We start from the raw sequence: 72,089 nt of genomic DNA on the forward strand, positions 1-72,089 counted from the left end.
CAAAGTCCCTAAAACTGTCCTTAAATCCTTCCTGTTTCTTGGATAAATATTAACCTGAATATTCAAGATTAGAATAGTGCCAAACAAGCAGTACTGTTCATTTGGGATATCCAACCAAGTAGTTACTCTATACTTTACTTGGAACAGAGGGTTTACCTTTTTGAAGTGAAATAACCATATGTTTATATGTCCAGTAAGGCCATGCCTGATGAGTTGACAAATATAAAACAATTCATGATAATCTGCAAGATTCTTTAATAGCCTTGGATTGGGGAGGAACAAGGGAGGGAATCTTCCCTGAATGCTTTATTCAGGCAACTATTTTAAAAACAAAACGAGAAGTAGCGTCAATGGGATTCAGTGGAAAACTACATAATATTCCAAAATTTAGAACCTCATTAACATGTTTTGTAGAACTAGGAAGAATGAGTCTTCACGATGTAATTAGAATAAGAATTCCATACTCTCAACCCTAGTTCTCCCTTAATAACTGATTTAAAACCTTTGACCATGCTACCCAATAAGATTTTGTACTAGCTAAAATTTTTTGAAGCATCTAATATATACAAATACATTAAATGTTGCAAGGTCTCAAAGTTTAAAATTTTATTTTTTGCATGATGCTTTACTTATCTCTGAAATAGTCTGAAATATTTCGGCCTTCTAGAGGTCATTGTTAAACAAAGTAACCACTTGAGTCTTGAAGGGAAGACTTTGTCTTGCTCATTGTTTCATCTTCAGAACATTGGCTAGGGTCTCCAAATAACTATTCATAAAATCATGAAGTAGTATAGGAGGGCTTGTGCTTATTCCGACTTTTTGGAATTGAGAATTGTTTTAGTTCATCTGGCAGTCGGAGAGAAAAGAAATTTTATCTTCTAGACACCCAAGCAGAGTTTTACATGATCCTTAGCCCAAAACAGTCATGAGTAAAGAATGACTACTAATTTAATAAAATTTCCCTACTTTTCTAGTTCATTCATTTGTCCTGATAAAACTGTGACATAGAAATAAATGATTGAGCTTAAAACACGGGGGAACTAATTGTTCCTTTTCTTTATACTCAATCCGCAACCTTTATTTTTAAAATGGCATGGGGCAATAATGCATAAAATAGGTAACTATAATAAAATCTATAATGCTGTCTCTCTAAATCAATAGGTGGGTAACGTTTCCCTTACATCTATGCTATATAATATTATATACCACCATCAAGTACTAATAAAAATGAACTTGCCAAGAAGGTCCCTCTTAATAATATTATATGTTTTCCTCTGAATGCATGCCTTGCAGTGAAGTAATACTTTCATTCCTGCCCAAAGCAGAGTACTTTCAAACCTGACACCATTCCTGGTATTCAGAAACCTATAAATGATTATCTCAGCCATGGGCTACATAAAATGAATTAGGTTTTAAAGATCATAAAAATAAAACCATGTGTCTAAACATATGGCATGTTCATTGTCAGTGAGAATGCTTATCATAAGAGAAACCTCATCCAGTTTGTCAGGAAATAGAATCAAATATTTCCTGCCATGTGAGCCAGAGAGCTCAAGAGAAATCGCCCTGAGGTTTATGGTGAATACACCTACTAAAATACTATCACGGACGGTACAGAGATAAAAATCTAAAGCCACAAATGTGGAAAAAATAAAAATTCTAAAATCAATATTTAGAAGAAATCTAAGCCTCAAATGGAAACCCCTACCCTACCAGGAAAAAAAAATTGCACTATTCTGGTAATTAGCAGGTTGGATAAAGACTAAAATAAAAATGGTGCCAGGCATTTAGCCACAGAACATCTGTACATCTTCCTATTAATGCTTCTTGAAAGCTTTAAAATTATCTTGTTCTACACTAGATCAACTTAGGAAGGTAAAAACTTGTACCCTCCAGACACTTCTAAAATGCTTCCACCTAAAAGTGATACATAATATTTTCCATTTGTATATTATTAACTAGATCAAATCACATGCAATTACTATCTTCCTGCATGTGTGGTACAGGGGAATAAAATTTGCCACCCAAAATGTCTCTGGCATGTAGATTCTTTGAGTTGAAAGCATCAAGGCCTCAAACACTCAGGAAAAATTTTGACTTTCTCCGTCACTGCCTAAAGAATGTAGGTAAAAGAACTATCACAACAGCTTACTATAGTATGGATAAAGTATATAGACAATGATGAACCTAACAGCATCTGATTGTTAAAATTCCTTTCTGTGTCCCAATGTCTCTGCAAGGCCCAGCAAACCTTTGTTTACAAAATGTTTGCTTTCTCACAGCCATGTGAGTTGCCTTCCTCCTCTCTGAAGTCCCCAACCACTACTCCCAATATGTTCTTTTGTCTTTTCACTGAAAATAGTATTTAAGATGAAGGGTTCAAGAGTTTTGGTGAGTTACTCAGTTTTTCTGGGTCTCTCCTATGTATACATGTTATTAAAGTTTTGTTTGATTTCCCCCTATTAATCTCTCTTATGTCAATTTAATTCTTAGACTAGCCAGAAGAACATAAAAGGGTAGAGGAAACTTTATTTCTCCCAACAGTTGAAATAGGACAAAACTGGATGTTAGCCGGAGGCTTGATGGTATGGTTAGATAGGACTTTCGATTGTAGAATTTCATAAATCTACCTCTTTCTCCCCAAAGTACCTAGCTACACATTTGATTTACATAAAAGCAAAGTAGCCTCTTAGGAAAGTATTCAAATTATGTCCACAATTGTATATGGACCCAATGGACTTAAAAGGATTTAAAGAAAATTGTGTATGTTGGGAAGGGCCCACATTGTGATGAGGGACAATGAAGAAGGCATCTGGCATGTTTAGGTGAGTCTTAACAGTCAGGCCTAAGGTCTGTAGACAAACACTGACTCCACAAATAGCTCACTGATTATTCCATAATAATTGTGACTGACCAAATAAAATGCTTTATTTATTTTTTTCCTGGAGTAGCATAAATTTCTATGTAGTCAAATGTCAGTGTTTCCCATTCTTATAGCAGTAAGTCCCAAAGATATTGCCTCATATAACTTCAGAGCAGTCAATAAGCATTTGTCCTTCCTTATTAGTAATTCAGTGACAGCTGATCATCAGTACTGATTTAGCATGCTTTCAAGTACATGAAAACATATGTTAAAATTCCCTGCATCCCATATTCCTTCAAAGCAGAAACTCAGTTATCTTAATTTTTTTCCTGTGTTTATTTATAGCCCTTTTCAAAATTGCAAACTACCAGAATACAATCCTGAGAATAAAACAGTATGTTATTTTTTAAGTATGAAGATCATAAGACATAGTACTTATTTCCTCTAACTGCTATAATATTTCAGTCACCATTTTCCTCTCAACAAAACAATAGAAGAATCCTAAAAAAGGCAAGTGAAAATAACCAAATATGTAAATGCAGATTATAATTCTCATAATGACATTTTGTGCCCAGTCTTCTCTAAAATGCAATTTCATGGGAAAACAGCCCAAATTCTAACTTACTTCAGGCAAGTTGTGGTATAATATTTTAAATTAAAACACAATAAATAGATTTGTCTTAAAAAATAAGATTTATAATTCTTGCCTCCTGTTTTAAAATCTGTGATGTTTCAGTGATCTTAAGTTTTTAAATGAAAAAGATAGAATGCAAAATAAAGCTGCTTGAAACCTCACAAAATAAATGCATAAGTAAATGTATAAATTAAAAGAATGGACAACAAGTGCTAAATTTCTGCAGTTTTGCAATCTTTAGGATTAAATCTAAACTTCTTCTCCATAAAATTCAAGTGATGCTAGCAGAAATAAAATTGTCTGACTCACATAATCATTAATAGCATGATAAGTATGCTAGTCAATTCTGTATTTTTCTCTTAGACAATGTTTCGGAAAACAATTAGGTACTACAGCTAAACAGCAGTGTCTCAGATAGAAAGGAATAGAATGAGGGAAGTCTTCAGTAGCGAACAGTTCAACACAATGACTCTCAAATGGCTCTCAAATTAATTTATAATTCACTCAAGAAGATCATTTTGATTTACACATTATGTTGAAATGCACGTATTCATTCTCATTACCGTGACACTACCTCCCTCAAAAATCTTTACTGCAGTCTTTAAAATTGTCTTATTAAAATATGATGGGGTTTCATATATTGCTTTCATATTTTGCTTTTATCAAAAAGAGTTAAAGATTGAACAAAAACATTTTCTATGGATTAAGATAAAGAAGTGATAGTTGTAGTTTATGAATATTTCCTATTGTTCTTTCTTGGAATTGCAGTAAATTTTTTATTATAATTAATTTTAACAAGTTATTTTCTCTTGTTCTCACTGGGACAAATAGACTTAAATGAAAGTTTATGGGATTTATGATAGATTTCAGGAAGAATCTGCTGACAGAGAGGTCTGTTAAGCCCTGAGTGTAAGCTTCGAAAATCTTTTTTATCTGCTAGCCTTTAAAAGGAGTATGGGATGTTTTTCCCAACTAAGTTTGCCTGAAGACAGAGAAGATAGACTAATCAACATTTCCTAAAATTTTTTCAGTACTAATTTTCTCTGACTTGATGATTAGGTAATTAAATCCTTATCATAAATATTTCCTTTATTGCTTTTCCTGTAGTCTTTCCCATCACCAACCTTTCTCACTATCCTTGCCAATTCTTAGATTGTTTTTAAAAAAGACAGCTTCAGTGTAGAAAAGATCAAGAAATTCAATCATTTTGAATAAGTAAATTTATGATATAGGGGTATATATGTTTCCCAATAAGGAAAATTAATAAAACTTTCTGTGACTATCAATGTTTAAGAATACCTATGATTCATTTTCTCAAGTGGTTAAAATAATTGAACAGCCTCACTCATCGTCTATAACTCTGGATTATTTTTTATTATTTTGCCACACTTGGCCATCCTATCCATAGTTTTCAAATAATACACATACGAATTGGGAGATTTTGCTTTGCACTTCACATTAACTGATTTCCAGAGGAACCTGAATGATTCTGTATACAAAGTTGCCACCTCCGCATTTCATTTAAGAAGTACTTTAGAAAATCTTTTCTAATGCTAAGTTGAGTCAGGGCAATTTAATTTGGTTGGGTCTCAGCTTTCATCAATTTTCTATTTGAGTTAGTGATGTTCAAAGCTCTTTGAGAATTTTTGTAATTTTCCCATCAACCATGGAAAGGAATCTTGTTGGGTAAAGCCTTGTAAATTACTTTATTTCATACTCAGAGTGCTAGATTTTTACCAGGCAGTAGAACAGACTTTTTTAGTCGTTCAGGCTACATTTGATTTCAACAATTTACCTATTATTTTGTGTGTGATCAACTGTTAAGTGTAAACTATCTTTAAGAGAGGGAGCTCTTAGGTGACCAATTGCAATGCATTTTCTGGTGGGAAGCTGTGTTATCTCAAATACTCTTTGTAATACTTTACTATCATTAAATGTTTTCTCCCAATATAAGTAAATGGATCTATTCCACAAATTTCTGCCTGTAATCTATAAGCTTGTGGTGAGTATCTTCTTATACAGCTGATATTTATGTCATATTTAAACTCGGATTCTTCTATCTCTTCTCTTACTTCTAATGAAATCACTATGCCCTCAGTTGATATTTCTTGCTTTCCCTTTTATAAAACCAAAATGAATCTTTCTCCCTACTTCCTATGTAATGAAACTTTAAAAAATCAAATAGTCTCAATTTTGTCATGATTCCACTTTGGTGAGTTGCATTTACAGTCATTCTGAACATAACACACCAAACTGGAATATACCCAGCCTGAACTCTACATTCATATTTAATTCAATTTTAAACTCCAGTTTTTTTTTTCCATTGCCATACATCTAAAACTGGATGCTAGTCTTTTATGCTTTATCTACATTAAGGTTCATACAACTTATCTGTCATTTTATATAATCATTTGCAAATTTTAATCCAAGTAAATCACAAAGCAGGTGTGCCATCTATTGGTCCCCAGGTAAAAGGAGACAAGAAAGAATGGTAAATTTCTTTTTCCTTCCACTGCAAACCATGTAACTCCTCATTAAATGCAGCTCTTCAGTCTGGGATGCTAGTTCTAAGACCACATAGCCATGCTATTGATAGAGATAAATTAAGGGGAGCATAGAGAAGGAAGGGGTAAAGGTGAAGATACTGAATTTGCCTTAATATGCCTCCTTGGCCTCTTCTTCTGCCACAGACTTCAATTAGAATTTCAAAAATCAGCATGTAAGCATATAGAGGGAAAATGCAGAGCAGGGCTTGATGCACAGAAAAAATGCAGCTGTGGTAGTAACTAAGCAATTGCCTGAGTGTCTAATGACTTAGACAAGAGAGGAGGCTGCTAAAGGTAAATCTTCCCCCACATCACTCCCCTAAACTTCACCCCAGGTCAAGTAGTGAATGAAATCTCCTATAAATGGCATCAGTTGCATATGTGCATCTACATTCCAAAGAACATCAAAGGATCTTAGCTCACTTAATCCCAACTTCCAATTTGTTACAGCAGTTTTTAAAATTTATACCATACACTCTGTGAATGTCAAAATTAAGAATATTTTAATTTTTGAATGGTTGGTAAAAAAGCTGAAACCAATTTTATAGTAAATTTCTTGTTTGTCTCTTTATTTGACTTTAGAAAGGTATACTTTGTAATGTTTTCAGTTATACCAAACAGCTTCCCTATGTATAGATACTATTAAAGAACAGGACTTAAGTATTTTCCCAGCTTTTATGAAATACTAAAATATAATATCTTCGTGACTTTAATCCAGTACGTGAAAAACTGGTACATTTTGGATATTTTGGATATCTAATAGGAAAGGTTAGGGATTTAATTACTTAAAGGAGCTGCTGAGTAGATATGTATTTATCTTGAGTTAATAATTTTGATTTGGGCTGTGATCAAAATAAATACATTTTTTATATATTGACTCTGATGTGACATTTTTGAAGATGGCCAAAGCAAAGAATCGGTTTCCTTCCCTCCTCTCCAGCCTCTTCCTCCTCCCTCTCCATCTACATTTTCCTCTTCTTCCTCTTCCTCTTTCTTCTTCTACTTCTTTTTTTAAACAACGCTTTAAAAATGTGATAACCATTTTTAGCTGTTAGCTCTTAGCTTGTTAGCCACAGGCCACAACTCTCTTGCCAGCATCAGCTGTAGTTTGCTGACCCCTATATCAGACCACAACTCTTTCAAATTACATCTATTTTTCTTCCTCCATAAGAAGCTTATAGATATTTAAATGGAGAGGTAAATGCTATCTTTGGTTATCATGAAATAATTATTCATATTTTAAGGGAGCAGGAAAATATTTTCAACAGCTATAACTCATGAATATTTCCAGAAAAATCCAGTTAAACTGTTTCTTCGTCATATACCCCATAGAACATTCTTAATGTTAACTCTCTGTTAATTAAAATTCTGTAGAAAGCTTTTGTCTTAATCTTATTCTATAGAGTTTACATACATTGTATTCACAGACAAGATGATTATAGAATATATTTGTTTTTAATATCTGATCCTTCATTTAGAACATTGTAAGGTACTGGGAATATTAAGATAAATATCCCCTAGTTTCTGTTTTTAAATAGTTCGCAGACTAGCAAGAAGAAGATCAGACAGGTAAATAATTAAAGTATTTAAGCTAAATAATTTGAATTTGAGCAGGACTTGGATGCCTTGCCAAGTGGCAAGTGCATGAAGCAGTACCATCTATTTATCTAGTACGTAGGAAAGAGATGTGCCCAGGAAAGACATATTTGAGACTTGTCAGTGTAGGCAGTGAGCTGAAAATTTATATACACAAGACTCTTTAAGAAGAACACCAATATCAGCAAGCAGTAAACAGAAAAGAAGGAAATGGTACAAAGGAAACTTAGGTGAGAAAACATTGCAAGGAAACCGTGGTCAAGGAGTTCCAAGGCTCTACTAACATAGCGCTGGAACGGGGCATTGAGGTCTTCAGTCAGGAGACATCTTAGTGAGGAGACTCCTGGGAACAGGGGTGGTAATTGAGTCATTTCATTAAGACCATGATTCTCACATAAAAATCAACTGGAGAGCATTTTTCAAAATCCAAGTACCTCTTTCCCAAAAGAAATGTCAAAATGCAACATGCCAGAGGAAATTTGTATTTTAAAGTAAGCTTTCTGTTGTTTAGATACCTGCCCTCCTCACAAGCTATAAATTAACAAAAAGCAAAGGACTTGAGATGGCAAGTGTTATCTCATTTTCCAAGAACCAAGGCTTCCTTAGAAAGAAAAAAGAAAAAAAACATAATGAAAACGAAGGATGAGATGTAGGAAGTGCTTGTTTTTCTGTTCTTTAAGGTGAGAAAGATTGGAGAACATTTCAGACTAAGAGCTAAGAAAAGAACAGAAGCTAAAGATAAATGATCGGGGGAAAGGACTCAGTATCTTGCTGTGTCCCTGAGGTGGCAAGAAGTGACAGGACCCTGAGTAAAGGTAGAAGCGCAAATAGAGAGGTTTTCATACATAAGAAGATGGTTTGTTAAGCAAGGAAATTTGTATAAAAAAGTTTCTATAGAATTTCCTAACTTGCGTCCATTTTTATATTTTTTTCAATAGTGAATGGGTGCCACTTGTGAAATTAAATAATATAAAGTCACCTATAATCCCACCAAAAATAACTATTTCTGACATTTTATTGTCTAACCCCTATACACATGTAAACATATAATTTTTTATAAAATAAATGGTAATATTATTCATACAAAAAACTTCTATAAAGCTTCAATAGTAATTCCTTCTACTTATAAGTTATACCTTATTTATTAAAGTATAAATAAGTTATATCTGTATTTGAGAAAGGGAAATAAAACAAAAGGGTGGAGGGGACAAAAAAGCTGATTACAAGCTGGTCTGTATAATGGATTTCTACCCATTATTTCTCACCAGATTATGGTATCTTAGGATCATAAAGGAAAAGTACTATTGGTTTCACTTGTAAGATGATGCGTAGAAGGGGCAGAGATGACGTTCACAGCCTGGATACCAATAATGAAATTAACAAGAACAGCTCATATGCATAATCTAAGTATTTCATTAACTAAATGAAAGCAAAGCTGTGAATCCTGGTGCAGCAGCCTTGGTGACAAGTGTGGCGCTCTGGAGTGCTGCTGAGAACATGTAAACAAAAAGATGCTGATGTGTACTCTAACCAAAAGAAATACTCAAGTACCCTTTTTTGTGTGTGCTTTGTTTGCTTTGCAGTTATGTGAAAGATTTCACAAAATTTATGGAGGAGATAGAATGGCAAGTATTTAATAACTTTTCCATTAATGCTAAATTTTCACGGTATGGGGGAAGTTCCATTTATATGATATTCAAGATCTAGCATATATTTGAAACATAAATTTTGCCTATTCAGTGTTAATTCACTTGAGAAAATGAGATATATGTCTTGTCACCTACAAGTCTATTCATGGAAAAAACAGACTGCTAACAGAATGATCAAGAATGTAAAAGTGCCATCTAGAGGTCGGTCAAGCACATTATAGGTACATGATCCTTAAAATTCAAACGGGGTGGGTTGTAGGGAAGAATACAGAGAAACTCTAAAACTGATACAAATCATAAAACTTCTGTGCTTGTTCAAAGATCCTGCACTTCAGTCTGACAGACTACTTCAGAGGAGAGATGCTACTCCAGTTCTATGTACTTTAAAACATTAACTCATATTTTCAGCCAAGTAGCAGCATTGAATTGGCCTGTGATTATGGGTATTCAGCATCCTATGTGCCATTTAAGTACCTTCAGCATCAATTTTGCAGCTGGCAAACTATTGCTATTTATGTTTTCAGTGCATTTGGAATAATCTAGAAGTTATTTTACTTCCATTAGACATTAAGAATAGAACCAAATGTAAAATCATTACTTTGCCAATTTACTGTGAAACCCAGAGGAAATCTCTCAAATGTATCATTTACTGAATGTATAAGTGAAGAAAAAAAGCAGCTCTTGGAACTAGTTAACAACATTTCAGTCAGGTATATTTATCAAAAGTATAATAAGGATTTTTAGACTTTTTCCATTTATGCTGCTATAAAAATAGCATAAAATAGCTGATTAAATATATTCTACATTCCAAATATTGTTAGTAATAGTATATTCCTTTTAATCCTAAAAACCCAGCAAGTTAAACATGATCTCTTTTAAACATAAGGAAACTAAAGCTGCAGTTCCTCAATTTACATGACTAATTAGTGATAACCAAAATTCTGATAAGGATACTTCTGAATTCAAAGTCAATGCTCTTCTATTTTCAAGTGAGTCCCTTTAAGGATTCAGAAATCAACTCAAGGTAACATATATATATATATGTATATATATATGTAAAATAAAATTATAAGATCAGACCTTGGATTCCTTCATTAAATTCCTAAATTTTTTGACCTCCTTGTGTGTGAGATGTGATCAAGCACAACATGTGAAACTTTGCTCTAATTATCAGTGTATTCTAAGCGCCTCAGGCCACTCACCAAAGCACTACAAATTGGTTGTCATTCCTCCACTTCTCCTAAGTTTTGTTTTCCTTTTTTCTTTCTGCTTGGGCTGAACATTGTTGAAAAAATATATAGAACCATGAAGATTTAACCCATCACACATTTATTCTATTAAGTATCATTGGAATCCTGAATATTCCTTACCATCCTTTTATGCATCCTTTTAGAAATTCCGCAAGACCCTAAAACATTAAGATGACCTTTCAGTTGAAGCCTCTCATTCGGTACCTCTTCACCTTACTTTGCCTCTTTCCCTGATCATATATTCTGAGCTCTAGATTTTGCCTTTTCTTGCCATTTTAGTAACTCTCTCTTTCTATAGATCTATATAGGTATAGGGATACATAGTTGGCCCTAGAACAACACAGGGCTTAGAGGCACTGACCCTGCACCGTCAAAATCCATGTATAATTTATGGTCGACCCTCCAAAATATGAATTTGCTAACCTAATGTACTGCATTTTAAGTCACTAAATTTGTGTAATTTGTTACAGCAGCAATAGAAAACTAATAAAGGGTTCATCTCTTAGGATTGCCTAAGAGAATACTTAGAGATGCTGCCACTTTCTAAAGCAACTATCTTATTTCTCTAATTCCTTCTACATTTCAGAGCCTCACATTTATAATCTATATCCACTGCCTTCATAATTCTTTACCTAGTCTCTACTTTTTAGTCTCACAATTGTGCTAAAATTGTTCTCTTGGTGGTCCTTACAAAACAGTTTTCTTACCATATCTAATGGCAGTTTCTCTTTATTTCTTTGGCATCTTCAGCATGTTTGATCCTGGTGGCATCTTCTTATTTCTCCAAATTACTTTCTCTCTCTGGTTTCTCTAATCTTTAACAGACTTCTGGTTTTCCCTAGCCTTCGGAGGCAAAGACTACTAAGATCATTCAAAATAGGTGTGACCACCTTTGAGCCTCCGGAAAAATCTATACCCTCTGGGAAACACCGAGACCAGCAGCCTACTGCTTCTCTTTCCGAGTGCTACTTCACTCTTCAGGAGGGTGAGAAAACCCCCCAAGAGTTAATGTCTCTGCCCCTCTGCCAGCGATTAAGGTTCTTCTCAGGTGCTTCACATTTACTTTAAGACTTCAGGGCTAGGAAGATCACAATGAGTGAGAGTCTGGAAACTTAAGGATACTTTGCTAAATTAGTTTCGCCTTCTTTGTAAAAGAGCTGAATCAGCTAGATTGTATTTGAGAAGGAAATTGTACTGATTTGAGTTCATCTTCTTTGTCTTATTAATTACTATTGAAGATTGTAACAAGGAGTGGGATTTCTGATATTGAGTTCTAAATAATCTATAAACTAGATAATAATTCCTTGAATCTTTGAGTCATTCAGTCATTCATTCAGTTTTGTTGAAAAGTATATAATCATGAAGAAAATGTTTGTAAAATTGTAAAGCAGTTGGAAACACGCCAGTCATTTAATACCAAGTGAAATACTAAGTAGTGAAACTATCTGGTTACAGATATGGAAAATAAGCCTAGACACAAAAATAGTTTAAAGAAATTAAATAAAATAGTAGCAAGAATTATGTTCTAGTACTATAGTTTTCTGGAACATTAATATAGGACTGTGGTTTTAAAAAAAGGAAAGGTTGGTTTTAAAACACAAGCAAAGCTCAAGTGGACTTTCCTGTCGGGAAACTTGCTCTCAGCTGGATAACTCTGGCACTCCTTCTCAAAGGCTCCTATGTTTAACAGATGTCAGTCATTTTATTACACAAGCTAAGCTAAGAAGAAATTCTGAGCACACATCATAGCTATCCCCATGCTATTTATTCTTTAGGAAGCAAGACACATGTCAAATTATTTTTTAACCCATCCAGAAAATTTTGTGTTTTTAGGCTATGCTGTGTGCACTTTTCTAAAAAAAGGTAGCCAAATAATGAGATTTTTCTTATACTTAATGATGCAAACAACAATAAAATGATCAATATATAATAAAATATAACAAAAAACTGTTTTTCTCCTTTGCAGCTAGAAATGGATGCTGAAATATTCTTCTATTTAAAGACCAACATTTAAACATATAAAAAGTCACCAAATGATCCCACACAAGTGAAAATAAATTGTAAGACCTGTGTGTGAAAGATTATCTTCTAGACAGAAAAACCACCAACACTGAAGTAATATGATAAATTATTGTCAAATAGCAATGACAGATGCAAGCACTTTCTAAAATAATACAGAATGAGGATTTCAGGAACACATAATTCAATTTGCATCTCGGGGGTGTATTTTCATCTTCTTGTCAAAGAATTTACATTCGTAACCTGCCATGAATGATTACCAAAAAAAGGAGGTCTGGGATGTTTTTGTGTTTCTACTTTTTTAACCAGGAAGCATTAAAACTGTTACTTTGGAGAGCTAACATAGTAAGCACACATTTGGAACACCTCCCCTGCCCTGCTAGCAAAGCAAATAACCCAATTTGAAAATTCCAGAGCTTTGGGGGATGACAGTGGTACTGATATTTTGGACTGTAGGTTTTTGTTGATTCATACCCTTTCAAATTAGTGTTTTTGTAGCCACTACCCCTACTTCTCTTTCCCCACATCAATACTAGCAGACAGTGAAACAATAAGACTTCAAGACACACCCATAGTGAATATCTACATTGGAAAAGAATCTGAAAAATAATGGATGTGGTACATGTATAACTGAATCACTTTATTGTATGTCAGAAATTATCAAAACATTGTAAATCAACTATACTTCAATAAAATTTTAACGAATGAAAAAATAAAGACATATCCATAGACCTTCTCCATTTCTCTTCCTCTTCTCTAACTGAAGGAAAAAGAGATGTTTTACTGTGGATTCTCAGCTCCTCTCATCTTTGAAATATTTCTTTTTTCCTTCTGTCTTCACTTTAGCATAGCCTTTTAAAAAACTGGATGCTATTTATATTTGCTTTGAAATTAATTTTTCAATTCATTGCTTTGCTGTGTGTCGATTTCCTTTCTCAAGTCGGCAGGCAGGAAAACATGGTCTACAAATGCTCTACTAGAAGAGTGGACTTTGATATTGTCAAAATTTGATCCTTCATCATTTATTTATGTGATGTATTTATGCATTTGATTAAGCCCTCCCATGTGGATCACATTGTGCATAATCCTCTAGAGTTACAGTGTCCAATATGGTAGCCCCTAGCTATGCACAGCTATTTATACTTCAGTTGCATGACTCTCACATTGGACAGCACAGATGTTATAGAACATTTCTTTACCATCATCTCATAAAGTTCTACTGGACAACACTAATTCAAAAGAAGTCACATAGACTTGAAGAGCTAGGAATCTAACTTGGCCTTCTAGAAGTATAAGAAGTCAGAGGCTTTTTTGTCTCTTACTCAATGCGAGACTCAATATATACAATTTAGAATGTGTTGGTTATCGTGTAGGAGGAAAATGAAACTAACATGTGAGGACTTATTTACCAATAAGCATTACACAGAAGGGAAAACAAAACATCTAAATTGTGATGTACTTACATTTTCTGCTTCTGATAAAAACTCTTGACTCTTGTAAATAATCCTAGGTGCTGCTGAAGCCCATTTAATCCTAAACTTATCACACATCCACCATGAGAAAGTTGATGATCTGAAATGTTTTGTTTTGTTTTGTTTTGTTTTGCAGGGGGAAACATTCAAGAAAACATTCTCCATTCTAATGGGGAAGATAGTCATGCATTTAAGTAAATATAGTATAAGTAGAGCCATAGCCAGGCTTTGTGGGTCTTGAAACTTATGCAATTTAGAGAGAAGAAAACAAGAACTCCCTGATATTGTAAATTCGTAAAACTATACATACAATGTCCAGAGTTTTGGAAGAGGCCTGAGCAAGTAAGTATTCCTGAAGGGTGAGCTTCATTAATTTACAGTAAAGCCACAACTGAATATTAAAAAAAAAAAAAGTCACAAAGGGCTATATGAAAATAGCAGGAGAGGATAACAATAACAGAAAGGACTGGAAATGGCATTTTTGTATAAAAAGCACTGAAAGTTAATACTTCATACTGTTGAAATAATAATGTTTGCTCTTGGTGTGAGGAATCTGTGAGAGCAGAAAGGATTGGTGCCATATTTTATTTTTTGTATTTCTCACAACTTTTATATGGAAAATTCATTCTTGTGTAACCTATGTTTGAAAATAGTCTTCCCCTTTTGTAAACACACACACATATACTTAAAGAAAGATGATGATTGAATTAGGCATTGAAGCCTGGCTTGATGTGAAAAGATGGGAGAGTGTCTTAACTCAGGCAGCAGTAACAAATAGCAGAGACAGAGTGGCTTAAACAACAGACATTTATTCCTCACAGATTTGGATGTGTGGAAGTTCAAGGTCAGGATGCCAGCATGGTGAGGTTCTGGTGAGGGTCCTTTCCCTGGTTTGCAGATGGCTGCCTTCATACTATGTTCTCACATGGTAGGGAAAGGGGTTAGGAACGGGGAGAAATCTGGTCTCTTCTCATAAGAAGATATTCTTATAATTTAATCATGAAGACACCACCCTCATGACTTCATCAGAACTTAATTACACCACAAATACTCCACTTCCTAATACCATCTCATGGCTGCTGGGGGTTGGGGGGCTGGTAGGACTTAAACTTATAAATTTGGAGGGAACATGAACATTCAGTCCATAACAGAGAGAGTCAATCATGAAGGAGGGAATAGAACTTGAAAAGATATGAAGTGAAAGTTGAAGAGAATGTTTGAGCATCTCTTGTGAGGCAGGCTATTTCCAGGCCTCCTTGATTCCATATCATAAAGTTCACTGTCTAATATAACTTACCCCCATCCACAATTTCATCTTGGCATCCCAGTGAGAAAAGAAATGGTAAATGCTCAGCATATATTGTAACTTAAATGTAATATGATAATTTAGCTATGTAAAACGAGAAACACAGGTCATCAAGCTAGAAACAAACAAAAAAGGGTCAACTATATATTTTTATACATATATTTTTTTCCAGTCTCTGTGTGTCTGGGTCCCTTTCAAGTACTTGCATTCTCTTTTTTGAAGTAAAGAAATGCAATGAAAAATGCTGCAATTTCCAAACTTTAACTCAATGGATATTTTGGATAAAAAGTACTATAACATTTTTCTCTAAATATCTTTTGTTATATTTATAGGACTCATTTATACATACCCTATTAGTTCCATATTTTTCTCTGGAGATGTTTGCTTTGTAGTTTGTGTGAGGCTGGGAGTCTAAAACTGAAGTAAGTACTGTAAATCAAAGCAGTATATTCCAGCCTGGTAGGTCATATAGAGAGTTCCTGCTTAAAAAGTCTAGCAAAAGATAAATAAGTTTTTTACTATAACCATAACTGCCTTCTTGCATCTCTTAATTCAAGATTAGTTCAACAATTTCAATTTTTTTCTCTGTAAAACATGTTTCACAAGAAGGATCAAGATTTTAACTATTAAAAGTTATTGTACCAACATGTGTGAAGCATTTACTTCATGTAGGCCACTCTCCTATAATGAGAATAAGACATAGCCTTGCTCTTCAAGGAGTTACTCTTAGTTGGGGAACAGAGACTAAACAGATGCATGAGGATGACAGAAAATCTGATTGAGATGAGCACTCTCTATTCCTGTTAGGTGAGCTCTATCAGTCAGTGAAATAAGTGAACAAGGACAATGAAATATTAATAGAAAAAAATAATTAATGCAAGATGTTGACCGTATTTTTCTTGACTATCAATCCTGACAATCATAATTTCATTTATTTAGTGTATATTCAAATTTTTGTAAGAATTGTTACTCAATCATAAAACAGAATTGTTTTGACAAGTTTCAGTATTTATTCAAGAACATGGGGTCCCACTGAACCCCATCATCTCTATTCAAAATAGAATTGTAAAATGCTGTTTCTGAAAGGTTTCCATAAAATGTATATGTAACACAAATGGCATATGTTTTGCATTAGGCTCAGCCCCTTTTCCTTCTTGCATTATAAGTCCATTTACCAAATAAATGCTCTTGTCATTTTATTGAAAACATGTGTGGTAAAGGAGCAGCACCACATACCATGATCACAGTATTTCAGTAGGAAAAAAAAATCTATTAGTTATGAATCTTCTCCCAAAACACTTATCTTGAGCACCCATCATTGTATCTCCTTTTTTTTTTTTTTTTTTTTGACTCATGATTGTATCAAAATAGTTCAGCCATGTTGTCTTCCTTTTTTTCCCTCCTTTTCCATTCAGAGTATCTTTCTTCATCCTGAGATATAGGAGACATAAAACAGAATGCTCATTTACAAATCTTAGGGAGGTCTTATCAAAAATATTCTTGGAATTCCCATTGTGGCTCAGCAGTAACGAACCCAACCAGTATCCATGAGGACACGGGTTCAATGCCTGGCCTAGCTCAGTGGGTTAAGGATCTGGCATTGCTGTGAGCTGTGGCGTATATTGCAGATGTAGCTAGAATCTCACTTTGCTGTGACTGTGGTGTAGGCTGGCAGCTACAGTTCTGAGTCAATGCCTAGCCTGGAAACTTCCATATGCCACGGGTGCAGCCCTAAAAAAAAAAAGAGAAAAACTTCTCAAATATTGTCTGCTAGGATGTTAGCTTCTCCCTAAATCATTATACAAAGATAAGGGCTAATTTAATTAAACCTTCTAAAATATATAGGACTACATAACTCTACAACTCTAACATGATTAGAGGAAAGAAATAATAACAATTAATATTTAATCCATATTTACTATGTGTCAGGAAATCTTCTAATAGTTTTATACAAGTAATGCCCTTTAGTCCTCACAATAATCTTATGATCTGCATACTATACCCATATTTAACATCCACATTTAGTAAATCTACATTTTATTATATCCATATCTAACAAACCAGAAAACTGAAGCTCAGAAGCTAAGCAACTTGACAAGGTCACTCAACTAAAGTGGTAGAGCTGGGACTTTAATCAGAAGCTTGGGTTCCAAAGCACAATTAATCATTTTAACACAGTGCCTCACCGGGCACTGAACCCTCAGCTCCATTCCAATTCAGTAGGGGATACTAGCAGAAAATTATATAGAGTCACAAGGCAAATGCTGAATATATAGCTTTCTGTGTAAGAAATCGTGGCTCTGGACCCTTGCACAGAGAAATTCGTTATTGAATTAGACGAATGATCTGGTTAGATAAAAACAAACAAGAAATCTGTAAGATTTTCTGAAACCTATAATATTTGTCATTAAAAGAGTTCTTTTTCATTGTCTTTATGCCATTTAACTAATATGTAATAGCTTCAATTAAGGCAAGGACAATACTTTTAAATCCATTTCTGTTTTCTAAAATTTCCAAACATAATTCTTCAAAAATGAAAAAAATCCATAAGCCATAAGAAGAAAAAACAGATGAAAACAAAAGTGGAATTAGAGAAAAGAAAGTAAATATAAGTGTAGTGTGCATTTGTTCTAACACTTTAAATCACCCCTCTCAAAAACCTTTATGCTGGAGTTCCACTCTGGAAGGATATAATTTTTCAAGGTTCTTACATCTACTTTTTCTTACTCACTTCTATATAACAATTCATAAGTTTTCTATAATGACATTCTCTGGAAAAATAAAATAGGAAAAAATGAACATTAAATAATATTACTCTTTAGGCAAAGAGTTGATAAAATTTTCACTGAGGACAAAGGAAACAATTGGATAAAATCAGATTCTGAGAATTACCTTATATACTTCAATTTTACACAGTTCTTTTAAAACTACAATGTTTAAATATACACAGCTCTTTCTTTTCACATGTTCAGATGCATTTCTAATTTATTCCTCAGGGGAAATTTAGAAAATACTCTTCCAGGACATAAAGGAATAACTGAATAAATGGAGAGCAATTCAGTAGGAACCACAAATATCGTAAAAATGTATATTTTCCTCAAATTAATATAAGTATTAAATGCTACTTCAGACAACTTCCCAGGAAGGTGACTATGGACTTATGCAAATTGACACTCGGATCCATATGGAAGAGTCACAGGTACTGTATTGCTAAGGCAGATCTGGAAACGAAAAAGATGCAAAATGTACCACCATCCATCAATAATTTTATGAAGCAATTGTAATCAGAAGGTGATATTATGAGAGAATAAGTAAAGGAAACAGAATAATGAGCCAGAACAAAGATGGATGTACTTAAAATTTTTGTTATAAGATTGAGGTAGCATTACACATCGATGAGATTGATTCAAGAAATTATTTGGGAATAATATATATTTACTACAGGGAAACAATAAACTTAGAACACTCTGCCAAGCAAAGCAGAATTCAAAATTGACAAAAGAACTCATAATATTCAAAAGATATTCAAAATATGTTTATTCTTACCAATCATCAAGGAAATAAATAAGATAAATGGACTTTTAAAACAAAGCCCATTTCATGTGAATCAGATTGGCAAAATTTCTGAGGTTTGATAATACTCGATCTAGCAAAGATATGGAGAAAATGGAAATTCATAAGCACGTATGAATGCAAGTTAGCACATTCACTATAGAGAACAATTCGGGATCATCTAATAAGACTGGAAAGAGATAAACCCTATGAACAGTTCCACATGTAATATGGCTATTGAGGAAACACTCCAGAAATGAACCAAAATATTATATATGTATGGAATATTCTTTGGAACATTGTTAGTAATAGTAAAAAATAGAAAACAAAATGTTCATCAGTTGTTTTCTTTCATTTTAAAAGCACATATATTGATCGTCCTATGCACTGGCACTATTCTAAAGGGGTGGTAATTTATTTGATTCACATAGCAACTCTATGATCTAGGTACTATTATAACCCCCACTTTGTAGATGAGAAAATTGAGGCACGGAGAGCTTAAGTAACTTCCCCAGGGTCTCACAGCAATAAATGGTATAACTCAGTTACAAAACCAGGTGGTGTGCTTCCAGAGTCTATGCTTTCTCATGCACCGGCAAATTAAGTAATATATCCTATAATATAATACATATTATCAAGTACAGATCTTGAAAACTATTTTGAGGAGGGGGAAAGCAAGTTTCAGAATATTTGCTTTGATAGCACCTGTGTAAGTTTCAAAAAGTTGTAGGCATATGATATTAAATTTTTTTAAAGTGATTGGAAGAATTCATGCTGAGTTTATGAAGTTGCTGATGCTGGGGGATGGGAATGGAAATTAAACCAGGGATAGGAGACTAGGGGCTTTCAAGTTTATGTTTACAATTGGATTAAAGAAACATTTTAGTGAACTTGCTTGTGTGTGCACATGAGTGTGTGTATAAATACCAACATACTAGTGAAGACTGAAATGCCAAGAGGTGTGGATTAGTCAAGGACACAGAAAATATAAGAACTAGAAATCAAACTCAAGATATAGTTTAATATTCTAAACCCAGTGTTCTCTCTTTTAAAACTTTACCTAATCAAATATTTGCCACACACATAAGCTACCTGAAAACAGTTTTAAAAAAGAGATTACTTATTGTGACATACAATCTTTATCTTGAAATTTACCTGTTATTAACTCATTCAACGACATTTATTGGACAATTGTGCCACATAAGTCATTATGTTTGGGTACTATATACAGGTTGATACCCCAGTGAATATAAACTTATAACCTCTGGTTTACAAAACCAGGGCTCCAACCACTAGCAGCAAAAGGAGGTTGTAAAGCTAATAATTGTTCATTGTTTGAGCCTCTGGAAGAAACTCTTTATAAATTTGACAAGGAGTTATCTTTACACACCATTCTTCATGTTATAATAATAATTTCAAGCATTATCATTGTTATTATTCTCTGTAATTATATAATAATCATGATACCTCATTTCTAACTCTCCAGAGATAAGAGGAAAAATCTACTGGGAAGATGATGAGAGAGATTAGACCAAATGGTCTTGATAAATTTTCTATTGTAATTTTAAACAAAGCCCTAGACACCATCTGACTAATTGCAGATATTTCTGGAAAGCTTGAAGGTCTCCAAATAATTAGGTTGGGGAGAGGGAGGAAATCAGCTAGGAAGCTGATATGTCCCTGGACACTGCTGCAAACTGGCAACTGGCCTGCAGGCCATGGTGGTGCTGGCAGTATGAGCACAAGGCAGCCCATCTTGGAGGCTAATGTGACCTCAGAAGCAGTGGCATGTCTATCCAATTTGAGAAAGCATTTTGGCCGTGAGAAGCATTTCTAAGCAAAGGTTCATAGAGAGAAGGAGGAGGAAACTTGAAGTTAAAATGTATTTGTTATAAGCTGAACAAACAACAATTTTGTATGCACTAACGAAAATGTTCTGTCATTCTTCATCAGTAACTGTTGCATTCAAATTCCTTTGCTAAAGAATAAAGAAGTGTCCGGGGGACTGGTAAATCTTGATTTGCTTCATTAAGTCTGCTGAAAACAAAACTAAACCAAAGATGATAAAGGCATCTTACGACAATCTGGCAATCATTATTGTTCTCACCCACCACAACTAATCTAATACAGTGAAAGAAACATTAATAGAATTGTTTTTAAATTTAAGAAAAAGATAATGATAAATATCAATGTTGGCAGGCAAGAAGGCTATGTTTTAGCTGTAAGATATAAAGGGAAGAAAAAGTTCTTCCTTGCCAATAGTCTTCATTTCTTTATTTAAACATCAAATTTCTTGCAGAGAAGTTTCTTCCTGATGAGAATATTGATAACAGCTTTTGTAGCAGCCACAGAAGAGTGATGTAGAAATCTGGTTTTATACTCAATAAATTCAGTACACACCATCAGAGACTATATTTTAGAGTCTTTGCATAGTTCAACATAGGTATATTCATTTCCAAGAGCAGACATAACACACTCCCTTGGACTGAGGCTTGAAACGTCACAGATTACTTCTCTGACAATTCTGGAGGCTAGAAGGCCAAAATCAAATTTTGACAGGGCCATACTCCCTTTGCATTCTCTGGGGAAGAATCTTTCCTTTCCTCTTCCAATCTTCTAGTGGTTGTCAGCAATCCCTGGTGTTCGATAGTTGCACCACTCCAAACTCTGCCTCTGTCATCACACACCCTTCTTTTTCCTGAGTTTGTCTGTATGTCTCCAAATCCCCATCCTTTTTAAGAACACTGGTCAGTGCATTTAGGGTACACCCTAATCCAGGATGGCCTTATCTTGATTATGTCTGTAAAGACCCTATTTCCAAATAAGGGCACACCTGTAGGTATCATGGCTTAGGGTTTGAGCAAATTTTATTTTTTAGAAAATATAATTCAACCAATTAAAAATAGGTTAAATGTATATTTGAATTCTCTGAATCTGTGAAGCAGGGATAGATAAGGCAAATGGCTTTCAGAGCAGTAGCTGATTCAATTTAAAATAGAATCATGAAGTTACAAGGAAGAGAATCTTTCTGTATGATTATGCAGAGCAAGAACAGACATTCAATCCCATGAGTCCTGATATCCTGGGTATGAAAAAAGTAAAAAGGAGTATCACATCCAGTCCAAACAGCTAGGCCTTAGCAGGTCACGGAATATTATAATTTAGATGCTGGCAATAAGGGCAGGGATAGAAGTGAGGCACAGGAAGGAAGTCTGTTATGTCCATTTCATAGAGAAGGAAGCTGAGGGAAAGAAATGTTACATAAACTATACAAAATCTAGCAGCTAACAAGTGGTAATATTGGAATTCGAAGTTTTTCAGTCTGGGACCAGAGTCCTTAAATTCCTTACAATTTGTATTTCTTCCTTAAAGAAATGGCTAAAGAAAATAGCTGTAGTTTCTCATAGTAATACCATTTTAGGTAATCCCCTTAAGCAGATGCACACAAGTACCTTTGCCTAGACCTTCAGTGGGCATCTAATTTCCCAGGAAATCTCTTAGGAAATGTTATCATAGCTGAAGTTTAGTATTCCTGCTCCTAGATATTTCTTTATGCCAGAAATATAGCTGATGAATCCCTTCAGATAAGATAATGTAAATATATGGGCACAATTCCACTTAATCCAGCTTACTTTCAATTTCCCCAAAATTTCATGAGCCACAGAACACTATGCCTTGCCCAAGCTGTCTACTTCTGTTACATTGTTTCATTTCCCTTTTCCTCCCAACCATCTTGGCCGATTGTTACTTAGAATTCACCTACATTTTAAGTGTCACCCCCACATAGATTCATATCTTGATCCCTCTCCACCACCCAGACTGAGTCTAAATCTTCTGTCTTGTGATCATTTGGGATCTACAGCCATGGCACTCTCACCAACCAAACACAATCACCCCTTCCTTCTTCCTAAGAGAACCTAGAAATTATTCAAGTAATCAACCCAACCTATGAATCTAAGTATGCAAAGTTAACCCACTTCCAACTTGAAGGGGATGCCCTTGATTTTTATAAAAGCCTCATTGTATCTGTAAGCTATTACCAATCACAAGTTTCGGTAGTTTAAAGTTTCTGCAGTTTGTTATTGATCATGATTATGTGGGTTGGCTAGTCTAATATTTTTGTCAGTTCCATATCAGCTGGAGCTGGACCTCCAATGACCTCAGTTCTTCAGCCACAGCTGAGACCTTGGCTGAAATAGTTTAGAAAACTGAGAGCTTTATCTTCTTTTGGGCTCTGATCCTGTAGCAGGAAAATCTGGGTTTCTTCACGTGGTGGTAAAGGGTCCTCTAGCAGAAAGAGAGAGCAAACTCCAACACATAAGCATTCTCAAGCCTTCGCTTTTTCCCATTTTTTAATGCCAATTAGCCAAATCTCTCCTTCTGTCTTTTGAATATATGGCCAAGCCTATATTCAAAAGACAGAGAGAGATTCTACTCTCTAAGCATAAAATTCACATTGCAAAGGGGTAAGCATACAGGAAAGGGAAAAATTGCAATGACTTTGTCAATGAGAGCTGATGCGATCACCTTATTTAAAATCGCAATATAGCCTCATCTATACTTATTGATCCCCTTTAACATGATCTTGTTTCCATAGTACATGTCACATCCTAACATGCTGTGTTATTTACTTATTTTGTCTATTGTTTATTGTTCTGTCTCCTCCTTTAAAATACATCTTCCCTAGGTAGATATCTTTGTTCATTAATTGATCCACTTAGAAAAGTATCTGACACACAATAGTTGCTCAAGAAATATTATTTGAATGAAAGTGTGAAAGGCCCATCAATAATCCAAGGCTATTGGGAAACTCCTATTCAGTCAGAGAAATTATCTCCTTCACATCAAAGGGAATGCAGATAGAAAGACTCCAGCTAAGCCGAAGGCCTAGATTGGACTGGTCACTGAAGAATCCTTAAAACTGTTCTAAGAGATAAAATTTATATATTTATAACAAAAGAACATCAGTAATCTAAGAATCTAATACCAATTTGTGACTGTATTAGTCAAATTATAACTTTCCTGCCTCTTTTGAGTTAAAAGCATAAATCAGTGGAGGAGGCCAATCAGCTCTTTCCCCACCAGCCCATTAGGCAATGTCTAATGGGAAACAGAGCTGAGCTGAAAAGGGAAGGGGCTGGAACTCAAATAAAGTTTGAGGTTTTAATTATCACATGAAACAAGACCTATAAATTGCTGGCCAGAGAACTTTGACTGTCTGAATGTAATTAGAAAGGTCATGAGGCTTTCCTGAAATTTTATCCAAGAAAAGGAAATACTAGCCCCATTGAACAAATTGAAAGAATAGCTAGAGGGGGAAGTGGGAGATAAAATTTCTTTATCTCCCAATCCATATTTGACGAACATAATGGTTACATTGCCTTTTCCAATAGTGAGAGATGCAGTTGCAAAATGACTCATTCTCTATTCATAGCAATGCCTTCTACATGGAGGAAAGAATGCTTGTCAGATGCATGAAAGAAGAGAGCTAACATTAATTGAATATGTGCAAGGGAATAGGAGCAGGCAGGAATTATTTCATAAAATCTTTCCCAAATGCTATAAACTAAATATTATTATCATCATCTTATATATGAGGAACTGAAAGCACAGAAAAATTAATGTGTAGTCAGACAGGAAGTAGCAGAGCTTGGCTTGAAACAGGGTTCTTGCTGATTCTAAATGTCTATCTTTTCTGTGAGAAGCCATCGCCTTCCACACTGAAGCAGAATCAGATATAACTCCTCTACTCACTTAGTGTATAATCTTGTGATATCATAAGACCCTGGAGAGTGTCCATAAATCACTATCATACAAGGTCCCAAGCGTTTTAGAAGATGCCCTGGGAAGTCAGAAGAAGAAGTCACTTTCAACTGAGGATCAGGGAAAACTTCCCAGCAGAAATGGAATTTTTATTGCACATCATAATTATGAGAGAACCAAAGCCCTCTTTTCTATCTTTTAGAATGAGTCCTATTTACATTTTTCCAAATTTTTAAATAATCTATTAAACCGAAAGTAACTTAGATCCACTGTCTCTCATATTCTTCCTAAATATATCTTCCTTTCTCACACACACACACACACACACACACACACTCACGCAATCTAAGAAGGAAAAAAAAGAGGATAGATTCCCCATCTCCATTTCTTTGTGCATATGACACATCTATTCTTAAAGCAGTTCGGTCTCCTAGTACTCTTGAAATAATGTAAAAACAAATCTGAGTACCTCAATCATTATAAATTTTATTAATTAATGTTTACATATGCTTTGACAAATGTAATTATTATTTCTAGCATTTTCTTCATTCTGAAATTCTAAGTTGTTTATCATGCTAAATAGGCAATATCAGTTACATCCTTTCAAAAGAAGAGAGGGCAAATGTGTAGTAAACATCACTGTACATCATAATCTATGATGTGCCAAGTCCTAATGTCAAAAGGGTGTAGTTAATCATGAAACTTTAAGTGATTAAAAATTATAGAGTATAACAGGTAATTTATTTTGTCTAAAAATATATATTGAAAAGTTATAACTTATAATACTTTTTATAATTATACGCTACAGCATTATAAACTAATATATAAGGATAACAGTGCAAATTTACATCACATCATAAATGGCTATTTGTAACTTGCATAGCTTTTCATTTTCAAAAATTTCAGAGCACACTATGGAATAATAGACCAAAGATCTGATCCACATAAATTGATCAAACACAAAATCCAAAATTCGGTTTAACCAACCTAATTCTCCTCAAGAGACTAATCTAGGTCTAAAATTGAACCCAAAGTGAGCAGTTAGAAGCGGATGAATCCAACACTTTAACTCTGCCGAATTTGGATATAGTCCCAAAATGTAATTTATGAATCACATAAATGAAGATTTACCTTTTCAATCAGATTAATCATTAAATAGAAGGAAATAAATAAAGAAAGAAAATGTTTGTTTTGACAGTTACTAAGCACTGGAAGTTACACATATTATTTCATTAAAATAGTTTACTACAGAACACTGGGTTTTGAACACTCATAATCTGTTCCCAGAGCCAGGCACTTCACCATGCTATAGGTCTTATAGTAGGTGATAGCTAAGCTTTGTACTAATAAAATTATTGAGCAAACAGCATTGTGGCAGTTTGAAATTGTTATTTTACCATTTGTAACAGTTTGGAAACATGCAGAAAATGGTAGAGGAGTTTGAACCAAGGCTGTTGCTTTACCAGGGATCCCCTTGAAAACTCAATACATAATTAAGGGTCCTTCTTAATAGTTCAAGTTTGAACAGGTTGCCTTAATTCATCTGTTGATGAAACGAGTCTTTTTTTTCCCCCTCAGTTTTCCTCTTGTTCTTTTGTGGATCCACAATTAGCAAGGTGAGACTGAGAAGCATTAGATGCACAAAGTCCACAAAAACACATTGCCCACTGCAACCATATGGCTCCAACTCAAGCACAGGCTGACTTCAGTCTTGTCTGTTCATGGTCCATGGTGACTTCCTCTCCCCATCTCTGCTGCCACTTGTAAGGGTATGACCTTTACCTAGAAGGGCACCCACAAGAAGTGTTGCCATGGGTTGTATATGCCACATGGCAGCTCCATAAATTCACTGCCTGGATGTGGGCTGGTTTCAGGGCTGCCAGCACCGCTGCTAAAGTGGCTTTTGCTGTCACTCTTCCTAACTCATCCATTGTCCAGTGTTGCTCTATGAGATCCCAGCTGCATCCTCTTACTTATCCCCATATGGACTCCGGTATTAATTTCTCCATGGTACAGAACCAGGAATGAAACTGTTTGGCCATAGTTTATACACATATATAATTTGACTAATAACGACCGGGAAGCTTCCCAGAACAACATCGTTCCTACCAGCAATACATGAAAATTCTTACTGGCTATTTTTATTCTCAGGGTGGTTGCTCCTAATTTAAGATCTATATTTATGGGTTTTCTCCTTATGTTATCTTTATTAGTTTCTTAAATATAACGATACTAGTATCCTTGCAGCTTTCATATAATTTTGGTCTTCCTCTCTGCCTCCTATCTCCAAATAAGGTTGATGTTATTTAGAGTTTATTTTCCTCAGTCTGAGCTTTTTAAAATAATATAATACCCTCTATCTTTTGACTACACATTACTTCATGTATCTCTTATGGAACGCTTCTGCTTTTATGCATCTTTTGTACATGCTCCAAGAGTTTTTCAAAGTGGATTTCCATATGGTACATAGTCTGAAGCCTGATTGCATGTAATGCACTTGGTCCTACCATGCAGTTACGGAGTTAAAAAGCCTGATATCAATCAAAACATTTTTCCTTATTATGCTCATTCTCTTTGGATGAATTTCCACTCGTCTTTGATGTTCTAGAATTTAATTATAATACATCTAGGTAATACTAATGGCTAATGCTAAAATAGTTGTTATCTACAAGGCACTATTCTATGGGCCTTATACATCTGTTAATTCATTTACTCTTCACTTTAATTTTCAAGATAGTAAGGGAGACATTTTATTATCCTAATTTTATTGGTTGGGCAAACTGAGATATAGAAGTTTACCTTATGCACATTTCAAATAACAGGCCTGTTATTTTTTTAAATTCCAGGATATTAATATTTTTTATTTCCTCAAATTTATCTTCCCATTGTCCCCCACTATGACCACTTAGTATCTTTCTTTTGAGAATATTAACTGTGCGTTAGAACTTTTATTTCTGTCCTCTAAATCTCATAGTTTATTGTTATATTTTCACTTTTTATTTTTTTCTGTTAACCTTATGAGAATGTTCAGTCTGATTTTCCAGCCAACAGGTTATTTCTTCAGCTGCATCATTTGGATTATTTATCTTTATTTCAACTATTATATTTTCATATGTACTATTTCCATTTGGGATTTTTATGATTCTTCTCGTATTTTATTAACACCTCTTATCTCAGAGTATCTCAAACATTTTAAATTCTTAGTCCATCTATTCCAAGAATTCTGTTTCATATGATATTAGTTTGCCATCTTTTTTTTTTTTTTTTTTTTTTTTTTTTTATTCTTATGGCAGTACCCACAGCATATGGAAGTTCCTGGGGCAAGGACTGAATCTGATCCACAACTGTGATTTTTAACTCACTGCCCTGGGCTGGGGATCAAACTCACACCTCCTCAGTAACCCAAGCCACCGCATTCAGATTCTTTTTTTTAGGCTTTTATTTTTTCTATTATAGTTAATTGACATTGTTCTGTCAACTTCTTCTGTACAGTGACCCAGTCATACTCTTAACCAACTGTGCCATAGCAGGAACTCCTGTCATCTTTGTTTTATAGGTTATTCTTCCCAATATCTACATGTTGTTGTTACTGTTGTTGTTTTCCCTGTGAATTCATGATACTGTCTGATAATAAGAATTACAGGAGGGTCTAAATTATATTCCTCCTGATGTAAACAAAAGAGAAATGGTGAGACTAAGGGGACCTCAATATACTAAAGAATCTCTCTCAATCACTTCTTTTTGCTGTTGCTCCACCAGGCAAATCTTCTAAATCATTTTTCAAGTTGGTAAAATCTCATAGCCCAAACACTGAAAAAGAACTAGGGCAGAAAGTAAGATCTCTGGCAGCTGACATCTGTTCCATTAGTATCTCACCCAAAGCAGAGATTTTGCAGACCCTAATATTACACCCTTGACACAGCTAGGTCCAAGCCGTTGCTGAAGATTTCTGTGCAGATGAGACAAAAACAGTCCCAAGGTACAGACCAGTAAGGCTGAGAGGAACTGAAAACCTCTCTCTTAAACTTTCTTCCCACAGCTCAGTCAGGCTGCCCTTGAACCTCCACTGATGCCTGTATCTCTCAGGGGTTTCTGAGCTTTTATACCATTTCCAGATTCAGGCTTTTCTCTGCCTCTGTAGTTTCACCAGATAGATTTGGGGGAGCAAGCAATAGACTGTGCTAATCCACTCTCTTGTCAGGGACCAAATGCACACCTTTCTGATTTTTCTTCCTCTTTTATTTGGGAACAGAAAAGAGGAAAGAAAAATTCAGCCAATCTTGCTTAGGCACAGAAAAACAGCCATCAGGCTAATTTCCAAACAAAGCATGTCTCTTCCCTTTGTACATTTCAACCTTCTAGATTCCTGACTCCCTAATCAGCCAGAATCATCTTTCCAGCTACTGGAGGGTGTGTTTCTGTGACCTTCAAGCCACTCTTTTTCTTGTGATGGAAACTTCTGTAGGCTTAGATACTACTGTATACGTAAAGTCCTTAACTTGTTCTAGATGTGGAGTGGGCATGGGTGACATATTACAGTCAGAAACAGATCTAGAATTTCCTATTTTTATTTTGAGAATGACTTTGGATCTGACAATATAACTCTTCTTTCAATTATAAGGTTCCATAGCTTATTCAGTACTCTTGTGTTCTAATATCTTCAAACAACAAGAAACAAAAAAAAGAAACCTCATAAAGCTTCCAAATGCATTAGATTGCTTCTGGTAGGCACAAAAGGAATACTCACATTTTAAATTTGTTATGGGAAACTGCAAAGATCTCACCACCGCATTAGATGTTTCAAGTGGATGTTTAGGATAATCTAAATTCAGAAATTCTTCTTTCAAAACATTCTAACTGTTAATAAATTACCCAGGTATTGCACCTTCTGTGCCTTGCTGATTCAAAAGAAGAAAAGCTGTTCTTTTCATTTGGAGCAGAGTCTGTGATTATGGGCCAACTAATTAACTTGTCTAATGTAGAAGGGATGATGTAATTTTCACTTCTAGTTTTTCTCTCTTCCATATGGACAGGGTTGCCACTTATAAACACTGTGACTGCTGTTGGGCAAAAACTTGTCCTAAGAACTTGCTTTAAGCTCATTTTTATACCCACCATTCAGCAACCTTAGCAACAGAGAAAATTTTTAACAGCTAGACAAACTAAGTTACCAAGTTGAATTTTCACATATTCTTATTTATTAAAGGCAGGATTTTTCCCTCAGCATTTTCTGAGCTTCCTTCCAGCCTTTAATATTTATAAAAAATATCACTATTACTTAATAAAGCAAACCATTGCATGGAGAAGAGATACTATCTATGTTTTCTTGCCAGATTTATACATGGCAAAATCACAGGGGAAAAACAAGACTTCAGAACACAGCAGCTTCTTACAGGGGGCAGGAGGCAGTGGGGACAGTGAGGGGTTACTCTGGCATTTTAGTTAGGTTATTTAGCCTGTTTCTCTCTTGCAAAAGGACAATTCCTATTGTTCACTGGTTAGATATTACTCTTAGTCAAACTATAAACTCAAATTAAAACTTAAACTACTTAGTGATACTTGATTTTAAAAAACCCTTAGCAATAAGCATTTGAACATTTTGTAGAGAAAAAGAAAGCAAACCCAACAGCATGCTTCTCATTGATCCAAGAGAAATTTGTTTAAGCCAGATAAGGATAGACATGTATACTTCATCTATAAAAATAATGGCAACCACATTAATATTGATAAAAATAATAAATAACCCTCTAAGGAGAAAAGCATAGATGACAAAAAGACATCTGTGATATATAGCCCAAGAACTAACAATTTAGATCCAGGATTATAGGGGATGCTGGCTGATTTATAAAATGCCTTACTGCCTTGGGTTCAAGTGCCAGTAAGTATCATCAATACTTTCATCCTTAATATATGCTTTTTAGTACTTCTAAATAGCTGATGCAGTATTTCATTTATGACCATACTGAGGAGGTTGCTTTATGCAATCTATAGACTTAGAGAAGGGAAAAAGCCTGGGCAGGTGGTTAAGTGCACATTGGAAACTGGCACTATTTCTGACAGTGCCTATATCTGCACTGTGACCTTGAGAAACAGCCATGAAATCTCAGGACCTAGAAGAGACCTTAGCAGTGTCTAATCCAGCCTCTCTGAGGTCATGCCTTCTCTTCCAGGAATAGTTCTAAGGCTTTGTTCACACCTTCTATATCACACTTGGCAGATAATGATAATAATAGCCAACACTACTAAGTCTTCTGATATGTCAAGCACTGTTCTAAACGCTTTACATGTACCAGTTTATTTAATCCTCAACATAGGTCATTGAGAAAGGGATCTTTTCTGTTCTTATTTTTTTAAGACAAGAAAACTCATTCCTAAACGATTTTTTTTTATTGGAGTATAGTTGACTTACAATGTTATATCTGTTTCAGTGGTACAGCAAAGTGAATCAGTTATACATATAAATATCTTAATTCTTTTTTCCCATACAGATTATTACAAACTATTGAGTAGATTTTCCTGTGCTATACAGTAGGTTCTTGTTAATCATCTATTTTATGCAATGTATATATGTTTTCCCCACTCTCCCAATTCCTCCGTCCCTGCAAAGGTTTCACCCATGGTAATCATAAGATTGCTTTTAAAATATGCAAGTTTGTTTCTGTTATTTTTTTTTCTTTCTTTTTGCTATTTCTTGGGCTGCTCCCGTGGCATACTGAGGTTCCCAGGCTAGTGGTCCAGTCGGAGCTGTAGCCACCGGCCTACGCCAGAGCCACAGCAACTCAGGATCCGAGCCACGTCTGCAACCTACACCACAGCTCAGGGCAATGCCAGACCCTTAACCCACTGAGCAAGGGCAGGGACCGAACCCGCAACCTCATGATTCCTAGTCGGATTCGTTAACCACTGCGCCACGACGGGAACTCCTGTTTCTGTTTTATAAAAAAGTTCTTTTGGATCATTTGTATTAGATTCCACACATAGATGATATTATATATTTGTCCTTCTCTGTCTGACATACTTCACTCAGTATGATAATCTCTAGGTCCAACCATGTTGCTGCCAATGGTATTATTTCATTCATTTTCTGAGGCTGAATAGTATCCCATTGTATATATGTACCCCATCTTCTTTATCCATTCTTCTGTTGATGGACATTAGGTTGCTTCCATGTCTTGGCTGTTACAAATAATGCTGAAATGAGCATTTGGGTGCATGTATGTTTTAAAATTTTGGCTTTCTTCAAATATATATCCATTGTGGTAAGGGAAGAAAAACACCACAGTATTCTTTATTTCTATTAAGTCTGCCATTATCCTTTCTTCTCTTTCAATCCCTCTTGAATTTCTTATCTTTCCATGTAGGACAGAGGTAGAACATATAGGCTAAGGGTTGCAGTGGTGATTTTGCCCACCTTTTAGAATATCCTGTGGAGAAACTGTGTTGGCATGTATGATCCATTGCCCTCAGATTTGAGGCCTCATTAGAAAACCAGGAACTCAGCATACACAACTGATAGGAACTGAGTATTGTTTCCCCAAATTTGTATATTGAAAACTTCCCCTTTCCCCATGGGATGGGATTAGGAGGTGAGGTCTTTGGGAGATAATTAGGATTAAATAAATGAGAACAGTGTCTTTTTTTTTTTTTAAAGGCTGCACCCACAGCATATGAAAGTTTCCTGATCAGGGACTGAATCTGAGATGGATCCCATAACCTACCACACTGGACCAGGGATTAAACCCTCACCTCCTCAGCAACCTGAGCCACTGCAATTGGATTTTTAACCCACTGCACCATAGCAGGAACTCTTGGATTAGTGCCCTTTTTTTTTTTTTTTTTTTTGTTTTGTTTTTGATCTTCTAGACTGACTTTATTTTCTTTAAGTTTATATGATTTTTATTTTTTCCATTATGGTTGGTTTAGAGTGTTCCATCAATTTCTACCAAACAGCAAAGTGACTCAGTCAGACATATATATATATACACATATGTATGTATGTATGTACGTTCTTTTTCTCACATTATCCTCCATCATATTCCATCACAAGTGACTAGATATAGTTCTCTGCACTATAGCAGCATCTCATGGCTTATCCATTCCAAATGCAATAGTTTGCATCTATTAACCCCAGACTCCCAGTCCAACCCACTCCCTCCTCCTCCCCCTTGGCAACCACAAGTCTGTTCTCCAAGTCCATGAGTTCATTTTCTGTGGAAAGGTTCATTTGTGCCCTATATTAGATTCCAGATATAAGTGATATCATAAGGTATTTGGCTTTCTCTTTCTGACTTACTTCACTCAGGATGAGAGTCTCTAGTTCCATCCATGCTGCCACAAATGCATTATTTTGTTCTTTTTTACGGCTGAGTAGTATCCCATTGTGTATATATACCACATCTTCTTAATCCATTCATCTGTCCATGGACATTTAGGTTGTTTCCATGTCTTGGCTATTGTGAATAGTGCTGCAACGAATGTATGGGTGCATGTATCTTTTTCAAAGAAAGTTTAGTCCGGATATATGACCAAGAGTGGGATTGCTGGGTCATATGGTAGTTCTATATTTGGTTATTTCATTTTCTGAGGTACCTCTGTACTGTTTTCCACAGTGGTTATACCAATTTACATTCCCACCAACAGTGTTTATATACAAATATAATTTTAATACTCTTTTTTAAGACACTTTTCCAAGATATTGAGTTATATTTCCCTGTGTTATATGGTAGGCCTTTTGGAATACACTTCTTTTTCTTTCTTTCTTTTTTATTTTTATTTTTTGCTTCTTAGGGTCGTACCCACCACCCACAGCATATAGAATTTTCCAGGCTAGGGGTCAGTTTAGAGCAGCAAGATCCGAACTATATCTGAGACTACACCACTGGTCACAGCAATGCCTGAGTGAGGCCAGGGATCGAACTCACATCCTCATGGATACTAGTTGGATTCATTTCCACTGTGCCTCAATAAGAACTCGCTGGAATACATTTCTGAAAGCGTATATTAAACTCTGTTGCCAAGTAGCTGTTTGCACTCAGAATAATGCCCATTATATAGTAAGTGGTCAATAGTGTTCGCTATTATTATCTGCTAAAGGAGATATACATGGTGATCATTGGCAAATTGCTTACTTTTTCTAAGCTTTATTTTTATTTATCAGTCAGGTTCCTGGCAGAAAACAGATGGCATGCACAGACAGAATAATTAAAGAAAATTTAACAAAAGGTACTCTTTAGAAAATATTGTGTGGACAGCTAAGGAAAACCAAAAAGGGATGACGTTCACCTCTGCACTAACTAACAAGGACTGGCTTGCACACATCAGGTCTGAAGGGCCAGGGAGTGAATAGTTCCTGGAAACCCTGGAGAGCTAGGGCTGTAGCTGCCCCTGCCTAAAAGATGCTGAGACTTTGTACTGAGCAAGGCAACCACTGCCAACCTCCTGAGCAGAAGAGGTGTCAGGAAAAGAATTTGATCTCTCTCTCCCACCCTTCAATTTCCTGCTTTCCTCTCCATTAGCATGAGAATCCAGAGAGCAAAAGGACCTGCATTAAAGAGTCTATAGAGATCAAATTCCTAAGGGCAGGTTTCTCTGGAAAATGTTACAGTCTAGTGCAGCAGAGAATTACTAGTGTATTCACCATCTACAAAATGAGTTTATTATCCAATACTTTGTATGACAACCAAACACTGTGTTAAATGCTATGGAATAGTTTAAAGCTGAACAATAATGTCTGGGCTCTCAAGGACCTTAATTTTTAGAAATAGTGTTTGCTATGACACCAATGTGTCATTAAAATGTTAAAGCTTTAAATGTTAAAATGTTCTAATTCAGGCTCTGGTATTCTGGTATAAGTTTAGATAAGTAACATGAAAAGATTCTCAACATTAGTAATTATTAGAGAAGAGCAAGTCAAAACTATGAGCTATCCCCTCTCACCAGTCAGAGTGGCTGTCATCAAAGTCTACAAACAATAAATGCTGGAGAGGGTGTGGAGAAAAGGGAATCCTCCTATACTGTTGGTGGGAATGTAAATTGGTACAACCACTGTGGAAAACAGTACAGAGGTACCTCAGAAAATGAAATAACCAAATATAGAACTACCATATGACCCAGCAATCCCACTCTTGGTCATATATCCGGACTAAACTTTCTTTGAAAAAGATACATGCACCCATACATTCGTTGCAGCACTATTCACAATAGCCAAGACATGGAAACAACCTAAATGTCCATGGACAGATGAATGGATTAAGAAGATGTGGTATATATACACAATGGGATACTACTCAGCCGTAAAAAAGAACAAAATAATGCATTTGTGGCAGCATGGATGGAACTAGAGACTCTCATCCTGAGTGAAGTAAGTCAGAAAGAGAAAGCCAAATACCTTATGATATCACTTATATCTGGAATCTAATATAGGGCACAAATGAACCTTTCCACAGAAAATGAACTCATGGACTTGGAGAACAGACTTGTGGTTGCCAAGGGGGAGGAGGAGGGAGTGGGTTGGACTGGGAGTCTGGGGTTAATAGATGCAAACTATTGCATTTGGAATGGATAAGCCATGAGATGCTGCTATAGTGCAGAGAACTATATCTAGTCACTTGTGATGGAATATGATGGAGGATAATGTGAGAAAAAGAACGTACATACATACATACATATGTGTATATATATATATGTCTGACTGAGTCACTTTGCTGTTTGGTAGAAATTGATGGAACACTCTAAACCAACCATAATGGAAAAAATAAAAATCATTAAAAATTTTTTAAAAATATATATGTATTATACACATACACACATAAAACTGAATCACTTTGCTATATACCTGAAGCTAACACAACACTGTAAATTAACTGTATTTCAATAAAAATTGTTAAAAATTAATTAAAAAAAGAAATATATCCCATTTGATGTTCATATATTGCCCATTCTCATCATAATTGATATGAACTTTGGCAAGTTACTGAGTCACTTCATGCCTCCTCAAATGCTTACCTGTAGAAGAGGGATGATAATACCTACTTCGTAGATTTGTTACCAAGTACCTGGCACATGGTAGGTACTTGGAGGGTTAAGGACCTGATGCTGTCTCTGAGAGGATGCAGTTTCAAGCCCTGGCTTCAATCAGTAGGTTAAAGATCTAGCATTGCCACAAGCTACAGAGTAGTTTGCAGATGTTGTTGGGATCTGGCATGGCTGTGGCTGTAGTGTAGACCTGTAGCTGCAACTCCAAGTCAACCCCAGCCCAGGAACTTCCATGCACCCCAGGTGTGGCCCTAAGAAGAAAAAAAAAAAAAAGAAAGAAAGAAAGAAACTGGTGCTATGAACTTGGAGTCATTGCCATTTTTCAAAGAACTTGAAACATATAGAAACAAAGAAACAAGTAAATAGAATTCAATCTAATCTCAACTCAATTCAGAATTAACAGTGCTAGACTGACTTCAACTATGAACATTGCTTATATATTTAGAGAATGCTCAGGCATTTTATTTTATTTTATTTTTATGTTTTTTTTTTTTCTTTTGCCATTTCTTGGGCTGCTCCCAGGACATATGGAGGTTCCCAGGCTAGGGGTCAAATCAGAGCTGTAGCTGCCGGCCTACACCAGAGCCACAGCAACTCCAGATCTGAGCTGCATCTGAGACCTACACCACAGCTCATAGCAATGCCGGATCCTTAACCCACTAAGCAAAGCTAGAGATCAAACACGCAACCTCATGGTTCCTAGTCGGATTCATTAACCACTGAGCCACCACGGGAACTCCTCAGGCATTTTAATAATGACCCCCAAATATATAAATGTAAATCTGCTCTCCCTCACACATATGTAACATATAGTCCAATGTGGAAAACCAATGCTAAACATTCTAACAGATTAATACCATTAAAACACATTAATACCACTAAAACCATTGTTATGCATTTTAGCATATCAATACCCACACTGAGTGCTGTAGATGAAGAGAAACTGACCATGTTAACTATAATGGTTAGGAATTATGAACTATTGGCAGTAAAACAGTCCTTAGAAATCACTAGATTACTTCTCTCTCATTCTATGGATGAGAAAACTGAGGCTCAGTAAGGCAAAACCATATACAAAGAGTTGCACAATTGGCCAGTGACTAGTTAGATATAAGAATCAGATCTGTCAACTCGTAAACAAACAGTGAAAATACTGATCTAAAAATGTTGATCTCTTTAATTGATAACACCAAATTCTGGCAAGGATGTGGAGCAGCAATAAGAACTCATTGCTGGTGAGAATGAAGAATGGTAAAATCATTTTGGAAGATGGTTAAGCAATTTCTTACAAAACCAAATATATTCTTACCATAAAGTTTACCAAATTGCCCTCCTTGGTATTTACCCAATTGCTGAGACCAGCTCAGCAGGATGGGGCTGAAGAACACGTGCTGTGAAACTTAAGGAAAAAAGTTAACATAAAACAAGACACAGAGTCATTTATCTTAAGTAAAGGTGGGAACCGGGGGACTCAAGGTCTCAGGGACCAAGAGCACTGCCTCAAGAAACCACACTGCTTTATTGTGCTTTTTAGGATTACATCAAGTGAGAAGGGGGTTGTAGGTGCAGGATATAGGGGTTTTTTTTTTCAGTTATTTTAAAAATCACATAGCCGGCTGCTAATTAAGCTTTTACTCTGACCTTTAGGCATTTAACAATCATTAGCATTTGAGGAAGCTTGGCATCAGCTATCTATGCATAGCATCTAGAGGATGACCATTGTGCTTCTGCAAATGGCATGCCTATCTGCAGCAACCTGGCACGCCTAGGTTTGCACCTCGGTTCTCCTTGCTAATGCATATCCTGCTAACCACCCCTCATAAATCCTTGGGGCCATGAGGCTCCTCTTTTATTCTTAAGAGGATGTATCATGCTGTGCAAACTGCATGCCAATCTACACAGGTCCCTTGGCTTGCCTAGACCAATGCATTAAGTCCTCATTCAGCTGACCCTATGAATAACATATGCCTTTAAGTCTTTGTTCTTAAGCTTAAGTCATTTACCAGCACTGTGACTGTTTTCCAAGCAGGAATACGGGGTAAAGTAAAGCAGGACAAGATGGAGTTTTCAGCAAAGAGGCTAAGAAAATATTGTAGAAACATGTCTCGTGACACCCAATGGAGTTGAGCATTTATATCCACACAAAAACCTGCACATGGATGTTTGTAGCAGCTTTATTCATCAAAGCTAAAACTTGGGAACAACCAAGATGTCCTTCGATAGGTGAATGGATAAATAAACCATGGTGCATCCAGGCAACAGAACTTCATTTAACACTAAGATGAGGAGTTCCCTTGCTACACAGTGGGTTAAGGTTGCCGCGGTGGCACATGTTCAATGCCTGGCTCAGGAACTTCCACATGCCATGGGCATGGGCAAAAAAAAAAAAAAAAAAAAAAAAAAAAAAACCAAAAAAAAAAAACCCCAAAAACCAAAAAATAAAAAACTAAAATGAAATAAGCCACCAAGCCAGTAAAAGACATGGAGGAAATTTACATTCATCTTGCTAAGTGAAAAAATCCAGTCTGAAAAGGCTACATAACTATATGATTCCACCAATGTGATAGTCTAGAAAATGCAACTCTATGGAAACAACAAAAACACTAGCAGTTGCCAGTGGCTGGGGGTGGGTTGGGGGGAAGAATGAATAGGCAGAGAACAGAGGATTTTTAGGATGGTAAAAATACTCTGTAATACCATAATGATGAACACATGTCATTAAATACTTGTCCAAGCTCAAAGAGTGTATAACACCTAGAGTGAACCCTCATATAAACTATGGGCTTTGTGATTATGATGTGTCACTATACATGCATGTGTGCATGTGTGTGTGTGTTTATGTATGTGCATGTAATATTTAATCAATAAAACAGCAGGAATTAATCTTTTACAAGAGAGAAATAAGCTACTAAAATGGCAGAGTAATAAAACAGCCCCACGCCCACCCTTACAGCTGTTAGGATTTATATATCGTATAGAAGAAAACCATGTACAATATCTTCCAAATAAGAATGCAATAATATCAGAGTAAGACAACTATCCCTAGCCCCCACATCATAGGATAGAGCAATTTTAAGGACTAGCTACTACAAATTACTGCTATATAACATTGACGTAAAGCAATATGTGCATAGTGTCTATGTAGACACAATCTAAGAATCTCAGAATGACTTTTGATCAGCTGGACCCACTATCACACTCACATTTGATTACTTGAGGCATATGTTGTTTGCCCCACAGATGTCTTTTTTTCTGGGCTGTCCTGGAATGAAATGGAAAACTCTACTTCGGGCCCCTGCACTTCTTCCCCTCAGACAGAAAGGCACAGAACCCCCGAGATTTTATCCCAGAGACAAAATCTCTTTTCCTGTTAAACAACTATTTTTCTACATTACCAACCAGTCTCTCAGGAGTTTGAAAAAAATACATTTAACTGTTACCTTCCAATGATCTAACCATATAAAATCATCCCTCTTAACTTACTTAGTTTTAACCAAATTGTTCTTCTCTGTCAATAAACTTTGTCAATGCTGCAGTTCATAGAGGAATTGAAAGGAACTAATTTAGCTGTAAATTTCCATTCTTTACTTGTTTTCCACAGTATTTTCTTTTTTGTGTGAGGGAGTTCTTTTCTGCCACTGTTGAGACAAAGGCATTTTTGTGCTCTCAAATCTTTATCTTCCTAGAGTACATACTTATAGATATTTATTATGAAGGTTAAATCAAGGACATAAACAAGAGAGGATAAATGAAGGACAATCATGGGTAGCAGTGCTGTGGGAAGTTTACTCTCCCATCCTGAGTATGCAGATATCATACTTTAGAGAGTGTTAAGATGGACCACAACATGATAGCATCATAATACAAGACCCTCCTGGTCTACTTCTTTGATTTATCCCCTATCATTCTTAAACTGATTCATCCACTTCTCATTATCTGGCCCCTTGTTGCTCCTGTAGAATATCAACTATACCTAAGGGTATTGTGCCTGTTCTTCCCTCTGCTTAGATGACACTTTTCCCCATGAAGCTGTAATATTTACTTCCTTAACTATATTTGGGTTTTGACTCTCATTTCAGATGGTGCCCACTAAGAATAGCACCTTCCCATCATATTCCTATATCCCATGCTTTATATTTTTTAAAACTATCTGAAATTATGTTGTTTATTGCTCTCACTTCTATTACCTCATAAAATCTGGGAGGGCTCAGACTTTATTGATTTTGTTTTTCACTCTATTCTGTTCCTGGGGTAGTACCTGGAATATAGTTTATGCTCTGTAAAGTTTTGTTGAGTGACAGGGTGAGTGAGTGAAAAAATTTTTCATACCACTTTGAGAGTTCATTTGCATTGTTCAGAACTGGATGATTTTCCCTTCTTTTCCCACTTCTTTTAACAGCTTTATAAAAGAGAATACAATTATATCCTTATGTAAGGAATAATTCCTATATATATAGCAAGTCAATGAACCAAATTCTCTTAATCTCCCAGACCTCAGCAGAGCATTTCAGTGCCTCCTCAGATTACTAAGAAGGTGAATCTTTGTGTTGGGTAAGTTCTTAGGTGGAATAAAAATATACTAGTGCAGAGGAAGGTGTTAAAATGTGATTCTGTCCTCTTTGCATAATATTTATGTTTTTCCTCATGGCCAAATGGCAGTGGGTTTCTGGGAATCTATATGATATCACAGCATAAAGAACAGAAACTTCAAATTCAAACAAACCTTGGTTTACTCCCCAATTTTATTACTGTGTGACTTTGAGTCAATCTTTCCTCTTTTCACGTTTCAGCTTTTCAATGATGATATTGGAATTCATCAATGGGTTAATAAGAAAATCAAAAAGAAAGTGTTTAAGATGAGAGACACATAGTAGGCACTTAAAATTTTCTTTTTGCTACATACAACCTCCTAGAAACCATCTACTCTACAAGCTCTAAATCAATGATGTTAAAATTGCAGAGCACAAGATTCCTCGGGTTCTTGGATGCTGTAGAGAGGCTTACATGTTTGGATGAGGAGGTGGTGGGTGTTATGAGGGAATGGAAGTGAGAACAGATGCTGGAGGTAAGGGCCCATGAATGAGGCCTTCCATCAGAGCAATGCCAATGTTTTATATTTTGTAATTATAAATATAATGCTTTATTTTTTTTACAAGGGATACAGCTTTAGATTTTGTATCTTATTATATAAAAACACATAAAATTTTTAAAACTCTTTAACCATGCATAGAAGCTACCTGTAGTTAATTAACTTAGGGAGAAAGATTCAGTGAAACACAAAAAAGTATTGTTACTTCTTCTAGCTACTACTTTACATCTCTTCTGACAGTTTCAGGCATATCTCATAATTCTTCTAGTTATTTTCATTCATTAACAAGTTATCTCAATATTCAGAGAATTAAAAAGTCTATAGTGCTACCTATGAACAAAATTTCAGCATCTCATTCAATATAAACCTTCCACCTTCTCTGGCCCCAGGCTGGGAAGGGTTCAGGGGGAAGGAGGGTAGGTTTTGCCTATGTCTCCCTTTTGTCCCTTTTCCCTGTGTTGTTTTTGGACATGGTTACAGGAAGTGAAGGTAGAGAGCAGTGGCAAGGATCTGGTGGAAAAAAGATGGGGATAAGGGACAGAAGAAGTCCTCCTTGACTAGCATTGTCGTAATTGGCACAGGTGACTTCTGGGTATGGCAGATATTCAAAGCCAACTCTTTCTCTCAGGGAGCACTTTGGACTCCCTGACATGAAACTTCCATGACAAGCAGAATGCCTCTTCTGGACAGCCACTTCCAAATCTCCCTTGATACCAGCCTCCACCAGCCCATTCCACTCGGATCCCTCCTTAGTGGGTCAGTGCATCATCCCAGTGGACCTCTTTCTCACAGCACTACTCAAGATGACCCCAATTTGGTCCCTTGGTAGAATCTACTTCTTTGCCCACCTGAAACAGGCAGACATCCTTCTCTACCAATGTGTGGAAGCAAAGGCCTTTCCCAACACATCTGTGGCCTTTTCTGCCAGAGACGCCAATAAGGTTCTACTTTCATTTATTTTCTAAGTCCCTCTGTCTGTTATACTCTGGAATACATACGCAGCTTTCTGATGGTTTTCTGATGCACAAACACTTACTTGAGATGTTGGGGAGGAAAAAAAACAAAACAAACCAAACAAAAAAAACTATCTTCCAAGTGGAAAAGAGGAGAAACGCCATTTTAATCTGATAAAGAAAATTAGCTTTCTTCAATATTCAAATTTTCTTTTATGTACCTTGGATGTGGCTGATGTGCTAAAATTGGCATAAGAATGGTCCAGGACTTTTTCTCTTTATTAGTACATGGCTTATCCTTTTCTCACCTTTAGGTCTTCAGCTATAACTAACAGATATATAAATCCTCTGAAATTTTGCTTCTCTGAAATTACTACCAGCAAAATGTTGTTGAACCTTTTCATAATCAAGATCATAGTAAACACGTTATTCTTATCATTGATTTCTTCCCTTTTATGGTACACCTCTGCCTTTCTCCTCTCTTCCCCACTCACCTGAATAGCCAATATTGACAACTTAGTGTATAGTCTTCTATAAGTTATAATCATAACACATAATAATGAATTTCTTTTTACTAACAGTGATGACAATCTTAGCTTATCATTCATACACTTATCTGTCACATTTTATCATTTAATACTATATCTTGGAAATCTCTCCCAAGTCAACTATCCCAGAGAAAATTTTATATTTTCGTTAGCTGCTTTATTCTATGCTGTAAATTTGCAATAATTTATTCAACAATTTTCCTTTTGATGGACATCCACTTTGTTTTCAGATTTATATATGCTAGAGGTTTATTTTTCTGTAGGATAAATTCCCAGCTGAAGCAATGCTGAATTGAAGGGTATGTGTATTTTGAAGTTGAATAGTTGCTGCCAGGTTTTTTTGGTAAGAAAACTATAATAAATAACATTTCCAGTTGCAAAGGATGAATCTACTCTTTGTACTATAACCCTACAAGGACTGTTGTCCCTTCTTACATTTTTTCTCGATCTTATAAGCATTTTTTAAAATAAACTTTTCTTGACTAATAGTGAACTCTCAATATATATATTTTTGGCTCTCTGGGTTTATTTTTTGGTCAGCTATCTATTCATGATGTTCTTTGCTCATTTTTATATTTTTCTTGTCATTTTCTTATCAATTTGTAAGAGCTAATTTTATCCTAAAGTTATTGATCTCTTATATGTATTGTGACAATTTCCCTCAATACACCATATATTATTGACTTTGTTTATGGTACATTTTTCCATAGAAATATTTTCTGAAAATTTATACAGTTAAATATGTCTAATTTTTGTTTTTGCTTTGTCCAGTAAAGATTCTTGTCATTATAACATGTCTTCCAAACTTTTAGGTTTTATATATAGATTTATGTAATTTTGAATGTTTAAATTTCAACATGAAATTCAGTCATTGCTTCTTTTTTATATGAAGTAAAATTCAGATTTATCTTCTTTATGAAAAATTCCCAATTGTGCTGGAGCTATTAATCAAGAAAAACTATTATTTACCAAATGAAAAATTACCTTTATCATATATTATATGCCTTGGTTCTATATTTAATTCACTTATTTTTTCTGTTCAAATGCCAATATCATACTGTTTTTGCTGCTACATCTTTAAAGTATATTTTAATTACTGATGAAAGATGTCTCTCCTCACTATTCTTCTTTTTGATAATTTTTTAAGCTATTTTCAGATAATCTATTCTATCATTTCTAGTTTTTTTCTTTGGTCACACCTGTGGCATATGGAAGTTCCCAGGCAAGGGATTGAGCCTGAGCTGGAGCTGTGACCTATGCCACAGCTGCAAAAACACCAGATCCTTAAACCACTGCACCACAGCAGGAAGTCCTCATACCTATTTTTTTTTTTTAATATTATCTGCTTTCCAAATAGCATGTTATTTGAAGAAAAAATTTCATAAAAAAAATTTGTCTGGAGAGTGATGATTTTATAAAATTAAGCTAATGGTTTCTGTCCTAGGTCTGATGACAAATTAACAAAAATGATAATTTAGAAGAACTGGAGCATTCTTCCATTATAACTTAGAAAAACTTAAATTCCTAGACATTATCAGTAATTCCACAAGTAACTCACTCTGATGCTTAAATTATTTGCTCAGAATTGCCTTCATAAATTTAAGATGTTTTGGAAACATCAATTGCAAATGATCATGAGGACTGAAAATGTACCTGGAGAACCTAATTTCTATTCATCTCTAGTTCAAAGATTTTATTAAATGTGTATGTATGTGTGTGCATGGAGTGGGGGATAGTAAAGAATCAGTGGATCAGAAGGGTAATCAAAGATTGAAGCAGAGGATAGAACAGTAGGAAACAATAGTATGAAAACTGCCTTAATGTTCTGTGATTTGCTTTCGTTAAACAATTCCATACATTTTGTTTCAGTAAATACAATCAATATTCCATTTTTCCTTTTGCTCTTTCTGCCACTTGCTCATAGACAGGTCCCTAAGCACCATGGAAGTCATCTATGAAGAAAAGCACTAAATACTGCTCCTTGACAGTCTGTTGTTTTAGGAGTCTAATTCTCTGGAAACAACATTAAGCCAAATAAAGCCATTCAGCTTTTAATCACAGATGATATAAATCATCGTGTCAGTTAACTTTAGGGTCCATAAATCTCTAAAAATATGGATTTATGACATAGGGATGCAATTTACCATGACTGGCTTTTTTAATTTGGTTGGAATGATGGACTTTGATAGAAAAGATTTTGCAATTCTGCTTGCAATTGTACCAAAAATGGAGGCTCTTCAGTTCACAGTCTGTTGGCATATTAAGTATCAGCTTCACGTTCTCCCTGTTCAGACTAATTGCTTCTTTAATCTGTGATGCTGACACATGTATGGTCGTGCAAGTTTAATAGGAAGAAAGATAATTGTGATATTTTTGTTATATTAGAATATTCAATTTTAATTGTCTTCCTTTCTAAGACACCATTATTTTATTTGATGATTTAATAAGCAGCAAAGCCAACAATAAAATTTAAGAGTTTAAGATAGTTACAGATAAATATTTAAAGTATAACATATTCCAAAATATGTATTCATCTAAAGTACAGCTAATGTTCCAGACATGGGAGCAAACTAAATGTCCATTGACAGCTAAATGGATAAAGAATAGGTAGTAAGTACATATACACAATGAAGTACTATTCAGCCATAAAAAAATGAAATAATAAAATAATACCAGTATTATTTGCAGTAACATAGAACTGGAGATTATCATACTAAGTCAGAAAGAGAAAGACAAATGTCATATTATATCACTTATATAAGGAATCTAAAATATGAAACAAATGAACTTATCTACAAAACAGAAGTAAACTCACAGACATAGAGAAGATACTTTGGTTGCCAAGAGGGAGGAGGGTGGAGGAAGGATGGAGTGGGAGTTTGGGATTAGCAGATGCAAACTATTATATATAGAATTGATTAAAAACAAATCCTACTATATAGGAAACTACATTCAATATTCTATGATACACCATAATGTAAAATAAATTGTGTGTGTGTATGTGTGTAAAACTGAATCACTTTGCTGTTAAGCAGAAATTGAAACAACATTGTAAATCAACTATACTTCAATAAAACAAAACAAAATGTGGCTAATGTTGTAAAGGGTGGTAGAGATTGGAGCTTGCTCTGCTCTGATTTGCTTGCTTAGTTTGTTCAGACTACCTATCACAGTAAACTTTCAAAATCTGTGCTCTCAAGATTTCATCGACTTAGCCTAATCTCATAGCAGGCACGCACACTGAGTCAAGTGCCCTGCAGCTGACTGATAGGCTGCTGCATTTTTAGAATGGAACAGAGTGAAGCTGAACCAATGCAGTTGCTAAAATAAGCAACCAATTTAACTCCATTGTAAAGACAGCCACCCAAATCGTCCCCCCAAATAATTCCAACTGTTGGGCTGCAATACTGAAAACACATATTTGTTCTTTTTTTGGCATGCATTCTTTATGTACTTCTCAGTCTTTCCCTCCTACTCACTGAGGATCTCATCGTTCTCTTGTGCTGGAGGTTTCAGAGCTGTTATTATATCCACACTCTCACATGATGCCTCTGTTAAGTTTGGTTCAGCATTTCCATTATAAAACCCATAAGCTTCCAGAACAAACTTATTGTAACAGTCTATGAGGGAAAGAATTGCTCTCAGCTGAAACTTAGTATATATTCAATTCATTTTCAGTCCAGAAGGCACTTGTCTTCTTTAACATATTATAAAATAAAATTTTATACCATGCTCTTACTTTCTTTAGTTGCTTCTGTCAGTATAACATGAAAGAATAAAGTAGGGAAGCAAAGAGCCATTCATTATACATTTACCCCATTTTCTCCAGGACACAGTTCTTTTTCCTTTCTCAGCCTAAAGCCAAAGTTTCAGGTCTCAACACAATACCCCAAGTGTCCCTTTCACAGGTCTTGCTCTGTCCAGTCCTAGACTCTAAGATTACAGAGATCTGGACAATCAGGGGACCCCACAGGAAGGTATTTTATTCTCCCATACTCAGAAGCAATTGTGAATTAAAATACATGAAATATAAAACACTGAAAATTTTCCAAAAATTACTTCAGAACAGAACATTAAAAGAGATATTATATCAAGTCAAGCAATCCCATTTTTGGATTAAGTATTTACATATTGCAGGATATCTATTTAAATTGTTTTACTATTGGATGTTGGAAGGAAAGGAGAAGGAAAGCAAAGCACAAGTGACCTTGTAAAATGGGAATTCAACTACTGAATACTTTATTTTATTTGTTTAGTAATAAAAAATTAGAAGTTAGATAAACAGTATTTTTTAACATACCTTGAACCTGAGAATCTCTTCACTGGTTTAATAAACATGCAGCTTTCTCATATATCTTCATAATTAGTATCTACAAATGGAATCAATGGTGATTAAATTCCCGCTCCTCTGAGTTTAAGGAGAGAATATGCCACCTCTGGGAGAGACCTTTAAGAGAAGAGGTTCCAGGGAAAAATCTTCTCAGAAAAGAGGTTAATGGGGAGCCAGGGGATGGTAAGAAAACTGTAACTGTTTGATCCCTGATTCCAGACCTAAATTGCTATGTTAGGCATCCGTCTTTTTCTGGCTCCACCCTGATATCCATTCCTATTTCTTTGACTGCCACTGGACAGATTTATAGAGAGCTAGTACAGGTCTTCATGGGCCAGGAACTGCATGTAACTCTGCATCTGCCATAATGCTGCTTTCATACTGAAGCAAAAAACACTGTGTCTATGGTAGTCCCTTCTTTGTTCTTAACATTTTGGCTAAGCTGAAGGAGTTTTATATCCATACTCAAGATCAATCCAGAAGCCAGGGTGCAAAGAGAAGCCAATAGACAGTGCAAGCATCTTGTTGAGATGGGCAAGTTGCTTCAAAGACAAGTCTCAACACAAATGCAGGCACCTGTAGCACCTATAGGAAAATAAAATGGAAAGAGCTGATACTTCACTGTAGATGCAAAATAAGCTACATAAGTATCTATTTCTTCCTGTAGGCTATCAGATGACATTTAAATCTTCCCAGCGACTTTTATTTGAGAACCTGTTTCAAGCCTAGCAGCAAGCTATAAGTTGAGAAAGGGAGTGTTATGTAGAAAAAGTAGAAGACAATATTTGTGCCCCAAAGCAGTTAGCAACCTTATCAATAAACCAAAAAAAAAAAGTCATGAGCTTCAGATTAAATATTTTAAAAGTCACTTGGTAAATACTAAGCCTATACATTTGTTAGTAAATACTAATAAAGAACAGCTAAAACAAAAATCAGAATTTAATTTTTTAGGAAAATTGCTAATCCTAAATATAACATGTCAGGTTAACTTTTCCTACATTACATGGTCTGCAACTAGCTTTCATTGAAAGAGAATGGGCTTTGAAGCCAGACATCTCTGGTAATTTACTAGGTAAGTAAACTTTTCAGGCAAATTTCACCTTTTGAGCTTAAGCTTCCCCTCTACATAAATGGGAAATAATTTATTCTTCTCATAGATGTTGTATGGGTAGAATAGGTGAATTAAAATTCATCAAACCCCATAAAAATAGTAGGCATTCCCTAGATCTGCTTCTGAAAACAGAATATAATCAAATTTCTCCACACAGTGGTGATGAGAATGACAAGCAAATATGACTAGGTCTTTATTTTTGTTTACTGAGAGGAAAAGGAAGTGCATTCTTAAAGTTTATTTCTATAACAGCAGTGTAGTATTTTAAGTCTTCTCTTGAAAAAGAAAAAAAAAACCAAGTATGAGTCCCTAAAACCTGAATAGAAGATCATACTGTTCTTTTTAAAGTTAGAACTCACTAGAAACCACACATTCCAGCAAACCTACATTTCACACTTGTTTATCTTTATTTTGCTCAATCTTGGTTACAAAAAAAAAAAAAAAAAAAAAAAAAAAACAATCCTCTGTGAACTTACCTAGAAACTTGCTGATTTTATTCCATTGAGTTCCCTAAACACAGGAGTCACGGTCCATCTTTTCCTCTCACAAGTGCAGAATGACGTCAGACCCAAACTCTAATAAGTTGCCTTCAGATTTCAATTTCAAACAGACCAGAAATAGTGGGTAAGAACTGGCTGATTGCACCTGTGAAATGAACAACCTGCACTCCAATTTACCTCTGAGTCCTTCTCCTCAGGCTTTACCAATCATTCGGCCCCTAATGGGTCTCTTTTGCTGTTTATCACTCTCTATCCCCATCAATTTTCATTGCTCTCTACAGCTTCTTTATCACTTTTTGTTGTCAAGAACATAACTACTTTTGGATCAGATGTTTGCCATAAATTCCTGAAATAGACATCTAGCCCATAAAGAATAGAAATGAATAGGCTAGTTTTAAATGTCACAGTAGATAGTTCATCTCAGTAGGCGGGATTGTTAATACTTTCACATCTCTAGCTCAAAATTGAAATTTTTCCAGTGCCCCAGGCATAATTATTTTCCTCCAAATGACTTGAAAGCCGGTATTACAGGATCCACCTACACATTATATTTGACCAAAACACTGATATCGAGCAGAATCACAAAAATCTATTTATCCATGCTCCTTAGTGTTGGTGGCCTTGATTTCTTAGGAAATATCATCTTATTCAGATGGAATAAAATTTGATAGCATTGGCAATTACTGACTTCTGCTTTAGATTAATGTCCACATATGAAAAAAGTGGGGTTTTGTGATTCAGAATGCAGAAAAAATGGCAATGACACTGAAACTTTATATACCATATTTCAGCTGAGTTGAGTTACACAGCCTTAAAATGAAGGCTTCCAATAGAAATGCTGATATACCCTTTACTTATAGGGAAGTATTTGTCACTAAAATAATAGCAATTTATTATATTTAAGTAGATCCTTTATAAAGCATTTTAAAAACTGTCAACATGTATCTCTCTATACACAAGCATCTCTCACGAAAGTCAGTAGCAAAACTATATATGTATACATCTATTATTTATTTATGTAGTTATATGTTTATTACATATATGAGATTCACCTATCACTTATTAGACTCTGGGCACCTTTGCAAGTTCCAGGGCTAAAAAAATAGGAAGACAATCTGTGTCACTATGATTTGCAAGTTTTTCTAAACATTGTGAAAACAAGACATATTGCTTCCAGCCTTATTATTTTAGAAGTTCAATACACCTCTAAAATATATGTTCAGTGGGTGGCCAAGATAGTATGGTAGGACTACTCTGAGCTCACTTCCTCCCATGAGCATACCAAAATTGCAATTATTTACAAAGTAACTATCTATGAGAGTGACATGAAAACTAGCAGAAAAGGTATTTTACAACTAGAGATATAAAGATGGAACCACAACAAGATTGGTAAGAGGAGTGGAGATATATTATAGTCAAGATCCACATCTCCAAGTAAGAGACTCACAAATGGAAAGATAATCACAATTGCAGAAGTTCTCCCCAAGGAGTGAGGGGTACAAGCCCCACACCCATCTCTCCAGCCTGGGGTCCTGCACTGGGAATATGAGCCCCCAAAATATCTGGATTTGAAGGCAAGTGGGGCTTGTGAATGAAAGTGCTATAGGGCTGTAGGAAAATAAGACTGCTTTTAAAGGGGACACACAAAATCTCAGACATTCTGAGTCCTAGTACAGAGGCAGTAGTTTTAAAAGAAAACATGCGTTCAAGCTACTTTCTGATCTTAGAGAGCCCACCAGAGAGGCAGGGAGCAACTGGGAATATCTCTGGAGATATAGATGCAGCAGCAGCCTTTTGGGGGAGTTCTTTCTACCAGGAGACTTCCCTCTAATCTATTAGTGCTGAAGGCTTACCCATCCACCATAAGTGGGCACCAATCCTACAATTCCCCAAACTCCTGCAGCTAGCCACCTCAGGACACAGCCCAATGCACCAATGGGTGGCACAAACTCAGGGCCTGCAGGACCCTGCAGCTTGCTGCCCAAAGACCCAGCCAGGCCCACCAGGGAATAGCAACCATCACATGAGGCATAGCTTTTCAGCAAAACATCCTTACTAGCACCCTCACAGTAATTAGACCTGCCAAAATGAAAGGGTCCACACAGCTCACCTAAGGGGAACCCCTAGAGTATATAGCTCTGTGACCAGAGAGTGTGCTGCTGGATCCCATGGAACATCACCACAATAAGGCCACTTATCCAGAACTGGGAAAAACAGCAGACCTACTTAATACAAAGAAATAAACACAGAGAATTAGGTAAAAAGAGGAAATTGTTCCAAATGAAGGAATGAGACATAAGCTCAAGAAAAGAACTAAATGAAGTATAAATAAGAAATCTATGTGATCAATAATTCAAGCTAATAATCATAAAGATACTTGACCACCTGGGAGATGCATGGCTATTCACATGAGAATTTCAACAGAGTAAAAATATAAATAGGAACCATTAAATAGGAATATAAATACAAATAAAGCTGAAGAATATATATGCACCCCACATAGGAACACTAAACACATATAGCATATATTAAAAAACATAAAGAGAGAATTTGACAGTAACATGATAATAACAGGGGGTTTAAACATCCCATTTACTTTTATATAGAGAGAGAATGTTTCATTTAAAAGCAGGTGGAATACACGTTTTTTTTGAATTGTCCATGGAATATTCTCTAGGATAGATCATATGCTGGGTCACAAAACAAATCTCAGGAGCAAGATGGCAGAGGAGTAAGAGGTCACACTCACCTTCTCTCACAAAACACATCAAAAAAACACATCTACATGTAAAACAGCTCATACAGATGCTGGCAGAAGAACTTAAACCTCCAAAAAGGGCAAGAAACTCCTGACATAACTGGGTAGAACAAAAGACAAAAACCAAGAAAAAAAAGGAATAAGGACAGGACTAGCATTCCTGAGAGGGACCTGTGAAGGAGAAAAGAAACCCACATCCTGGGAAGCCACCTAAATGATGGAAAGATCAACCAAGTTGGAGGGACCTCAAAGTCTCCAAGAAAAGCACAGCAGCTGGACTGAGAACAGCAAAGCAGAATAAGAACTGCACACATAATCTGAACCACTGGCCTGGACACCACAGCCTGAGATGCTCAGGTGGGGGCTGGGAGCTGAGACTTAGGCTCCAGATGTCAGTCCCAGGGAGAGGACTGGGGATGGCTATATGAGGACAGCATGAGGGGCTAAGGAGTAGTGCACCACAGGCAGGGGATTGGTATGCCATGGGCTGAGTAGGGGAATGCCATGGCAGAGGGAACCTGGGAGAAGGTCCAGACCCACAGGAGAGGCAAGGCACCATTGTCAGGGAGGGAAGAGGAGGAGGGGCGGACCGCCATACGAAACTCCCTGCACTGGAGTTCATGCATGCCTACAGGCTCTCAGAGGGCAGGGTGGCTCTGGCACAGGCTATAGGTGGAGAGAAGCCTCTTGCTCATTTAGGGGAAACTGGGCACTTCCTGTTCATGCTACCAGTGGCCAGGCACTTCTTGTGTGGGCTAAGGGCATCAGGGGGCTAAGTGCGACACGGTGCCTCTTGCATGATCTACAGGTAGCACGGAGACTGCAGCAGTCATCTCAGAAGCCAGAGGGAGGCATGGCTTGCCACCACTAGGGGCCTGTGAGTGGGCTCCACCTGCAATCCTAGCCACCTCAGGGGTTGGCAAAAAAAAAGAGGGCATTGCAACCAAGCAACACATGCTGTTGCTCTCACTCCCCTGGGAACATACCCGCCCTGTAGCTGCCACTGTCAAACACTCTGGGCAGCACCCAGACACTTGGTCACTGTCCCTTCTCAAGACCCTATAACTAGGGGCAGCTGGTGCAGCACCTCCTGCATGGGCTAAATGGGACAGGGTGCTTCTTGCATAGTCTGCAGGTGGTGGGGGCAAAGCACCACAGTTTTCCCTGATTCCAGAGGTGGACATGGCCCACCACCACTGGGGATACCTGAACAAAAATCAATTGCAGCCCCAACCACCTCAGAGGGCACCATAAAGGACATTGTGACGGAATACCACTTGCTGTTGCTCTTGCTCCCCTGGGAGCACACCTGCCCTGCTGCTGCCACTACCAAACACTCTGGGAAGTGCCCAGATGCTTGATCACTGTCCCTTCCCAGGAACCTGCAACTAGGAGCAACTTGGGCAGCACCTTTTCTGGGGGCTAAGCAGGATGAGGTGTTTCTGGGCATGGTCTACAGGAGGGGGGGCAAACCACTGCAGTTATCTCTGGCTCCAGAGGTGGGAGTGGCTTGCCACCACTAAGGGTCTGTGAACAGATACCACTTGCAGCCCCATTCACCTCAAAGATACCACAGAAGAGGGCATTGTGACTAAATATCACCTGTTGGTGCTCTCACACCCCTGGGAACACACCTGCCCTGATACTGCCACTGCCAAATTCTCTGAGAGGTAACCACATGCCTGATCTCTGTCACTTCCAGGATCCTCAACTAGGAGCAGCCTGTACAGTACCTCCTATATGGGCTAAGTGAGACAAGGTGCTTCGTGCATAGTCTACAGATAGCAAGGGCAAACCACCACAGTTATCACTTAACATCACCACAGTTATCAGTTAACATCCAGAGATGTTCATGGCCTGCTCCCACCAAGCGTTCCTGAAAGGCACCACCTGCTCTTCCAACCGCCTCAGAGGAGAGCCTTGCAATCAAACACAAGCTTTTGTCGCTCTCATTTCCCTGGAAACTCACGCACTCTGCTGCTGCTACTGCCAAATGCTCTGGTCACCTTGTAAATCTGCCTAGAGCTCATTACCACTTCCCAGGGCCCTGCAACTAGGAATAGCCTGTGCCACTTTCCCTCAGGTCCTTGCTGATGTTGACAGTCCTACAACCAGGCACTGAATGCTGGACCTACCCATTGCCTCCTTCTCCCTGAAAACACACTGAGCATCCAGGGGATCACTGCCTGCTCACAAAGAAGAAAGAGATAGCAAATATTCAAACTCCTACACCAAAATAAATAGTAACCCCCCAAAAAATACAAAGGAGTATTCTTGCATAGAAGTAGACTTACAAGACTACAGTTTGGCTTCCTCAAACTCACAAAAAAAGAAAAACACAAGCAAGATGAAGAAGCTCAGAAACCATTGCTAGTTAGATCAACAGACGAATTCACCTAAAGTAGTCAAAAATGAAACAGACCTCTACAGTCTGACAGACTTGAGTTCAAAAGGGAGATGGTGAAAATACTGAAGGAGTTAAGAGAGGATGTGAACAATAATGCAGATTCCTTTAGAAAGGAACTAGAAAATATAAGGAGGAACATAGAAAAACTAGAAAATTCATTTGCAGAGACACAAACTGGGCTAAAGGCAATAAAGACCAGAATGAATAATGCAGAGGAATGAATTAGTGGCTTGGAAGATAAAATAAAGGAAATCACCCAATCAGGACAGCAGACAGAAAACCAAATGAAAGAACATGAAAGCAGTATAAGAGACCTATAGGATAATATAAAGTGGGCCAATCTACACATAATAGGAATTCCAGAAGAAGAAAAAGAAAAGGGGATTGAAAATATATTTGAAGAAATTATGGCTGAAAACTTTCCAAATCTAAAGGACACTGATATCAAGATATAGGAAGCACAGGTGACCCCAAACAAGTTGAATCAAAAGAGGTCCACACCAAGACATATCATAATAAAAATGGCAAAAGTTAAAGAGAGGATTCGGAAGGCATCAAGAGAAACGCAAAGCATTAAATATAAGGGTACCCTCATAATGCTATCAGTTGATTTCTCTACAGAAACACTACAGGCCAGAAGGGAGTGGCAAGATACATTTAAAGTGCTGAAAGGAAAAAATTTGCAGCCTAGAATACTCTACCCAGCAAGAATATCATTTAAAACAAAAGCTAAAAGAGTACAAGCAATACTAAACCCACTCTAAAAGAAATACTAAAAGGGCGTCTCTAAATTTAAAAAAAAAAAAAGAAGAAGAATTAGTATGGAGGAAACCACAATTGGAAGGCAGTCACTTAAATAAGTCAGCATACAGATCTAAACATGAATATTTTTTTTAAAAAAAGACGTCAAAATCATACAATGTGGGGAAGGAAAGTAAGAAAATATAGATTCTTTTTTTATTTTAATGATGTGTTTGAGCATATATGACTATCAGGCTAAAGCAAGCAAATATAGGAAGGGGTTAACATACTTAAAAAAACAGGGCAACCACAAATCAAAACCAAACATTACATTCACAAAAAATGAAAAGAAAAGTACTCAAGCTTAAAACAAATGTAAACCATCCAACCCCAAAAAGAAAAGAAGAAAACAGAAACAGAATAAACAGGAAAACAAGGTTTAAAAAGGCAATAAATGCATATTTATAAATAATCACCTTAAATGTCAATGGACTGAATGCTCTGATCAAAAGACAGAGAGGGGCAGATTGGATAAAAAAGCAAAAACCTTCAATCTGCTGTCTAAAAGAAACTCACCTTAGAGCAAAGGACACATATAGATTGAAAGTGATGAGATGGGAAAAGATATTTCATGCCAATAGACAAGACAGGAAAGCAGGAATTGCAATCCTCATAACAGACAAAATAGACTTTACAAGGAAGTCCATAAAGAAAAACAAAGAAGGACAGCATTTAATGGTTAAAGGATCCATTCAAGAAGAGGATATTACAATTGTCAATATATATGCCCCTAATATGGAGCACCCAGATACTTCCAACAAATACTAAGAGACATAAAAGGAGAAATTGATTTTAATTAATACAATCATAGTAGGAGACATTAACACCCCACGCACATCAAAGGACAGATATCTAGATAGAAAATCAATAAGGCAACAGAGATCCTAAAGGACACAATAGAAAAGTTATATTTAATTGACATTTTTAGGACATTAAATCCAAAAAAATTAGAATATACATTTTTCTCAAGTGCACATGGAACATTCTCAAGAATTGATCACATTCTGGGGCTAAAAGCTAACCTCAACAAATTTAAGAGTAGAGAAATTATTTCAAGTATCTTCTCCGACCACAATGGCATGAAACCAGAAATCAACCACAGGAAAAGAAATGAGAAAAAAACTGACTACATGGAGACTACAGAACATGATACTAAAAAACAAATGGGTCATGAGGAAAGTAAGAAGGAAATTTAAAAATACTTCGAGACAAATGATAATGAAGACAAAACCACTCAAAATCTATGGGATACAACAAAATCAGTGCTCAGAGGGAAATTCATAGCAATACAGGCCTTCTTCAAAAAGGCAGAAAAATCTCAAATCAACAACTTAACCCAACATCTAAATGAATTAGAAAAAGAAGAACAAACCCTAAAGCCAGCAGAAGGAAAGAAATCATAAAGATCAAAGAGGAAAATAGAGATTAAAAGGACAATAGTAGAAATAAATAAAACCAAGAGCTTGTTCTTTGAAAAGGTAAAGAAAATTGACAAATCTCCAGCCAGACTCACCAAGAAGAGGAGAGAAAAAAACCCAAATAAACAAAATCAAAATGAAAAAGGAAAAGTCACAATGGATACTACAGAAATACAAAAAACAATGAGAGAATACAATGAACAATTGCATGCCAACAAATTTAACAACCTAGAAGAAACGGACAACTTTGTAGAGACTTACAGCCTGCCAAAACTGACTCAAGAAGAAATATATCAAGTTAACAGACTGATCACTAGAAATGAAATTGAATGTGTCATAAAAACACTCCCTACAAATAAAAGTCCAGGACCAGATGGCTTCACAGGTGAATTCTACCAAACATACAAAGAGGAACTAATACCCCCTCCTTAAACTTTTTCAAAAGATTGAAGAAGAAGGAATACTACCAAAGATATTCTGATGTCACCATCACCCTAATTCCAAAACCAGATAAAGATACAACCAAAAAAGAAAACTATAGGACAAAATCTTTGATGAATAGAGACACAAAAATTCTTAACAAAATTTCAGCCAACTGAATTCAAAAGCATGTAAAAAAGATCATACATCACGACCAGGTGGGATTCATCCCAGGTGCACAAGGATGCTTCAACATACACAAATCAATCATCATCATACACCAGATTAACAAAAGAAAAAGTAAAAAACCAGAAGATTATCTCAATTGCTGCAAAAAAGCATTTGGCAATGTCCAAAGTCCATTCATGATCAAAAATCTTACCAAAGTGGGTATAGAGGGAACATACCTTAACATAATCAAAGCCATTTATGACACACCCACAGCAAATATAATACTCAATGGAGAAAAGGTGAAAGCATTCCCACTAAAATCTGAAACAAGACAAGGATGCCCACTCTCACCACTCTTATTCGACATAGTATTGGATGTCCTCGCCAGAGCAATCAGACAAACAAAAGAAATAAAAGGCATCCAAATAGGAAGAGAAGAGGTAAAATTGTCACTGTATGCAGATGACATGATACTATATATAGAAAATTCTAAGGACTCAACCTAAAAACTACTTAAACTGATCAACAATTTCAGCAAAGTAGTAGGATATAAGATTACCATTCAGAAATCAGTCACATTTCTGTATACTAACAATGAAATATTAGAAAAGGAATACAAAAATACAATACCTTTTAAAATTGCACCTCACAAAATCAAATATCTGGGACTACACCTGACCAAGGAGGTAAAGGACTTAAATGCCAAGAATTGTAAAAAATGAATCAAGGAAATTAAAGAAGATAGAAAGAAATGGAAAGATAATTCATGCTCCTGAGTTGGAAAAACTAATATTGTAAAAATGGCCATATTATCCAAAGCAATCTACAGATTTAATGCATTCCTATCCAATTAGCCATGAAATTTTTCACAGAACTAGAACAAACAATCAAAACATTTATATGGAACCACACCACACACACACACAAAAAAAAAAAACAAGCAGGAGCATAACTCTCCCAGGAATATTACAAAGCCACAGCTATCAAGACAGTGTGGTACTGGTACCAAAACAGAGATACAGACCAATGGACAGAATAGGGAATCCAGAAATAAACCCAGACACCTAAGGTCAATTAATCTTTGACAAAGGAGGCAAGAACATAAAATGGGAAAAGACAGTCTTTTCAGCAAGTATTGCTGGGAAACCTGAACAGCTGCATGCAAATCAATGAAACTAGAACACACCCTCACACCATGCACAAAAATAAACTCCAAATGGCTGAAAGATTTAAGTATAAGACAAGATACCATCAAACTCCTGGAAGAGGACATAGGCAAAACATTCTCTGACATCTACCTTACAAATGTTTTCTCCCAAAGCAACAGAAATAAAAGGAAAAATAAACCAATGGAACCTAATCAAACTGACAAGCTTTGGCACAGCAAAGGAAACCATAAAAAAAACGAAAAGACACCTTACAGAATGGGAGAAAATAGTTTCAAATGATGCAACTGACAAGGGCTTAATCTCTAGAATATACAAGAAACTTATACAACTCAACAGCAAAAAAGCCAACAACGCAATGGAAAAATGGGCAAAACACCTGAATAGACATTTCTCCAAGGAAGATACACAGATGGACAACAAACACATGAAAAAAATTCTCAACATCACTGATTATTAGAGAAATTCAAATCAAAACTACCACGAGATACCATCTCACACCAGTCAGAGTGGCCATCATTAATAAGTTCACAGATAACAAATGCTGGAGGGGGTGTGAGAAAAGGGAACCCTCCTGCACTGTTGGTGGGAATATAAGCTGGTACAGCCACAATGGAGAATAATACAAGGTACCTTAGATAACTATACATAGAACTAATATAGGACCCAGCAATCCCACTTCTGGGCATATATCCAGACAAAACTTTCCTTCAAAAAGACATGCACCTGCATGTTCCCTGTAGCACTCTTCACAATAGCCAAGACATGAAAACAACCCAAATGTTCATGGACAGATGATTGGATTAAGAAGATATGGTATATATACACAATGGAATACTACTCAGCCATAAAAAAGAACAAAATAAGGCCATTTGCAGCAACATGGATGGAACTAGAGACTCTCATCCTGAGTGAAGTAAGTCAGAAAGAGAAAGACAAATACTATATGATATCACTTATATCTGGAATCTAATATAGGGCAGAAATGAACCTTTCCACAGAAAATGAACTCATGGACTTGGAGAACAGACTTGTGGTTGCCAAGTGGGAGGGTGAGGGAGTGGGGTGGATTGGGAGCTTGAGGTTAATAGATGCAGCCTATTGTCTTTGGAATGGATTAGCAATGAGATCCTGCTGTGTAGCACTAGGAACTATGTGTAGTCACTTATGATGGAGCATGATAATGGGAGAAAAATGTATGTATACATATAGGTGTAACTAGGTCACAGTAGAAAATATAATGTATATTATATATACAGTAGAAAATATAATGCTATACAGTAGAAAATATAATGTATTGGGCAAATAAAAAAATAAAAAACTATTCTCAATAAATCTAAGATTGAAATAATATCAAGCATTTTTATTTACCACAAAACTATGAGACTAGAAATCAATTACAAGGAAAAAACTGTCAAAATTACAATTACATGGAAGCTGCAAAATATGCTATTAAACAACCAATGATTCACTAAATAAATCAAAGAGGAAATTTTTAGAAATTACTTGGAGACAAATTAAAATGGAAACACAATACTCTAAAATCTATGGGTCACAGAAAAATAACTTCTAAAAGAGAAATTTAAAGTGATATAAGCCTATCTCATGAAATAAGAAAAATCTCAAAGAAACTATTTAACCTTACACCTAAAGAAACTAGAAAAATAAGAAAATGAAATTCAAAATTAGTAGAAGGAAAGAAATCATAAAGATCAGTGTGGATGGAGTTCCATTTTGGCTCAGTAATCATGAACCTGACTAGTAATCATGAAGATGCTGGTTCAGTCCCTGGCCTCTCTCAATGGGTTAAGGATATGGCATTGCTGTAAGCCATGGTGTGGATTGCAAATGCAGTTCGGATCCCAAATTGCTGTGGCTGTGGTGTACACTGGCAACTGTAGTTCTGATTCAGCCCCTAGCTTGGGAACTCCATATGCAGCAGGTACAGACCTAAAAAAAGCAAAAAAAAAAAAAAAAAAAAAAAAAGAAAAAAAAGAAAAAAAAAGTAATAAGAGATTACTATGAACAATTATATAAAAATAAAATAGACAACCAAGAAAAATGGAAAAAATACTGGAAACATACATTCTCCCTAGACAGAATCAGGAGCATATAGAAAATATTAACAGATAAATTACCAGAAATGAAATTGAATCAGTAATCAAATAAATCCCAACAAACAAAAATCCAGGTCAAGGAGGATTTACAAGTGATATCTACTAAACATTTAAAGAAGTGTGAACACCTATAATTCTCAAATTATTCCAAAAAATGTGAAGAGGAAGGGATGCTTCTATCCCACAAGGACCTTTGAAATTCCCCTTTCCCTGACTGTTACAACATTCTCTAAGTAGCTGCATAGCTGGATTTTCCTTGGACTTCATGTCTTAAACATTATCTCCTTACATATATTTTCCTTGACCTAAACTAGCATAATCTTCATAACACTTCTCAGTGGCTGAAATTATCTCTTGCAGATTTTGAAACCAAACTTATGTTTACCAAAGAGGAAATGTGGCAAAGGGAGGGGTTGGGATTGATATGTACACATATATAGAATAGACAGGTAACAGGGACCTACTGTACAGCACAGGGAAATTTACTCAGGACTGTGTGGTAACTTACATGGGAGAAGAATCTGAAAAGGAATAGATATATGCATTATGTATAACTTGTTTACTTTGCTGTACATCTAAAATTAAAACAACTTTGTAAGTTAACTATATTCAATAAAATTTAAAAATGAAAAAATAAAAAAATAAAATAAAATAAAATAAAATAAACTCCTTCTAGGAGGCCAGCATTACCCTGATATCAAAAGTAGAGAAAGATATCACAAAAAAAGTAAAATTACAAGTCAATGTCACTGATGAAAGTAGATGAAAAAAATCCTCAACAAAATATTAACAAACTGAATCCAAGAATGCATTAAAAGGATCACACACAATGATCAAGTGGGATTTATCCAACAGATAAACGTTCAATGTCTGCAAATTAAGCCATGGTATATACTACATTAACAAATTGAATAATAAAAACCATTACATCATCTCAGCATACACAGAAAAAGCTTTTGACAAAATTCAATATTCATTGTAGTAAAGACTCTCAACTATGTGGTTATATAGGGAATATGCCTCAATACAATAAAGGCCATATATGACAAAACTAAAGCCAACATAATACTCAAGAGTAAAAAGACAAAAGCATTTCCTTTAATATCAGGAACAAAAAACAAGGATATCCAGTATCACCACGTTTATTCGACAAAATATTGCAAGTGCTAGCCGTAGCAATCAGAAAAGTAAAAGAAATAAAAGGATTCCAAAGTGGGAAGGAAGAAATAAAACTATCATTGTTCACAAATAATATGATATTATACATAGAAAATCCTAAAGACACTACCATAAACTATCAGAATTAATAAATTAATTCAGTAAAAAATTACAGGATACAAAATTAATACACAGAAATCTGTTGCATTCTAACAATAATACTAGTAATGACAAACTATCAGAAAGAGAAATTAAGAAAACAATCACATTTACAATTGCATCAAAAAGAATAAAACAACTAGAAATAAATCTGAGGATGTAAAAGACTTGTGCTCAGAAAAAAATATGAAGCACTGATAAAGAAATTTAAGACAACACAAAAAGGGAAGGATATATCATGCTCACGGATTGAAAGAAGTAATATTGTTAAAAATGACCATACCACCCAAGGCAATCTATAGGTTTAATACAATATCTATCATAATATCAATGGTATTTTTTTTTCACAGAAAAAGAACAAATTACTCTAAAATTTATACAGAAACACAAAAGACTCCAATTAGCCAAAACAATCTTGTGAAAGAAAAATAGCACTGGAGGTATCACACTCCCCGAACTTCAAAATATACAACAAACTACACAACAAACTACAGTAATCAACACATTATGATGCTGGCATAAAAAAAGACATATAAATCAATGGAACAGAAGAGAAAGTTCAGAAATGAACACACATTTATATAGCCAATTAATCTACAACAAAAGGCTAAAGACTATGCAGTGGGGAAAAGACATACTCTTCAATAAATGGTGTTGGTAAAACTGGGTATCTCCTTGCAAAATAATCAAAGTAGAATGTTTTCTTACACAACATATAAAAATAAACTCAAAATGGAGTTAAGCTTTAAATATAAGACCTAAAATCCTAAAACTCCAAGAGGGAAAACCTAGGCAGTTTGCTCTTTGAACATCAGTCTTAGTAATATTTTTAAGGATATGTCTCCTCAGGCAAGGGAAGCAATAGCAAAAATAAACAAATGAGACTAAATGAAACTGAAACATTTTCACAATGTGAAGGAGACTATCAATAAAATGGAAAGGCAGCCTATGGAAAGGGAGAAGGTGATAATACATATTTGATTAGAGGTTAATATCCACAATATATAAAAAACACTCATACATTCAACATCAAAAAACAAACATCCTGATTAAAAAATGAACATAAGATCTGAACATTTTTCCGAAGATATTTAGGTGGCCAACAGACACATAAAAAATGCTCAAAGTCACAAATCATTAAGGAAATGCAAATCAAAATCACAATGAGATACCACCTGATACCTGCCAGAATGGCTACTATCAAGAAGACAACAAATCAAAATGTTTTCAAGCATGTGGAGAAAAGAGAACCCTCAGGCACCACTGGTGGAGATGTAAATTGATACAGTCACTGTGGAAAACAGTACAGAATTCCTTCAAAAAATTAAAAATAGAACTGCCATATGATCCAGCAATTTCACTTCTGGATATTTACCTGATGAAAATTAAAATACTAATTTCAAAATATATATGAACTCCAATGTTCACTGCATGATTTACAATAGCCAGGACATGGAAGCAACTTAAATATATATACATAAATGGGTACACAAACACGCACACACACGCAATGGAAGATTACTCAGCCTTTAAAAAAATGAAATCTTGCCATTTGTGACAACTAGAATAGCTATAAAGGGTATTATGCTAAGTGAAATAAGTCAAAGAGAGAAAGAGAGAAAACATATGATCTCACTTATGTGTGGAATTTAAAATACTAAACAAAAGTTTCCTGGTAGCTCAGTGGGTCAAGGACCAGCATTGTCACCACTGTGGCATGGTTTGATACCCGGCCCAGGAACTTCTGCATGCCACGGATGTGGCAAAAAAAAAAAAAAAAAAATACAAGACAAACAAAAATACAAAACAAAAAACAAACTCATAGATACATTGAACAAATGTGGGTTTCAGAGGGGAAGTGAGTAGTGGAGTGAGAAAAATAGTTGGAGGGGATTAAGAACACTGGGAACTATATCTGGTCACTTATGGAGAATGATAATGTGAGAAAAAATAATATATACATGTATGTGTAACTGGGTCACCATGCTATACAGTAGAAAATTGACAGAACACTGTAAGCCAGCTATCATGGAAAAAAATAAAAATCATTATATAAAAAAGAAGTAGAAACCTTCAGTAATAGAGGGATGTAACATGGAATATGGTCAATATTATAGTAATAACAGTATGAGAGAGTGTTACTAGACTAGATGGTGATTGTTTCATAATGTATGCAGATATCAAATCACTAACATAACATTTTATGTCAAAGTTTCAATAAAAAAGAAAAACATATGAAGCAATGATATCCAATCAAAGGTATTTGATTTGTTTTTTATAGTTTATATTGTGGCTTTTTAATAGTTTATGTTGTGAGGTGTTACATAGTAGAGTTTAGTGTAAATGGAATGCCATGGAGTAGCATGCATTGATAATTTATTTAATTTAATACATAGTTTTCTCAAAGAAATTAATATTACAACACTATGTATGCTTAGCATAGTGCATAGGTATAAAACTTCAATCTTAAATCGAATCTTGAGCTAAACTCTCTAATAGGATAAATAGCCAGAAAGAGCTCTCAGCTCCAAAATAATTGATACTACATTTAAATTCAGAGTTTATCATCTTAAGAATGCTGTTTGCTTCATATAAAATGGTTCCTAATGGATTATATCAAGAAACTATACAGTTTACAACTTTTTTTTTAAATTAAAAGATGAATCTAGGTAGTCCCTTTTATCCCTCACTAGTCTATGCCCATGCAGGAGAGATTTGAAACCTGAGTTCCACTTCAGTCTCTTCCTGGTTCTCTCACTGAGAAAGTATTAGGTTCAGGGTGTAGTGAGGTTGGAATGGCAGGATTTTAGCCAATTTGACCCGGAGAATCAAAAATATTTATAATTCCATGCTCTGGACCTTTATACCACTGTAGTAAATGGCCTTGGGTTAGTTATGAACCTAGTGAGTCAGCATACTGATGCCTTATCAGGGAAATAAACTCCTTCCAACTGAAAAGTATGTTCTAAATTGTTTTGATGTTGGAATAAAAAAATGTTCTATAAACACAAAGTACATGCACAGTGTTAAAAATTCACTCTGGCTCCCTCTGTCTTACTAGTGGAGTTCATTTGTCATGACCTGTAGCACTTTCGCTTTTTTTTTTTTTTTATTTGCCATCCTTATACAGGGTTGAGAAAAATTTGTTCATGCCTCTAACATACTGATGCTAAACCAATCAGTATTCATTCAACTAAGCCTGGTAAGATTTCCTGTACTCCTGATCTTACCAATCAGGATCCAAATGGTGCTCTCCAGGAGCAGAGAGTAAAGCATTTAATTTATTATACATCGGAAAGTTTTTATCAACTCCTTGGTTCAATTTCTTTAGCTTCAGTACAAAGGAACACGACTAATGCAAGATAATGAAATGCATTTGCAATTAAACCCAGCCCAGAACACTTGTAGAAAAATATTAGATTTGTTTTTCAATAAATAAAGTTTTATTGAAGTACAGTTGATTTATGATATTGTGATAATTTCTGCTATACAACAAAGTGATTCGGCTATACATATACACATGTCCATTCTTCAGATTCTCTTCCTATGTAGATTATTAGAGCATATTGGGCTTTTCAGATGGTGGACAGAAAGTGGAGCAATTATATAATGTAAAATGAAATAACGCTTAGGAACCTGACATTCTTTTTTCCCAAAATGTTATCCACTGGATCATGTTTCTACTTGGGCACGTGGGCAATGGCATATTCAACTTTAACATATAAAGATGTGTGCATATATCCAAAGCATTTTCCTTTACTTGTTAGTGATTTGCTAGAATGACATGCCAAGAGCCATACTGCAGTTTGTATTTATCTCCGAAATTCTATGACTTTGACAACAATTTAATACATAGACCCATTAAACACTTTTAGAGCACTGGAATTATACTAAATGCAAAGTGATAGATATGATCCTTATACCTACATCCCTAAGGAGACATAACATTAGTTTCTGATGAACTCAGGAATTTTCAGCTCCTGATCAGAAACTTAAAGTTCTCAGACATGGACTTACTTTCCTTTCCTCTCACATAGTAAGTGCCTTCAACCCTCGTTACCACATCTGATTTAGGAAGTCTGCAAGCATGGTGAAGTCTGTTGATGTTAGAGAAGAGATTTGCATTTCTTATTTTCCTCCCTTTCTAAAATTCTTCCACTTTAGCAAGGTCAGTCATTCAAGCACCTCTTTGACAAGTGACATGAAGGAAGATGACAGTACCAGAATCAAAGATGCTTATTCAAAAAAAAAAAAAAAAAAAAAAAAGATGGGTTTCTTGAACAAACTTGCAGCAGCAACTGCAGATATTCATTTAAAAGTAGAAGCACATTAATTATTACAGGATTAAGGTATTTGCATTTTATTTCTGAATGAAAAAAAAATAAGTCAAAAGACAAGGTGCAAAGACAGAATGTCCAGGCTGGCACAGAGGGGCAGGGTGGTTGAGGGATTTTTATCCCATTAGGGACCTTATTTTGCACAACAGGTGGCAGAGGGGAATTTTATCCCATTATCTTACGGGCACAGGAACTTTTGCAATTCAAAGGTTCCTTAGAGTGCTCATGGCAGGTCTCCTGCTATTCCGCTGTGATTTTTGCAAGTAATACTGCCAAAGATGCTATTACTCTGGTTTACAATTGCTGTGAAATTCAGGCTGTGGATAAAACAAAATTTTTTTGAAGTAAACAACAACAAAATAGTGAGAGTGTTCAACAGCCCTAACACATACTTGCTCTTGGACAATCTTTGCCAAATGTTCCACTTTAGAAGGCCATTAAGTCTTTCTGAATGTCCATTTCTATTATAGCTGGTTGGTGATTTCCTGGTTGGTGATTTCCTCTAAACCAGGTATCTAAACAGAGAACATGTTCCTGCTCTTTTTTATGGAAATGCAAACTCTTCCTGAGGGTTGTAGGTCCCTTCTGCCAGTCCTTTGAGACTGGATTCCAAACAATACACTTTGTCATGAATGTTTACTAATTATAAAAGTTTGTGAGCTTGGAGTATGTGTGGTCAGGCCATTCAAGATGACTGCTTGCTCCCTGCACATCCCCTGCTTGACCAGTCCCTGCTTTGCCTACAGTCTACAGCTTACTGACATGACTGATCTTCCCTCTTAATCATAAAGCCTAAACAGTAAATACATATATACCTGCACTGGCACCACAAACCACCCCCACCCCAGCTAGTGATTGTTCTAATCTTTAGATCAGAATGGCTTCCTTACAATAGTTTAACCAAACGAAGACCAATGAACCAATCTGAAGTCAACTCTCCCTATACCCATTAGCCTGGGAGCCTCCTTATCTTACTCCACAGACCGCTGTTTCCGTGACTTCCTGACAAATGCTGTCCATGATACGGTGTCACTCTAGGACCCTAGAATCCTTTTGCTTCAGATGTGTAAGATCGTCCATCTGTTTAACATTGCTATCTCTGTTGCTGACTCTGGGCTCTTTCTTCTCCAGGTTGCAAGTACAGGGCCTACAGGCGTGTGGGGGTGCAGCCCAACAGAACAAAAGAAGGGCTGTATGAGAAGGAGGACTAACTTGTTTATATGAGATTGAGTAGAGACTCTTCTCATTTCCTTTGTGTGTGTAGTGTCACATTCCTAATTACGCCAGGGCATTTCGGAATCCCTTGATTGCCATGTTCCATTTGACCAATCAACATCACCTGGAACATGTTTATCATTTACTTACCATACCTTGTTTTATTATTAAGTATTGGTATTTACTTATCTGTCTTCCCTGCAGGAATATGAGATGAAGACCAGAGGGGAATACGTCAATCATACTAATCATTTCATTGCCATTGCCATACAAAACACCTAGTACAGGGTGGCACTTAATTAAATTTTTACCCTAAAATTTTTACCATACAAATGAATACTAGAGTTGTCTTTGTTAGCATGGTTGACTCTGTTATGTACCACTGTAATAGAGAAATTGAGTTGACAGGAAAAATAAGTTCTCCACAATGTGTAACTGAACAGTGATACAAAAAGTAGATCAAACTCGGCATTCATGAATCTGAAATTCCACTTGTGAGGTTAAAATTCTGTATCGTCTGTTCAATGGCAAATACAATTACAAAGCTAATAGACAGAGTTTGAAGAAGATTTTATTAATCATGACGTTCAGTTAGAGCAAGCCTCTGCTGAAACCAAAGCAAATAAATTATAGGCATAGCAAATAAGGTCAGGAAGCTGCTAGTACCCAAATCCTGGGAATATCCTCTAAATCTCCAAATTACTTTTAACCAGCTTAAGTAACTGCTTTATAAATGAACAGTCACCTATGAATCCCAGAATAGATGTTTCCCTTTCCCCTCTGGGAACACAGACTGTGAATTCTGACATGCCTTCTCATACCCTCCCTGAAGAAATCAAAGTCCTTCTACACTTTACACAACAGTGTATGTGAAACGGTTAAAGTTTAAAAATCCAAGCTGTTGCAGCCAGCAATGCACGTTATATACTATTACATGGCAAGGTCAATAGATTGCCTGTTATTTTAAATGTTGTTTAAATTATCTCCCTAGGGAGATAATTTTCAGCTGACTCTCCATCTTCCCAAAGAAGCAGAATTTAACACACTTCACTGCCTCCACATGGTGAGAAAACAAAGACATTGAAGCCATGGTCAGAAAGGACATGAAAAAAAAAAAAAGCCAAAATTTTGTAAGGACTCTACAAGATGGTTGATCTCAGTGTGGGGTTCCCAGACCAGCAGCATTAACCTCACCAAAAAACTTGACAGAAATGCAAATCCTTGACAGAAATGCCTCACTCCAAATCCACTGAATCAGAAAATCTGTGGGTGGGGGCCCATTCCTCTTTAGTTGAACAAGCCACCCAAGTGATTTTTAAGGCATGCTGAAGCTTGAATATCTATCATCTAAGGCGGTAAGTAGACCCAGGCATTTTTTAAAACTACTGTATGTTGAAGGGATCAACTGACATACCCATACAGTTTGTGAGGATTCTGTTAAAATCAGAACTTAAAAGAACTGCAAATGTATTAAAGACTCTGATAAAAATAGTGTCCATGTTAGCACAACTGTGGGTATAAAACAAGCAGGAAGAGAATGCCAAAGGAACCCAACTTAAAAATTACCAATTATATTAGAATTTCATTATGTTGTTGTAAACTATTTTAATATAAAACAATATCTAGAGCAATAAAGACAGTATAGTTTGGTATAAGAATAGCCTAACTAATAGAAGAAAACTTAGCCTGTAAACCAACCCCAAATTTATGAACATTTCATGTATGAAGTATAAGGTCATGGAAGTCACCGGAAAGGGCAGGGGCAAAAAAAATGATTCAATAAATAAAATTTGGAAATACAGTTTTCTATATAGCAATAAAGTGGAATTAAAAGCCTATCTCTGACTGGTGTGAGGTAGTACCTCATAATCGTCTTAATTTGCATTTCTCTAATAATCAGTGATGTTGAGCATTATTTCATATGCCTGTTGACCATCTGTATATATTCTTTGGAAAAATGTCTATTCAGGTCTTTTGCCAATTTTTCCATTGGGTTGTTGGCTTTTTTGCTGTTGGGTTATATAAGTTGTTTGTGTATTTTAGAGATTCAGCCCTTGTCAGTTGCATCATCTGAAACTATTTTCTCACATTCTGTGCATTGTCTTTGTTTTTTATGGTATCCTTTGCTGTGCAAAAGCTTGTCAGTTTTATTAGGTCCCATTGGTTTATTTTTGCTTTTATTGCTGTTGCATTGGGAGACTGACCTGAGAAAACATTTGTAAGGTAGATGTCTGAGAATGTTTTGCCTGTATTCTCCTCTAGGAGTTTGATAGTGTCTTGTCTTACATTTAAGTCTTTAAGCCATTTTGAGTTTATTTTTGTGCATGGTGTAAGGGTGTATTCCAATTTCACTGATTTAAGTGTGGCTATCCAGTTTTCCCAGCACAACTTACTGAAAAGACTGTTTTTTCCACATTTTATATTCTTGCCTCCTTTATTGAAGATTGATTGACTCTAGGTGTCTGGGTTTATATCTGGGTCTTCTATTCTGTTCCATTTATCTATATGTCTGTTTTGGTACCAGTACCACACTGTCTTGATTACTGTGAGGCTTTGTAATATTGCTTAAGGTCTGGGAGAGTTATGCCTCCTGCTGAGGGTGTGGAGAAAAGGGAACCCTCCTACACTGCTGGTGGGAATGTACATTGGTACAACCACTGTGGAAAACAGTATGGAGGTACCTCAGAAAACTAAATATAGAACTACCATATGGCCTAGTAATCCCACTCTTGGGCATATATCCCAACAAAACTTTCCTTGAAAAACACACATGCACCTACATGTTTATTGCAGCACTATTCACAATAGCCAAGACATGGAAACAACCTAAATGTCCATCAACGGGTGAATGGATTAAGAAGATGTGGTATATATACACAATGGAATACTACAAAGCCATAAAAAAGAACAAAATAATGCCATTTGCAGCAATATGGATGGAACTAGAGACTGTCATACTAAGTGAAATAATTCAGAAAGAGAAAGACAAATGTCATATGATATCACTTAAATCTGGAATCTAATATATGATACAAATGAACCTTTCCACAGAAAGAAAATCATGGACTTGGAGAACAGATTTGTGTTTGCCAAGGGAGAGGGAGTGGGATTGACTGGGAATTTGGGGTAATAGATGCAGCCTATTGTCTTTGGAATGGATTAGCAATGAGATCCTGCTGTGTAGCACTGGGAACTATGTGTAGTCACTTATGATGGAACATGATGGCGGATAATGTGAGAAAAAGAAAGTATACATGTATGTGTGACTGGGTCACCTTGCCATACAGTATAACACTGTAAACCAACTACAATGGAAAAAATAAAAATCATTAAAAAAAAAGACCTATCTCACACCAGCAACAAAAATCAAGGCCAAACAGATTGAGATTTTAAAATGAAAAAAGCAATACTTTTATACAAATTTATATGAATATATTTTACTGACTTTGGCATAAGAAAATTTTATTTAAAAGGCCCAGAAGCCATTAACCATAAAAGGTTGAACATTACATATTAATTAATAAATTATATTATTTAAAATAGGAAAAAAGAAAAAAACCTGAGCCACACTCAAAGAAGATATTTTTAATATATACAACTAACAAAGGATTAGTACCAAGAACATAAAAAGAATTCCTATACATAACTTTAAAAAAAAAAAGACAACAGTAAAGACATGGGCAAAACAAATGAAGTTCTTTTGGGCAATATGAAGGTATAATCTCAGTTGTAATTAGGAAAATGTAAATTAGAACCACAATGAGATACCATTTTAAGCCCCCCCCCCTTAATCAATTGACTAAAATTAAGATATTTAACAATATTATGTGTTGAAGGAGAAACAAATTAAGAGACTGTCTTTATGCATTGCAGATATGAGTGTGATAGTGACAAGTTGTCTTAAAAACAAATTAATATTATCCATACAAAATAAACAATGGCAAAATATGACTCCATATTTCACTTCTGGGAAAATACTCAAGGATATCTTACATATGAACATCATGGGACAACACATGCAGCACTAATTGTAACTATTAGAAATGGGAAAGTATAATTTCCACCAAGAGAAAGAATACTGACTATAACTCAGCAATTTAATGCAATGGAATGTTGTGGCATGGAATCACATGGGAGTGATTTTAGTAATATGAAACTAGACAAAAGAAAAAAATTCCCAAAAGGCTGCAACAGTATGACACCCTTTTATGAAATTCACTAACAAGTAAAACCAACAATATATCCTTTAGACATATAAAGATGTTCAAAAGAATAATGAACATAAAATTTAGGATAGCATTGATCTCAATGGGGAAATTGAGGGCTACTGGAGAAAGAGTTTGTGTGAATTGATTTGTTTTAGATATTCATTTGAATGTTCATTGTTATTACATTATTTAAAAATTAAAGAAATACTTATTTAAAAAGACAATGTATACAAGAAAGATAATTACGCATGATGAACTAAAAGTTATGACTAAACTAAATTCTGTATTTCTGAAGTCCTTAAATTAAAAAAAATAAACAGGGAGAAAAGAAAGAAGAAAAGAGAAAGGAGAGAAGAACAGAGGGAGAAAGTCTGGCAGGCAGGCACACAATCTGTATATATATATATAGTATTTAGTGTATTATTTTTATGGTTTCATGGTCATTTACGTTCTTTTTTTTTTTCTTTTTTTGGGCTGTAGGCTGGAAGTTCCCTGGCCAGGGATCAAATCTGAGCCAAAGCTGCTAGACCTGCCCAGCCAAGGAAAGAACCCACACTTCAGCAGTTACCCTGAGTTGCTGCAGAGACAACACTGGATCCTTAACCCACTGTGCCACAGTGGGAACTCCTCATTATCATTCTTGCTTAGTCCTTGCTAGCTCTCCCAGTGCAGGAATGGTTTCTAGGAATACTCCTATGAAGTACTGTATTGATTCCCTTGCACCTTGACAAACTGCTATATATTTCCCCCAGCACCTGCACCAGAAGCAAGTGATGAATAGGGTAGAGAGATTTCAAAGATAACATCAGAAACTAGTTTATAGAAAAATTTTCCAGTTATCAGATATGTAAACCTATAAGAAAAGGATTCAGTTCTCATTAACACATAGTCAAACTGGAAGTTCCATCTGTCAGGAATATATTTAACAACGCATGAAATACAAGTATATGCGTAAATCACATGAAATAGAATGTATGGAATCCTGTGTCTTAGGTCACAAATTTGTAACATTATAAATTAGGAATATATCTATATATGAAATTAAGTTTATATAATATCAATTTATATTAATAAAAAGAACTTGATCATCAAAAGGAAAGATTAAATTATCTTTCTATTCCTGATATAAAAGTGATATAAAATCAATGTCATATAAAGACATTGTGCTGAAGAGAATGCATCTACATATATATATATAACATACATATATATTATATAATATATATTGGAGCATTATAAAGTTGCACTAGAGAATTTTAAAGTGAGTTTTTTTTTTTTTAATTCTGAGTGTTTGTGGTATTTCTCATCTTTTGAAAATCTTTAATTTGGTTTATTTTTGTCCTAATCTTAAATAAATGTTTTTATCCTAATTTTACATTCATAAATTCAAAAAAATTAAAGAGAGCCTCCCAAAATGTATAAGCTTCAACACTTTAAAACACAGGTGGAATCATCTCCTTCTCCTTGTCCCAACCTGAAGCACCCTTTCCATCCCCTCACTCTGTTCTCCTTGGTTCTGAATGTGCTGGAGGCAGGACC

The 72,089-nt window shown here is 35.7% G+C and overlaps 1 long non-coding RNA gene across 2 annotated transcripts; it reads right to left on the reverse strand.

Moving 5' to 3' along the window:
- Positions 1–16,322: 16,322 nt before the first annotated feature.
- LOC110256437 (uncharacterized) lies at positions 16,323–47,010 on the reverse strand. Of its 2 annotated transcripts, XR_014825323.1 has the most exons (3): positions 46,826–47,010; positions 46,575–46,721; positions 16,323–16,766 (listed from the first exon to the last, which is right to left on the reverse strand). It is a non-coding gene; the product is annotated as an uncharacterized LOC110256437 (long non-coding RNA). The 2 variants fall into 2 exon arrangements; XR_014825322.1 differs by lacking the exon at positions 46,826–47,010 and having other exon boundaries at positions 46,575–46,803.
- Positions 47,011–72,089: the final 25,079 nt, after the last annotated feature.

The sequence above is a fragment of the Sus scrofa genome, chromosome 13 (genome assembly GCF_054392235.1).
Source record: "Sus scrofa isolate SSC_HxYL_T2T_F1_AM1 chromosome 13, Sscrofa_HxYL_maternal_Yorkshire_Landrace_v2.0, whole genome shotgun sequence".
NCBI lineage: Eukaryota > Metazoa > Chordata > Mammalia > Artiodactyla > Suidae > Sus > Sus scrofa.